The sequence below is a fragment of the Ostrea edulis genome, chromosome 7 (genome assembly GCF_947568905.1).
Source record: "Ostrea edulis chromosome 7, xbOstEdul1.1, whole genome shotgun sequence".
NCBI lineage: Eukaryota > Metazoa > Mollusca > Bivalvia > Ostreida > Ostreidae > Ostrea > Ostrea edulis.
Window position 1 is genome coordinate 53,736,567 of NC_079170.1, and position 66,133 is coordinate 53,802,699.

The 66,133-nt window shown below is 34.8% G+C and overlaps 2 protein-coding genes and 1 long non-coding RNA gene across 3 annotated transcripts; 2 read left to right on the forward strand and 1 right to left on the reverse strand.

The window, feature by feature from the left end:
• The first annotated feature begins 2,223 nt into the window (after positions 1 to 2,223).
• Positions 2,224 to 6,388, forward strand: LOC125664555 (uncharacterized). The gene is made up of 3 exons (XR_008797100.1): positions 2,224 to 2,663; positions 3,519 to 3,670; positions 5,867 to 6,388. It is a non-coding gene; the product is annotated as an uncharacterized LOC125664555 (long non-coding RNA).
• A 1,332-nt stretch (positions 6,389 to 7,720) lies between these two features.
• On the forward strand, positions 7,721 to 9,662 carry LOC130048253 (uncharacterized). Its single transcript, XM_056144739.1, has one exon. The coding sequence runs from the start codon at positions 8,081 to 8,083 to the stop codon at positions 9,332 to 9,334; it is 1,254 nt and encodes a 417-aa protein (XP_056000714.1). The 5' UTR covers positions 7,721 to 8,080; the 3' UTR covers positions 9,335 to 9,662.
• Positions 9,663 to 24,629: 14,967 nt separating this feature from the next.
• LOC125654855 (NACHT and WD repeat domain-containing protein 2-like) lies at positions 24,630 to 56,313 on the reverse strand. Its single transcript, XM_048884960.2, has 29 exons — positions 56,173 to 56,313; positions 55,478 to 55,896; positions 52,899 to 53,101; positions 52,266 to 52,381; positions 51,224 to 51,435; positions 50,954 to 51,082; positions 50,062 to 50,187; positions 49,270 to 49,475; positions 47,946 to 48,088; positions 47,601 to 47,703; positions 46,912 to 47,127; positions 46,460 to 46,790; positions 45,668 to 45,826; positions 45,270 to 45,416; positions 41,455 to 41,671; positions 40,975 to 41,131; positions 38,288 to 38,456; positions 36,340 to 36,687; positions 34,625 to 34,660; positions 32,925 to 33,167; positions 32,534 to 32,801; positions 31,828 to 31,960; positions 31,395 to 31,569; positions 30,632 to 30,750; positions 28,965 to 29,217; positions 28,237 to 28,395; positions 27,500 to 27,666; positions 25,735 to 25,879; positions 24,630 to 24,837 (listed from the first exon to the last, which is right to left on the reverse strand). The coding sequence occupies exons 1-29, from the start codon at positions 56,223 to 56,225 to the stop codon at positions 24,689 to 24,691; spliced, it is 5,301 nt and encodes a 1,766-aa protein (XP_048740917.2). The 5' UTR covers positions 56,226 to 56,313; the 3' UTR covers positions 24,630 to 24,688.
• Positions 56,314 to 66,133: the final 9,820 nt, after the last annotated feature.

Here is a 66,133-nt window from a genome sequence, read left to right on the forward strand (position 1 = left end):
AGGAGTTGAGTGTTAGTTATACTTATGATAGTTTTGACTAGGTCCATAGTTACTAATTCATGAAGGTTTATAATTATATTAATCATATACATCTCATTCAACGAACGACACCCCCTTCCCGAGACCAACGATCTGACTCATCGATTTTTCAATTACGATATTCATCTGATATTTTCGATGTTCTGAATTTTTTCCGTGATTATAGAAGTCACTGTTATGACTTTGTAATAATTCATTAACAGTTACTGATATGTACAAACCCATGGATAAACACTAAGGTTTTTATTTTGGTTGAACATGTTTTGTGATGACACAGATCTTGAAAGTAAGTAATAAGTCGAAAACTGACCAATATGTCAGATATTGAATGATCCGGGACTGTTCTGGGAAGTTCGCACATTATAACTTTAAAGTTAAAATATTTACCGAAATTAGGTTTTACACTACCTGACAATGTCCAAGAAATCAGGCCACTGTCTACAATATAGCAGTTTTTCTGTTTGTCATTCATATAGTGCATTGTTTACGAATATTGCGTTTGACGAGAAGAAACGACGTGTATTCATTTACGTTACATAAGGGACATTTAATTTGGAGCTCCAAGTGACTTCCTAATAATCAAGATTTATATTGTATATGATATCGATAAATATAACATAACTAATACACGCAATTATCAAAAAATGTTCTTAAATTCATTTGAACTAAGATATCGCTCATTCAATTCATGTGCGCAACAATTCAAACACGCATTTAAAAAAAGTCCTTCTTCTATGTAATGTTATTTAATTGTGATTTCGGATTTTCATCTAGTTAATTATATTTTCCAATGTATCACAAGGGGCATGTTGTCGGTTAATTTGTTTCAAATTCTTGACAAGCAATAATAAAACAATAACAAAAATGGTGCTTAAATTCTCTCTTTCTCTGTTTTAATCTTCATCCGCTCAAACTGTCTCCATTCCCCCTCCCGACTTCAATTTCTTAAACCATGCAGTAGGTAGGTCGCTACATGGATGAATTCTTAACTTTCAAGCTTCATATTACCCCCCCCCCCCCCTTATAAGATTATAGACGAAAATGATTTAACAATTTACATTTTAGTTGCTTCTATTCATATACGCATCGATTATCAAAATTTTTAATTTCTATATGAAATCATTTTTAATTTAGATGCATCAGATAATGAAAGCAGTACTGAATCTACGACATATATACGATATATATATATATATATATATATATATATATATATATATATATATATAGAGAGAGAGAGAGAGAGAGAGAGAGAGAGAGAGAGAGAGAGAGAGAGATAATATCGGTAATTATTGATCATAATATTTATGTTCCTTAGTTAATATGACTTGCCAAGTAGCCTTTGCTTGTTACTTGATAAAGGCAGTGAAAACAGGACAGTGATGTGAATTGAAAAAATTTCATTTATTTTGAAAATGACGAAGTTATATATCAGGATAGCTAGTGGGGTTCAGAATGAGTCGAAAACAAAAATGCAAGAACATATGTATCACATAGGTATGATTATGCAATCTGACCCCCTACAACACATAATGAAATATCGAAATAGAGCTGCGTGCAATCAAATAAAGTGGATTTTACAAATAAAACAGGCCACAATCCAATTGCAACATAATATACATCTATGTATACAGATGCGGTAAGTTTAAACATACAGTAGAACAATTTCTTTCTGATTAATTATCCATTCCCCTTCATTCTGATATCTTTTATTTCCCCATTTTTTTCTTTACATGTTAAATTTTCGGCTGGTCCGGGTTAGGACCATTTGTTTAAACAAGATATAACATGTAGATAGTGTATACATGCTGATACACAGCACAGGTATTTAATCACAAGACTAGAGTGGGAGCAAAGAACAGGGGGGCCATAATGGAGTTAGAGTCAATGTCCATATTTATGTGATCAAGGAGATAGACCTGCTCATTTTGACAATAAGTCTGAAAAGGTGGGTATCAATTTAATTTAACGATGCTTGGTATATGAATAATTGCAGTTTATAAAATACTGTTCTGTAAATATAGCTGGCCTTTTGTTTTAACCAATGAAATGAAAGGGTGAAGATAACGAACAGTGATCACTCTCGTAACTAAATCTCATAAATATTTAATCAAGATTCCCTTTTAATTGACAGAACTTTCTCATGTGATCCCAACACAAAATGGACCCGTTGAGCAGAGCCCAGGACCCATATTTACTAAAGTTCGTAGACGTAAACGTAAACGTAGGATTTACGTCTGACTTAAGATTAGAGTTACGTACTCATAAAATGGTATTCACAAAACCGTTCGTAGCCGCAAACGTAACTTACGATGTACGATTGCACTTACGCGTGCGCAGTGGCTATTTTCACTTCGAAGCGTAAAAAGTTTGAATTTGCTCATTTACTTTGAATTCCCTGCGCTACCGCCGCATTATGACGAAAAAGAACACAGAACTTTGTGAGAAAGCAACGAATTTCAACGTATACGTATGCCTGCTAACGGCATGTCGATCAACTGTACCGTTATTCAGTGTTGTTTACAAATCCAAATGGAAGGTTCATCAAATTTAACGCATTTGACTTGTGGAGGGGGATCTGCGATGCTGTAGGTGTTCAAAAAGAAGTCGGCATGGACTGACAAGTAAGTTAAGTTGTTTGTGTAGTAATAACCTTAAATGTTTTACCACTGACTACTCATCACTAGGCCCCTAAATAATGTTAAATTGACTTCAAGGGGATTCAGTACATGACACACATGGTAAAATCACAGTCCCTTATTCATTTTGTTCTCAACCTATGTAGCTGCTATAATGCCTGGATCTTAATTTCTAAATAGCGAGCACATAAACATATGTGTTAGTTATTTACAATTTGATATGTGCCCACTATTAACACATTAAGACACAAGCTCATTTGTGTACATGGTAACTTCAAACTTTTGACAATACCACAATTGAAATTCAAAATTATTTATCCCATTTTTTTAATTTCATGACTGGGACAACATCAAAGCAGTATCATAGCTACCTGTACACAAGTACGCACATGCTTTCACATCATTTCGCAAAAAGAAAAACAAGAATATTGGTGAAAAATGAATCTAAAATATACATTATATATACAGGCACTAATTCTAAAATGTGTGATTTGTACGTGCCCCTCTATTGCATGGTTATAAAATATGAAATTATTATTGTTTTAACAATATATACTCTGGGTGAACAGGTAGATAGGATGAATGGACTTGGTAACAGTTACAGTCTCTTTTAGCATCATTTCAATTATATTGCTTGTGCACATCCATACGTGCAAAACTTTCAGAAAATATTGTGAAACAAAATCGCATTCAAATACAGTTGTACAACTGTGTGAAGTCAGTGTTAATTTATTTAATGTAGAATAACATTGACTATATATTAATTGGAGATATTAGGTGTGATATACATGTAACATGCACTAGATATCCAAGTTAGCTGACCTCTTTTATTTTTCAAAGGGTCATAAAGGTGGTCAAGAAATAAATTGCCATCAGACAGCAGCATTCCTTGATTTAGATGCATTTCTCTTCATGTCCTCTCCTGAAAGATTTTCCATGATGCCTCAGGGTTAGGATTGGGATGCAAGATTTTTACAGTACATATATATGATGTAAGTATATCCATTGTTTGTACACATTTAATCATTTCTGTACTTACAAAGTTTTAAAAAATCCAAAACAAATTATGGTACATGATGTAATGATTTTTGTAATGTATTGATGATTAAATCCTTAGGCAAAGATTTAAGAACATACATTTATGAGTTTTTATGATCAAAGTTTGTCCATTTTGCAAGTTTTGTACCTGTCTGTCTAAGCATATCTTCACCTTTTTGGCAAATAGAAATTTAACCAATTTAAGGACATACACTATGTTTCTTTGAAATTATTTTTTATCTCCTCGATATTAAAAATTCTTGCATGATTTCCAAAATAATAGCTGTAATTTTGTCACCAAAATTTTAAATCAACACTCAATAAAAATTGCTCTATATCATATATTTCTGATCAGTAATAACACATGTATTCAGTTATTTGAAACACCTTTTAATCTCAAAGCAAGCAAATGAATATATGTAATTTTGGTGATTAAATAATTATTATCTTGCAAGCCAATAATTCTTCTTTATATATTTCTTTACTCTAAAAGCGGTTATCAAATGTACTTTTATTAGGTCACCTGAGTTTACTCAGGAACCTATTGCAATTAGTTTTCATTCGTCGTGCGTTAACAATTGAACATTTTTAACTTCTTAATAACTACCAGTCCAATTCTTTTCAAATTTGGTATGAAGCATCATTGGGACAAGGGGGACCAATTTTCAAAAATCTTCTTATCAAGAAACACACATATATAAGAAAAACTAAATACATAGTGATGTAGAGCAGGCAGGCCTCTACCAAAATTGTAAATTTCATGATCCCCGAGGTAGGGGTTTTGACCCCAGGGCGGGGCAAATCTTGTTATATAGTGTTTATGTGTATAAAACACTTAAATTACATCTTCTTTAATGCTATTGATACTAAATTGAAACTAAATGGATAGAGCAGGTAGTCTTTTACCAAAATTGTAAATTTGATTTCCCCCAGAGTAAGGGTTTTGACCCCAGGGTGGGGCCAAACTTAGTATATAGTATTTATGTGTAAGTTTGCTGATACTGTATAAAATATAAATGCAGAAAAGGATGTACAAAAAATGGTGAATTTCACAACCCAGGGTTATGACTTTAAGATGAGTCCAAATTAGTCATATCTTTTAATGTTTTCATGTGAATACACCTATTTAAAGCCTTTCATCAGTGTATGCACTTTGAGGGATGTGAAGTTTTAAGAACACATCTTGTTTTATACTGTTGCTGAACATTAGAATATAATTAGCTTAGATATTTAGAACAGGAAATTTTTTCTAGATTTCATAGTCCATGGAAGTAATGATACTTTTCCACTAGTATTCAGGTGACCGATAAGGCCTGTGGGCCTCTTGTTAGGTTTCTGTTGTTTGTTTTTTTTATTTTACTAAAGAAATATTTTTATTAGTCAGTAATACATATTCCTTTGCCATTGGGAGATTTTGAGAGATAAAAATGGTTGCCATCACTTTCACAGCAAATCTGCCCCTTTAAATTTATAATGTTGTACTACCATGTATTATATGTCAGCCTGAGTAGCTTAGTGCAAAGGTACCAGGTTCAATACTCAATTTTGCTAAAGATTTTTCTCACCTTCTTTGCTACAGTAAAATCCCATTCATATACCTTACTGCAGTACATATCAGCTGATTTTACATTTTTACTTGCCACAACCAGGGACTATCAAAATATGTTAACTCTAGACTAATTAAACCTGAGAATTTTGTAGAAAGAAAATAGAATGCAAGTGAATTGTACCTGAAATATCACAAAAATTTATCTTTTATTTATAAACGTGAATGACCTTAACTGAAACTTACCATTCTTGGTTAAAAAGTATTTTTTTCTGGTTTGGAAAGAAGCCAATTTCATTACAAGGGGAATGGTTAATGAAAAAATACTAAAGTTGACCTTGGGGTCATTTGAAATCTTTTTCTTAATATGGGCTCTTGGGTTATAAATCATTAAAATTAGAAATTGTAGGTGATACTTAATGATATCTTCCCAGATATGGTGTACGGTAGATAAATATAATGTAAATAAAATCAGTATTATCACAATTTTACAGTTTATTTAACTAACAATTATGTTGCATGTATTTTTCAAGACTTATGAAATTTGATTGCAGTGTAATGACAGTTGTTTATTTAAATCAGTGTAATACTATTATTTTTCTAGGTCTATGGGTACATTGCTGTAATGGCCTGAAAAATCTTTTGCGAAACCGAGAAATGTTCATCTTCCATTGCCTTGATTGTGTAAAAGGACGAGCAGAGGAATGATTCAAAAATATATGGCAGGATTGAGAATCTAACCCATGACCCGTAGTCTGGTACTCTACCCACTGATCAATCCATGCTGATGGTCCATCTGCTACATTGATGTCATCTTATATATTTATTTATTCATTTATATCATATGGACATTTAAAAATTGACAGTAAAATAAAAAAAAGTTTGATATTCAGCAAAATAAAATTTGTTACAATACATGTTTAAGAAATTAAGTACATGTACATGCATTGTTATGCATACAATTATGTACATGTAATTATATTTGTTAATAGATAACTTTTTAGATGAATTTTCATGTTGTTATTGATATTGACATGTACATGTATTACTTCCATTTCTAGAATGATTTTAACATCTTGATATTAAAAAGATGACATAATAAATAAATCTTAAATATTTGTCAACAAAGTTGTCAGGTGGGTTAAAATTTGTAAAGAGGAGCATTAGTACATATGTCGGTTTAATGTGAGAAGCCTTCAGAATGAACTTTTATCAGTGAGATTTTTGTAAATTGGACGGGGGGGGGGGGGGGGGGGGGGGGGGGGGGGGGGGGGGATGGGCTTCAACAAAATAATATGTATGTTGAAGGCATCATCCTTGGAGTTTGGTAATATACACTGCAAAGACTTTTACCTAGCTGATCACATATAAAGGTCAATTACATACAAATCATGAATGGTAGAAAGATTCATATATATGCATTATCAATGAAGGTTTGACTCCTGTAAGATTATAGTTAAAGGAAATGGCACTCTGAAAGACTGAAAGTCTACACATGACTACACTAGTAGGCATCACAATTGCTCTCTGAAACAAATTACACAAAATTGTATTCTTGGAATGAAATGCATATCTTTTTTTTTTTAAAGAAATATTTATTTAGAGGCTCATTTCCCTGTTGTGTAAGTTACAATGTAACAAATAGTTATTTGGACTACCAATATTTGCTTATAACCACAAAGAAAAGATCACATATCTATAAGTAGAAATGGTTTTTCTATAGCTGTCAATCACCATGTATTCTTGTACACACAGTGACTCTCTTCTTTTCAAATCTAAAACATTGCATGTTTGATTGCATATATATACATTAATTCTACCATGTTTGGAAAATTAAAAAAAATGTATTTCCCTGAAAGATGCTAGACCTACCCTGTATAATAAGATAAATGGCAAATATTCTTTTTTTTTTAAATAACCTGCATGACTAAAATAAAAAGCTTCCCAATTATTTCTAAAGGCAAGGTTAGATCCACCCAGTCTGATTAAAATCAAATTTCGCACTTTGCTCGATATACGGACAGCGACTGTCCGTATATCGAGCGAAGTGAGAAGTTTGATTTTAAATCAGACTGAGATCCGCCACAAGGTAAATTAGATCGGGCTCAAAATTTAGAGAATTGTCACACAATTGCAGATGATCTCAAAGAAAACGATAATCTGAATAAATACAATTAATTTGTGTATTACTAACAAGCTTATATGCATCTAGAGGATTTGTAAGGTCTTTACGCAAGAAATTATCGATAAAAATGACAAGTCGCCATTTGCTTTGTTTATTCTTAAAGTTACGATCAGCTGACGTGCACTAGTATAGTACACGTAGAGTTACGCTTATTTCTGACGTAAATCTACGTCTACAACTGTTAGTGAATACCGTCCCACACGTAAACGTAAGCTACGTCTAGATTTACGCTACGTTTACGTCGAACTTTAGTAAATATGGGCCCAGGTTCTTCTTTTGTGTGATACCTGTAAAACTGCCCACCTACAGAGTTGTTGTGAACTTTGTCGTATAAACCTATGCAGGACCTGTGCTGGGGATCACCTATCGGATACGTCTAAAAGACACAACGTTGTGCCCTATAAATACAGAAAGCCTCTTCCTAAGTACTCAAAATGTACAGACCACGCCGAACAACACTGCAAACATTACTGTGAGAAATGTGACATTCCTGTCTGTTCCACCTGTGTGTCCTCAGGTAGACACAAAGATCATAATATATTAAATATTCTGAAAAAATTCAGTGAAAAAACTCAAAGTTTGCAAAACGACTTAGCAGAACTAGAGACCGGAATTTATTTCCAATATGAAAATATGGCCTCAGATATCCAAACTGAGAAAGCTGAGTTAGAAACGAATTACAGGACACTGACCACAGCTGCTGACCAACAAGGAGAAGTCTGGCACAGAGAGATTAACGTCATTGTCAACCAAAGGAAATCTGACATTCAAGAGATGAAAAATAAACACTTATCTTCCCTGAATAAAAATACAGATCAAATCACACAGAAAATAATGGAATTAAAACAGATCATTTCCGACTTAAAATCAATGCTAAAATCAAATGACGCCTCCTTAACCTCTACTTACAAATCTAGGAATTCCGAATTCAGAACATTGGTGCCAAAAGTTGGAATTACATTACCAAGGTTTTTTCCTCAGAAAATGAACAAAGATCGGCTCAGTGAAATGTTTGGTTCTCTGTCGCCCTTATCAATTAACACAGAGAACTCACCAGAAGCTATATCCTCTCCTCTAGTCAAACCACTGCTTGATGAACCGCGGCTCACCGCCACTATAGACACTCGGTATGCATCACTATTTAATGTTACATGTCTCAGTGAAGAAGTCTGGACATGTGGAGATAGCAAAATTTTACAGCTCCTAAACCTCCAGGGGAAACTACTGACATCAATAGAAACCGAGTCAGGGGTCACACCATATGACATTGCAGTGACACTGGACGGAGATCTCGTTTATACTGACACTAAAACAAAAACTGTAAACATAGTGAAGAATAAACAGATACAGATCATGATCACAATACAGGGCTGGAGACCTATCAGTGTCTGCAGTACCTCCTCTGATGATCTCCTGGTTTTCATGGTCAGTAATGATTTCCAACAATCCAAAGTTGTGCGTTACTCTGACTCCAAAGAGACACAAACCATTCAGTTTAATGATCAGGGTCAACCTCTCTATTCACATGAATATAATAAATATATCTGTGAGAACAGGAACCTGGATATCTGTGTGTCTGACTTTAGTGCTAGTGCAGTAGTGGTGGTCAATCAGTCAGGAAGACTCCGATTTAGATACATGGGTCATTCCTCTGATACAGAGAAATCATTTAAGCCACGGGGCATCACTACAGACAGCCAGAGTCACATTCTGACATCAGACTGTGACAATGACCGTATCCACATCCTAGATCAGGACGGTCATTTCCTCTGTTACATTCAGAACTGTGATTTAAAGCGTCCATATGGTCTATGTGTAGATATCAGAGACAACCTTTTTGTAGCTGAGCGTCACACTGCTAAAGTGAAGAAAATCCAATATATTTAAACACCTTGTTGATCACATATGTCAAGACCGTGTGAATTACACATTGAAAAAGAATGTTATTTACATCTGTTTATTACAATGTAAGTACAGCCTCTTTCTGAATACGACACAAATATATACATAGGCCAAGATGATTATGTGATAGTGTGATATTAGATATGACATCAATGATCTAGACATGTTTACCATATATTTATGTTTGTCATCAGTAATATATACTCATATTTTGTCATCATATATTCACATAAATATATAATAGTGTATATATTCATATGGAAATAAATGTTGATACACCAAAAAAAAAAAAAAAAAAAAAAAAAAAAGAAAATTAGTTACAGCCCTGTGTTCATTACACTCCAGTGTTAATTATACAGCACCCTGTTAATTACATCCATGTTTATGATGTGTAATTTACGTGTACTCATTTTTATGTGTTTAACTGATACAATATTAGTCACTCGCTGGTGTTTAGTAATCATATCTTACATTATCTGGATTATTATTTTAGTGAAACATTTCAGCATATGTGGTATCAATTTGACTTTGTTACTGATTATTTATCTATCTACATCCAATCTTTTGTTGACTATTGTGACTTTGTCACTAGTTTTTGTTTTATCTATATGCAATGTTTAGTGGACTAATTTGACTGTATTTTTAACTTTTTTTTTTTTTTCCTTTCAATATCTTTTATTTCTAGCTAACATACATTTGATATTTGGGGGTAATGTCTCCGCAGAGACCCCCGAATAATCCTCACCTAGGGTGCCAGGGGCTCCATGGATTGGATATATGTATATATATGTGTTAACTATACATGTATGCATATTTAAGAAATATATCTACATGATATCAAACAATATAGTTGATAATATTGTTTTTCTTTTACAATTAAAGATTTACATGCTAGATAGCAATATTTTTCAACTAAAAAAAAGCAAAGTATATTTAGGTGTCAAAATTATATCAGTATACAAAATCTAATCTACTTAATACATATAAAGCAATGATTGATCCATATTGTTGCAGGGGAGACACAATCACAAACAGTTCACCACTCCCCTAAAAACAAGTACTGAGGAACAGGTCACCCTCAAGTACTGGTGGAATGCTATTGTTGGAAACTGAATATCAGATACATAGTACATACAGATTATTGCAATACATGTGTTATAATATAAAGCATTAAAGTAACAAAGAAAGTCTCTCAAATAATTTGTGATCTAGGAAATCGTACTTTGATTTTCTTAATGTTAAGTATGTTCTATAACAGTCTAATTTAACCTGTATCAACAGATTATTCACACTTTCAGTTTTGTTTTCAAGTCTTAACATCATTTTACTTTTGTAAATTCTGAAAGCAATATATGAAATCACAAAGTTAAATGTATGCACTTTAGGATTATCTTCATGAAAAAAGCCGAGAACAATATGTTTCCATCGAATGTCAATTTCAAGCACCATTTCAACAGTATTCCATATCTGTCTTACATTTTGACATTCAAAAATTAAATGTGCATTGTTTTCAATGACATCAGCACAAAATGTACAGTTTCTATGAACATCTTTTTTCCATTTGCTAAGTAGATAATTGTTGCATAAAAGATTGTGCAAAAGTTTGTAGTTAAATTCAGCAACATTTTTATCAACAACTTTACATACATTATTTCTATAAATATTAGTCCAGTCTGACTTTTCCAACATAAAAGTCTTTTCCCACATACTTTCCATATATGATCTTTGAAACTTGTCATCAACAAAAATGTCGTAAAAGAATTTACAAGATTTGCCAATTATAGATTCAATTTTTCCATTTTTAAATAAAAACACGTTTTCTTTTTCTATATGGTATTCTGTCTTATGACTTATTTTATTAAAAACATTTCTTAGTATTTTATATTCACACAACCAGTTATGTTTGTTTGTAAGATTTGAAAAATCAGTAATATCCTTGAATCCAATTTCATTAAACAGATCATCTACTTTTAAAACACCACTTTTCATCCAATTTGTAAAACAAAGTGTCTCATTTTTATAAGTAAATCTTTTATTTTTCCAAATATTTTGGGAAAATTGTAATGTTGTCGAATTGCTCTTAGCTTCATTGAAATATGTAATAATTTCTCTATAAAAATAGGGTATGTATTTATGTAACATTCCACTTTCACTCAAAAATGAGTCGTTTGTCTTTAATAGATAGTAAATATCATATTGATTCCTTTGACAGAAACTCTGGAAAAAGTCTTTTAATTTATGGTTACACGATATTATTTTTGGGATCCATGATGCTTTAAGCGCTTTGAATTTGGATTTTAAGTCAACTATGTGTATTCCTCCTTTTAGTTTATCTCCTATCAGGGTGTTTCTTTTAATCCTGTCTTTCTTATTCCAAATGAAATTAAATATTATTTTATTTATTTCTTTGATAAATTCATCACCAGGAGTTGGTAATAAAGTTGCTGCATATACTAATTTTGATATTGCCAAAGAGTTTATTATGCAGCATTTTCCAAATATTGTAAGTTTTCTGGTTCTCCATGAATCTAATAATTTTTCTATATCTCTTTGATACCGTATCCAGTTTTTTTCAAAACACTCTTCTTTACTATGACCAATGTGGATACCTAATGCTTTAATTGAATTTTCATTTACTTTCAGATTAAGAATTTCTTTTTTTGTTCCTTTAAGCTTTCCTAATAATAAACATTCTGTTTTATCTTTATTTAGTTTTAATCCTGAATGTTTACAAAAAATATCAATTGTGTTTAACGCTATTTGTAATGATTTTTCATTCTTAATAGGAATCGTACAGTCGTCAGCATGCTGAACTATTTTTATTTCTTGTTTCATTTCTTTGATCTTAAACCCATTTATATCTTTATTTGATCTAATATTACAGGCAAGGACTTCTGCTACAAAAATAAAAAGCAGGGCAGACAATGGACAACCTTGTCTGATTCCTCTATTCATTTTACACGTTTCAGAAATCCATCCATTATTTTTCACTCTAAAAATAGGGTCTTTGTACATTATTTTTATCCATTGCATAAAACTTGCACCAAAATTAAACTTCTCCAGTGTTTTAAACAAAAAATTCCACTCCACCGAGTCAAAAGCTTTCTCAAAATCACAGAATAACAAAATTTGTGGGTCATTTGAGTTTTCACAATATTCATATATATCAAGGATAGTCCTTGCACTAAATCCAATAAATCTGCCTTTAATATAAGCAGTTTGGTCTTCATTGATTAGATTATCAACTACTTTTTGTAGCCTTCTAGCTAACACGAATGCTAAAATTTTGTAATCTGAATTTGTTAAGCTAATCGGTCGATAATTTTTTATCTTATCTCTTTCTCCCTTTTTATGCAGTAATGATAAAAGTGAGAGCCTTTGTGTAAAGGGCATATTACCAGTTTCAAAAGTGTATTCAAGAGTTGCATAAAAAATGTCTTTAATTTCATTCCAAAAGGTTTTATAGAATTCATTAGGAATTCCATCCATCCCGGGTGATTTATTATCTTTAAGATTCATTACCGCTTCTTTACATTCTTGAAGAGTAAACATTTCATCGCAAAATAATCTTCCATTTTCATCTAATTTTTGTTCAATATTTACTTCATTTAAATAATTTTGTATTTCATTATCATCAATGTGCTTTGATTCATATAGTTTGTCATAAAATGAACATATTTCATTTAAAATATCATTATTATTATAAACACTTTTTGTTTGTTCTGTTACTTTTCTAATCACATTGTCTGATTGATGGTAATTTTCTAATCTGAGAAAATAGGACGTATTTCTTTCTCCCTCTTCTATCCATTTTACTCTAGATCTTATCTGTGCCCCCCTTGATTTTTTGTCATACAGATGAGTTAGTTCATTTTCAAGGGTCCTTTTTTCTTTCATATTAATTTCATTTGCAGGTTTATCTTCTATATCCTGTATTTGTTTTTCTAGATCCATGACAGACTTTTTGTAACTTTTTGACAGTGATTTTGAATATGAAATACTTAAGCTACGCATTTCTTGTTTAAGTTGTTCCCAAAGATCATGTACATTTATAGTATTCAAATTTGCTATTTTAACATTATATTTATGAATTAAATCATTAATAATCATTTTATATTTCTTATCGTTCAAAAGACTCGTATTAAGTTTCCAATAACCTTTACCTCTTTCATTTTCATTTACAGTAACAGAGAGTTTAATAGCTTTGTGATCACTTAACCTGATTCCATCAGAATGAGTTCCTGGCACTTGTTGTACACGTATTTTGTGAACTTTAGCTAACATGATTTGACTTAAAAAGATATAATCAATACGACTTATGGGTTTGTTGCTTGAATTACACCACGTAAATCCAGGTTTTAACCCCTGAATTTTTTTCCAAGTATCATTAAGATTGAATTTATTTAAAATTTCTATCAAAATGTTTGTGCTTTTATCTGCAGCCGTAGTTTTATTTTTCCTATCCGTTTTATCAAACACACAATTAAAATCGCCTCCTAGAATTATATTTTCTTCATGTAAGGCATATTTTGAAATATAAGCTTTTAGCTTTTTGAAAAAAGACACTCTTTCCGTTTCTGAATTTGGACTATAAATATTGACAATTGTGTATGCATTATTTTGAAAATTTATATTAAGTAGTAAAATTCTACCATCTTGAGTTTTGTGTACATTTTCTACATCAATATCTACATTGTTAAATAAAACTGAAACACCCCGTGCATGGGGTGAATTCGAAAAAGCATGAAAACATTTGCCGAACCAACGGCTGTTATACTTCGATTGATTCTTCTCAACAAAATGCGTTTCTTGAATTAAAGCTATATGAACATTAGTGTCTCTTAACCAATCGAAATTTTTTTGTCTTTTTTCATAGCTATTCATCCCTCTAGCATTGAGGGAAATAATGGATAAATCATTCATTACGCTAAAGTTCTAATCTGATTCTCCAGAATTGAGGATTTCATTTTGTGACCGATTTCTACGACTGTGTCGGATTTTGCTGGCATCGGGTGCATTTTTTGTTTTCTTGACCTTTTTGGAAAGCTTGGTGATGATATCACCTAGCGTGTTTTCACCAGGCCAATCAGATTTGTCAGTGTGAGTCGTACCAGTTTTGTTAAGCCCCGATCCCCAGAAATCGTCGTAGGTGGATTCCACGAACAAGGCTTTTGGGGGTGCACTTTTCAAAGCATCGTAAAATTCTTGAACTTGAGCTAGCTTAGCTTCCACGATTTCCTTCATGATGTTGTATTGAGAATCAATGAAATGTTGAGAAGCCAAAATGTTGTTACCGATTTGTTTGGCATCTAAGGCAGTGGGTGCAGCTTGGATAGCCGTCGCGCGTGGAATGTCACCTGAACGCACTGCCTTTACGTACTGATATGCATGCTCCGATGATTTGTGTTCAACACCGAATACTTTGATATCGTTAAGGTGAAAATTTGAAAGGATGTCATCTTTTCCACTAAATGGAATAATATTAGGATCCGCCTCTGTATAGAGCTCACACTTTTCATCTCCTGGATTATGCCCTGGTTTTTTACAGGCTTTGCAACACTGAACGCTATCACACTGATTTGTAAAGTGTTCATTGCTCCAACATTTTATACATCTAGGAGAACGCTTGAGAGAGGGTTGGCCCTTATGAAATAACAAACACTGAATCCCGGCGCACACGCAGGATCGGGGTAGAAACTCCCCCTCTTTAAAGGGTTTAACATACACGAATCTATTTCCATTCAAGATCTCTGTCATTCTGAGGGTACTGGGATTTCTAATTTTTTCGTATTTTATTTCACTGCATAGAGAAACTTTGAACTGTTCAAGCATGTTTCTTACGGCAGAGTCGTCGACGGACAAAGGAAGGCCTTTGATTGTAATTTTAAGTACCTGCTCATTTGGATTGCCGGTACCTGTTGAAAACGGATTGTTTGCATATACCTGTACGTTCCTACTTCTAAGATCAAATCCTTCGGTGACCAGTTTAGATCTACTGCTCAAAGAATCCACATAGATCCGCCACAGGTCTCTGTCTAATTGAATGCATTTTACATCATCGATCTTTTTTGACAATTGTACTGCAATCTCAAAGTCAGAGATTTTATTATTTCTATCATTTTGTGTTTCACTATTCTTCAAGAACACTGGTTTCAACATCTGAGCTGGCACTGCCATCGCCATAGTTTGTAATAACACAAATATACACAAATGTGAGTATCTACTCACTTGAGTCACTAGGTAGAAATCTGCTTCAAAAAGTTTTCTGCTACTAGAAAAATTGCAAAAAGCAAAAAGTATAGTTACCTTTTACCTTTAGGAACACTCTAAGTCAAAATAATCCAGGTAAATATCTGATTTTGACAAAGAAAATGATCAAAAACACGGACAGGTAAATTTTCCGTCCATTCACTGCCCGTATCACGTGATCTCTCTATTTTTAACTATTTAAATAATATCTACTTAAGCCTTTGAACACATGAGAATAACTGAATACAGTGTAAAGAAAGTAAAACAGTTATAGTGATGTACTGAAAAGCTTCACTTTGTCAGTATTTTGTGTGTATCTTTGAATTATAATGTATCTACTACTGAGTACTTACATGTCAGCATATACCTGTTTTTAGCTCACCTGAACCGAAGGTTCAAGTGAGCTTTTCTGATCACATTTTGTCCGTCTGTCTGTAAACTTTTCACATTTTCGACTTCTACTCCAGAACCACTGGGCCAATTTCAACCAAACATGGCCAAAAGCATCCTTGGGTAAAAGGCTTTCAAGTTTGTTCAAATGAAGGGCCGTGTCCCTTTCAAAGGGGAGATAATCACAAAAATAGGGTGGGGTCATTTAAAAATCGTCTTCTCAAGAACCACTGAGCCAGAAGAGCTGAAATTTACCTGCAAGCTTTCTGACATATTGCAAATTCAAGTTTGTTCAAATCATGGCCCCCGGGAGTAGGATGGGACCACACGGGGAGATCAAAGTTTTACATACAAATATATATATAGGAAAAATCTTTAAAAATCTTCTTCTCAAGAACCACTGAGCCAGAAAAGCTGATTTTTACATGAAAACTTTCTGATATAGTGCAGATTCAAGTTTATTCAAATCATGACCCCCGGGGATAGGATGGGGCCCCAAGGGGGGATCAAAGTTTTACACACAAATATATAGGGAAAAACTTTAAAAATCTTCTTCTCAAGAACCACTAAGCCAGAAAAACTGAGATTTACATGAAAGCTTTCTGACATAATGCAGATTCAAGTTTGTTCAAATCATGGGCCCCGGGGGTTGGATGGGGCCACACGGGGGATCAAAGTTTTACATACAAATATATAGGAAAAATCTTTAAAAAATTTCATCTCAAGAACCACTGAGCCAGAAAAGCTGATTTTTACATGAAAATTGTTTGACATAGTGCAGATTCAAGTTTGTTCAACTCATGACCCCCGGGGGTAGATTCTCAAGAACCACTAATCCAGAAAAGCTGAGATTTATATGAAAGCTTCCTGACATAATGCAGATTCAAGTTTGTTCAAATCATGGGCTCTGGGGGTTGGATGGGGCAACAATAGGGGATCAAAGTTTTACATACAAATATATAGGAAAAATCTTTAAAAATCTTCCCAAGAACCACTGAGCCAGAAAAGCTGATTTTTACATGAAAACTTTCTGTAATAGTGCAGATTCAAGTTTCTTCAAATCATGGCCCCCGGGGGTAGGATGGGGCCACAAGGGGGATCAAAGTTTTACATACAAATATATAGTTAAAATCTTCTTCTCAATAACCACTGAGTCAGAAAAGCTGATATTTACAAGAAAACTTTCTGACATAGTGCAGATTCAAGTTTGTTCAAATCATGCCCCCCCACCCCTGGGGTGGGGGGGGGGTGGGGTAGGATGGGGCCACAAGTGGGGTGTGTGTCAAAGTTTTACATACAACTATAAGAAAAAGCTTTAAAAATCTTCTTCTCAAGAACCATTGGGCCAAAGAAGTTGACATTTACATGAAAGCTTTCTGACGTAGTGTAGATTCAAGTTTGCAAAAATCTTGGCCTCCAGGGGTAGTTGGGGCCATAATAGGGATTAAGGTTTTACATGCAAATATATATGGAAAGTCTTCAGATATGGGCCAAGGTGACTCAGGTGAGCGATGTGGCCCATGGGCCTCTTGTTGTATGAGGAACTACTAAATGAATATTTCTGTCATATTATATCATTCAATATGTGTTTTATTTTCATGTATGTTAGATAACAGTGCCACATTATTCTAGTACGGAGAGTAATCCCAAACGTCCTATGTTCATAGCAGATTTTCAATCATCAATAACGTCACAACACTCAAAAGTCCAACAAAATCAACAAAGTGTTATCATATCAAACTGAATTCATTGCAATGCGATATTTCACACACACACACACACACACACACACACACACACACACACACACACACACACACACAAACACACACACACACACGTTGTTCTCAATTCTTTTGATTTGATCACTAAAATATGTTGAAAACGCACAGAGGAAATAGAATGAATGGCGAAGATGACAATTTAAATTATACCGTGAACATTATAATAATGATCCGAAAAAAGGAACAAAATCTGATTTTTTTTCTGTAATCAATTCAATGATTACTTTTATTATCACTCTTGACATATCTTTAAACAAATGTATTATTTCTGATCTTCAATCAGTAGAGTGTGATATTGACTACACTGCTGTTTTGGAAACTTTTGTAATTAGCTTTATCAAAAACTAAAAGAAAATTTTAAAATCCATAATAGATACCGCTAACTACAACAATTTTCGATAAAGCAATCTGCAAAATTTGGAGGCGGTGCTTATAAGTGCAATTGTAGGCGGTGCTTGTAATGCAAAGGTGTAAGATAAGGTTTGAGAGTGACTACACAATTTCATAAAGTTGATGATGCGTGTACAAGCAAACTGAAGATGGGACATAGATTTGGAGTAAAACTTGTATTGGCTTGTTTTCTTATTCAGGAAGTGAACTGTCTGTACAGGTCAGATTTATATCAATACATACAGGACATATCGGACCCTTTGGTTTCACCAATGGAAAGCGACACCGAGGTGTTGGAGGTTGCGTTTGGTATGTATTTATTATCGATACAAAAAGTAGACGAAAGAACTCAGGTGTTTTCTGCATCGATGGGAGTTTTAGTGTTCTGGGAAAATAAACGGTTATCATGGAATGCCTCTCTCTACAGTAATATATCATCCGTGTATTTTCCTGCAGAAAAGGTATGGTTTCCAAGATCGGTCTGCATTTATAATGCCGTATTCGTTGATAAAAAGTGTCTCTCCAAAGATTCCACCGTGCTAATTGGTGCTGAAGGATGGAATATGTTAGCAGAATATCCTGATGTTTCTATCTCTTGCAAGATGAATCTGAAATACTACCCGTTTGATGAACAGATCTGTACCATTATGTACATTAACCGCATGCCATTAACGGATAAACTTCGTTTCAGAATTTCTTTGCTGAACAAAGTAGATTTGTCATATTTTACCAAACACGCAGAATGGGAGGTTATAGATGCTTCTTTGGAATTAAAAGATATGTTCAATGACCTGATAGATGATAAGCAACTGCTTATACATATCCGACTAAAGAGAATGCCATTTTTAGCAGTCTGCTCGAATCTTCTCCCTGTTTGGATTTTATCAGCCTTGAATGTTGTCTGTTTCCTAATTCCCGTCAAATGTGGAGAAAAATTGGGCACATGCATGTCAATATTTTTGACCTTTGCAGTGTTTCTGACGGTCATGAAGGAATTCATGCCACAGGCATCTGACGAAGTCTCGTATTTTCTCGTCTACCTGTTCACTCAGTTAACGGTAAGTGGTTTGGTCGTTGTTTTGGAAGCCATTGTTCTACGTGTTCACCACCAACAGGAAGACTCGAGACTGATTGCAAACGAAAGAAAAAATAAAACGAAGAGAGATTTGACCATAAAAAACGACAAGAGGCTCAATAAAAAGCATATACGAATTTCCAGTGGAACACTCGAAAAAATGTTTGGAATATTGGTAATTTCCATGAATATATCATCACTGGTTTTATTTTTGATATTCACATTGTTAGCAATATAATCACGTTATTTAAGCGAAATATTGACTTCTTATAATACGAAGAGAAGTCAGTCATTTCTATTTTCTGTTTGATAGGATATTTGCCGTGTTTGATAAGTGACGAATCTGGATCTGCTTTTTAAAACTTGATCCGCAAATGTACCATCAGATCTTCTTCTGCACGAAGCAAAGATGTAGCTGAGAGTGTAGTTTTTACATTAGATAGTGACATCGCTGAATTTCTCTTGTAGGTTTTAAGTTGATTTCACCAAAATTCAGACAGACTGGTCAAATAACAGTCTGAATAAGAAACAAACAGACTGTCATGGGTCACCATTTGATGCTACATTACAAAAATAAAATTACTGCTTTTGTGTTTTTGAAATGTTTTATTATACCATTGAATTACAAACCTTCATTTTAAATCGGATTATAGATTCGTTTTAAACAAACAAGGGGATGCTTTTTCATTATAAAACGCAGACTATTTATGAGGATGAGATTCCACATTGTTCATATTTCTTGTAACCATAGAGCGAAGTATTGTTCCATGCACGCTCCTAATGACTAAATCCATTAGCAAGGCAAACACATTAAACATGAATAACTTCAATGGAGGTACTGCCTGAAACGTGTATTTAATCAATCAATGAATTTAATGTACTTCGTGTGAACGAGTTAACAAAGACAATAGGGTCACATTGATGTAATTCGTGCGATATCAAATGAATGTCATGTAAACAATGGAGTATGATTCGTTGTCATTATTGGGGGAGGGGATTATGAACGCCAGGAATGTACGAAAATTAAGGGACGGGTCAATATTTATCAAGGGGTTGGGACCGGTTCTTTCCATATTACCATTCTTCAAAAATCGTATGCCCTATCTTCTATAAAGAATACAAATACAAAAGTTGCTGTGCCATATCAGATGTACAATAACAATGTGTGTGTCTTATTTAATAAATAAATATATGAATGAAAAGAAGTGAAATTGTTGTTTATTCATATATATATATATATATATATATATATATATATATATATATATACAAACATGAACGAAATATATAATTAAACAACAATTTTACAACATTATCATTGTTACAGATCACATATAACAGTCGTGGTTTAGTACGTATATGCAATACGTATACGGTCTGATATGATTTTTGTTCATGAATTTTTAAATTACAGTTAAGGTTGTATAGAATATTTTTAATGTTGCAGATCTGTTTATAGTTAAGGTTGTATAAAATATGTTAAATGTTGCAGTTCTGTTTATAGTTAAGGTTGTATAGAATACATTAAATTTACCTGACCAAGATATAGGGCTCACGGCGGGTGTGACCGGTCGACAGGGGTTGCTTAATCCTCCTAGACACTTAATTCCATCTCTGGTTTATCCAGGAGTCCGTGTTTGCCCAACTCTCTACTTTGTATTGCATATAGGAGTTATGGGATTGATCGCTGTTCGTTTTCTTTCATGTTACAGTTCTGTGTATAGTTAAGGTTGTATAGAATATATTAAGAGTTGCAGTTTTGTTTATATGATGTTGTAAAAATGCTAATTATGATGGACTCCAGAAATTTCAAAAATAATTTCGAAAAATTCATAATTTTAAAAATCTCTGGAGTTCTTCATAATTATCACACACAAATGTGTCTCTCCATTGTTATATCAGCTCTTGTAAAACTTTTGTTCACCATGTCATGTTTGTTCAGTAATATTTGTCTAGCGAGGTTACAAATCTCATGATTTTCAACATAATTTTTTGTTTTGTTAAATTTTTGTTTAAAGTACTACATTTTGCATATTTCTAAATCACTGTTTTAGTGAATTGTTATCTCGTGTACATACAAGAATTTTTCACATCTCAGTATTTTCTATCAAATTATTAAGGATATGTTTAGATTTTCGTTAAATTCTGGTCTGTATCCTTCTAGTTATGACCCTCATGATATGACATTTCTATTTTCTATGACTGAAATCCATACTCCATGCAAAACGTACATGTAATCTTTTGCATTGCAATCTTATTCACAGCTAAATGGTTATTTTGTGATTTTAATTACATGTTATAATTACACAAAAGATTCAAAGGTCCAGTATTTATTGCAAATTGTCTGTATGTTCAACTTGGACATGAAATAAAGCACATACTTCAGTATTGTTGTTTGTATTAAAAATAGAGAAGTTCTAGGATTTGAATTAGTAGTTTGAAATTCTTTTTTATATTTTTTTCATTGATACATTTTCAATAAAAATATTGCTGTTCTATCAGTGTTGAAAATTACAAAGTTGGAGTCCTATCAGTATATATGAGCCAATAAAGATGTGTGTCCTGTCGTATTTTGCCCCGGCCCCAACTCCAGTTCAGTTCAGTTTATTTTCGTTCAAACCATGGAATGGTACATGAGGTAACTACTAACACATCATATCGTTGACCCATTCGTTACTTTAAACGGAACAGCCAATACACCCTTTGACCTTGACGACTCTCCATATTTGGTAATGATTACACGGACAGGTGAGTTTGCAACAAACATGTCTTCATTGTCAGTGATGAAAGGAATGCCAATTTCAGAAGACAGGAAAATATTCAGTGAATGTAAATATTCGACTACATTCGGCCAGCCTTGATTTGTCAAACAAACCATCGGTCGAACACTGATTCAACATAACCATGCCACTGTCCATCTTCCCGAGTCAAGGGTTTCTGATCCGCCCCGAGGGTCACCATTGGCCTTCTCATGGATGGAATAAATAGTGGAAAACACAACAAAACTGAGTAAAGGCATGTTATAAAGTTAATTTTCAATTACTCCAGGTATACAAATAGAATTTAATATTTTTCATCAGGTAGGCTTTCTACACAGAAACAAATTGATGATCTCATATTGTATTTTGTCTGTAAAAAGGGACGGTTCGGACCCCCTTGACCCCCTCTCTGGATCCGCGGTTGTTTCCGGTTAATTTTTTTTTTTAAAATCCTTAAAAGGTTTACACATTGCAGACTAGTTCCTTGTTTGCATAACGTTTACATTATCTTGAAGTACTTGGAAGATGTTTGTCATTTTCAGATTCCAAAGACATCTTTACAGAATTTCGCGACGGATCTAGAACTTGCAATACCTTTCTCAACATTGCCGAACTGCAATCTTGTATTTCCGGACTGCCTCTGATCGATTTAGGGTACTAGTCAGTGGGTAGCTCAAAACCTTTGCTAAAGTGGTTAGTTTAGCCACTGGTGAAATTTACTATCCACTCTATAACTAACCATGTTGCTCAATGTGTATTTAGCCCTAGGGTTAACTAACCAACGGTTATGTACATGTACATTTAACCATTGCTTAGTGTCCCATAATGCAACATCTTTCGTCTGACATGTAAACAGTAATGACTGCCTTCAATGTAGATATGGCACATGAAATGAAAACGTTTCACCTGAGCGGACGCTGTTCTTAGTTCACCAGGTGGGACGGCCTTCATATCAGTAAGTATATTCTACTCAACGTCATAGATATGTGATAGTTAAATTGATAAAAAAAAAACTTTATGTAACTGAACCCTGAAGGTTATCGTTGTTTGTATTGAGCATTAGATCTGTAAATCATATCCAATTCAGAGTGGTGTATTAAGATAAAGATAACGAACAGTGATCCATCCCATAAAGAACACAAAATTAACAGTAGGGCAAACATGAACCCCTGCACATACCAGAGGTGGGATCAGGTGCCTAGGAGGAAGTATCCTCTAATGGCTGGTCACATCCGCCGAGAGCCCTATATCTTGATCAACTAAACAGAGTAATTTGTAATCAAATTCAGTATTTAAAGAACTGCTTAACAATTAGTATGAAACACGCCAGATACCACTCGACCTAACGACAGGTTGTATTTGCATAAATATCACCATAACGACCAAAAAATTTACGAAATATTGACTTTAAACGAGACTGTTGAAATCCCTGTAACATAAACTTGTTTGTCAGTAGCCTGCCTAGATGTAAGAACTGATCATACGCAGAACAAGCTCTTGCATATCGAATAAGTTGAGAGAAAACACTATTTGAAGGTGATAATGGAATATTGCTACATAAATATGGGCAGTTGATGACAAAGAAGCTTAAATCATTCCGTTTGTCATAAATTAAGTTGTTAGTTTGTTGTCAACATCTATGTTCAATAAAATATCTCAGTACAAAGCAAATGTGGAAGACCCTGCACTATGGTGTCTTGTTTGTAGGCGAATTAAACAATTGACCATGATAAAGAGAATAAACGACTACTGGTTCATCGTCGCAAAGAAATAATGTATCGCAAAGTCTAATTTTGACAGGAAGACCACACAAAGTGTCCCGACAGCAACATTTTAGAAAATACTACATCAAGAAAATATCAATAGATCTCATTAAAAGAACAAGCATGCGGTATATACTGTTTTCAGGATAAAAAAGTCTATCAACTATATCTCGCCCTCTCTGAAGATTTGCTAGTTTTAAGGTTCATTCATTATAGATGTGAAAGTTGAAGATAACGAATAGTGATCAATCTCATAACTCCTATAAGCAATACAAAATAGATAGTTGGGCAAATACGGAACCCTGCATACATGTAAACATGTACCAGAGTTGGATCAAGTGCCTAGGAGGAGTAAGCATCCCCTGTCGACCGGTCACACCCGCCATGAGCCCTATTTCTTGATCAAGTGAACGGAGTTATCCATAGTCAAAATCAGAGAGCCAGAAACGGTCTAACAATCGGTATGAAACACATAATACAGCATTTGACCCAATGATAGATTGTATTGACAAACGAGATTGTTATAACGACCATAAAATTTGCGAAATGCTAATCTTAAACAAGATTGTTGAAACCCCTACACCACAAAGTGAGCCGGTAGTCGGACAAACTTCTTTACGGTTCACCGTACATATTGTAGTTGATTTAATCTTTTACACAAGATTTCGAAATAGGAAGTCTCTACTGATGTCAGGTACTTATTCTCATGTGATATATGTAATTCGATACGGTAGTTATATATGGTTGTTTTCCAAGACTTTTTCGTAGGTAATCATCGTTTACAATAGAAGTATAATCATGTTAACTGGAGGACGGATATATTTCTACATATGCAAGTGGTTCTCTCGGAATTCAGGAAGTATAATCATGTTAACTGGAGGACGGATTTATTTCTATATATACAAGTGGTTCTCTCGAAATTCAGGATGTCAGACGCCAGTTTTTATGGTTTCAGGTTCGTCAACTAAATCCATATCAGTATCATCTTCATCCGACACAATTTCTTCGTCGTCATCTTGATCATCCTTGTCATCTTCAAAGTCAGTTTCCTCGATTAAATGTGTTGCCAGATTCAAAACTGTATAATACAAAATATCATAATTCTCATCTCTGCATCCTTGTGAGCTACAGTCATGGTTAAATGCAAGTACAAGACATAAACCAACAAAATGTAACAGAAACACCTTTTAAAGTAAATATTTGAAACGAAGGAACAGTCACTACTATAGGTTTGACGAAGCGCCAGGATCGAGCCCGGGAATTTCGATTTCGAAGCGAGCTCCCTGACCACCACCGATGAGGAAGGCGTAAAATGAATATCACAGTTTTTTTTTTTACAAAATGTCGTGTATTGTCACATAAAGAACTGTATATGATAATAGCCTTTCCGGGCTAAAAAAGTAAAACTATATGGCAAGCCAGAATCTTCAATTTCATATAAGATACGTAAAATTTAGTTTAATGTAGTTTGTCTATACTACGTATTTACCGTCATTTGGAGAAAGAGGACCAGAATGAACTCAACATCTTGTTTCTTACCAACATTTTATTAAAATGCTCATTTTTATTTCAGAGAACATCTCGCACCTTTGGACAAACAAATTTCTTCTATCACATGTACTAGAAAGAATAATCGTAGATAATACAAGACTTCGCGCGATGTTTATGTCCGGTTCTACCATCGAATGCTTTGGAGAAATACAGCCCTTAACATATGTAGTCCTTTATAAATCAATTAAACTCTGAATGGATGGTATGTATAGGTTATCACATGAAAGTTTTGATCTCGGTCCTGGTATCGGCCAGGTTTGTAGGCTGAGTGCCAAATCCATACCGAGGTCTGATGTGATGTAGTTTATATCAAATACTAAAACACAATCCAACATGAATCGAATTGTTGATAAGCAACATGTGAAGGAAATTGAAAGAAATACCAACACCTCGTAAATGCGAGAAGGCATGATACTATATATACCTTGTCCTGTGAACAAGGTCTGATGGATCTCCTCGCGGGTGCAGTGGCTAGGGTTTCCTTTCAGGGTCCAGTGAATGACTCTGCCAGGTTTAGACTCACACGTAACAAAACCCCTGTTACCATCCAAACATAATACCTTTGGTTGCTAGAGAAAAGTAATTATGATTCGTTGTCAATATTAATATTTGTTGTTCTTTCGTCTTTCACATGATTTTTACTAGTTTTTGAGCTTGACTATGCACCTAATATAAAATATTACATTCATGAAATTTTATATACATATATACAGAACAGAAATAGTCAGAAGAATAAAACTTTTGATATTTTCAGAAAAATCCTCTATCATGATATATACTTTTTAATTACACATTTATCGTGAAGATCAAACAACGATAACATTTGTTTCATTTCTAACAGATTGTAACGATGAAAACACAAAAACCTTGTAGGAAATTGTTTAAAAGAGCGAAATTAAAATGACAAATTTGACAGAAATGAAGACATCGGGTTGATATGTTTTTTTGCTCCCCCGGATATGTTGGCTTTCAACGACTGTGTAGCAGTTTTAATGATCGTCCGTTAGTCCCATGTTATTCACCTTGCACCGTGATTTCGAGTGCTCAGGGTTTCAGACGAGACACTGGATGGGTTGAAACGTATTATAAAAAAGCATTTTCATTGCGTTTGAGGCCAAGTAAACTATTTGCCACTCCACATAGGCGATAGTTTACTTCTCCAGGCATATTCATAAACCACGCTCAATGTCCACAACCATTCTGGTCTATATAAGATTAGGTTTCCTAGGACTACCTACTCCTTCTAAATATCCATTTAGTTTCATTTTAATATCAATAGCATTAAAGCAGATATCATTTACATATTTTGCACATATATGTATACACTATATATACCAAGTTTCGTCCCGCCAAAGTTACAATTTTGGTAGAGGCCTTCCTGCTCTATATCACTATGCATTTAGTTTTTCTTTTTTAAAAATTGGTCAATTTTTGCCCCGCCCCTAATGCCCAAGGGGTGCGGGAGTACTAGAATATACGATTTATTTCCCCCTTGTCCCAAATATATTTTATACCGAATTTGAAAGGAATTGGAATGGCAGTTATCAAAAAGAAGTTAAAAATGTTCTATTATTTACACATTTAATAACTGACTATTTTGGCCCCACCCTGATACCAAAACTCCTACCCCTGTGATCATTATCTATTTAGTTTTAATTTAGTATCAACAGCACTAACGAGGATGTTATTTAAGTGTTTTACACAAACACTATATACCACGTTTGACCCCACCCTGGGGTCAGAACCCCTACCCCGGGGACCATGAAAGTCACAAGTTCGGTAGAGGTATCCCTGCTCTATATCACTATACATTTAGTTTTTCTTACACATTTGCAGTTGTAGAGAAGATTTTTGAAAATTAGTAAATTTTTGGGAGTCTTTGCCCCGCCCCAAGGCCACAGGAGACCTGAAATGTACAATGTATGTCAGCTTTTTTCCAAAGATGCTTCATACCAAATTTGAAAGGAATTAAAATGGCAGTTACCAAGAAGTTAAAAATGTTTATTTGTTAACGCATGACGGACGTAGACCAATTGCAATAGGTCACCCGAGTAAAGTCAGGTTACCTAAAGAACGATGAAATGATGACAAAATCATCAATCATCAGCCATTACATAAAATTACTATAAGCAATGATTTCTGAAAACAGTTTTTTATGTATGCTAAATTGTATTGGAAGTTATACTAACGTAAGTATCGTGTCTGAATGATGTCACACATTGAAACGTATCTGTACTCCATATTCGGAAGGTTTCCTCTCTGTCCATAACAGCGTTTGATAAAAAGTAAGGATTTCCGGGAGCAGAAAATAATTCGGTAGAGGTGTAGTGTCCTAATAATCTCTTCACCAATTCTCCTAAATAACACACATAAAATACAGGAGAAATGACCAAAAACAAAGAATGATTGACTATATCCTTCGTACGATAAAAAGTCGAAGAGGAAAATAGCAAAAGGCAAACATAAAAAAGAAAATTTGTACAGTAGGGTTTAGAATTCATTTAACAACGCGATTGAATGGCAAACTACCGCGCGGTAGATTACATAGTACTATTGGAAATAATGCTACATTGATATAATTTTTAGAGTTACCGCAGATACCATGCATATAAACACAATTGATGGATTCGCAAAAAAGCGAAGATGCTGTTTTATAAAACATGCCCTACTCTAATTGCAGATGACAAAGTTGGAGGAACTTCATTTTACTGTCGATGCCAGAACGTTTATACTACAAAAGTGAGGTCCTGACAAGGGTTGGGGTGAACACTAAAGATTTTTTATGTACAGAAGAACACAGCAAAATTTTTTTTTCATTCGCGGTAATGTTGTCTTTCCATTTATGCAAGTGACAAATATCTAAAAAATGTTCTTTTAAATGAATTGTTTTATTGTAAATATTGTATCAGTTGTTCAGTTTAGATACCTGTTTTGCTATCCCACACCCGCAGACTACCGTCATCGTGTGACGTTACGATTTGACGATCGTTAAGAATTTTGGCTTCGAAAATTGAACAGTCACTCTTTCCTTTTAAAACGAAGTCCTCAACATCCTGGTAGCGGTCAAAAAGATCAATTGCTGTCCCTTGAAGAACAATTAAAAAAAAATTAGCATGCAAACACAAATACATATCATGTGTCTAAAAAGTCCAGTTTTACCCATTGAGATGCTCATACATAGTATCCTTCTTTCGTTCTATTCGAAATATATCATATTTTTTGTGGCGATTTGAAAGCTGATATAAAAACATTCATAGACAGTTTTAAGGAATATGATATATATTTCCATAAACGCAATAACGTAGCCTAGGCTCAGACCAAACAATAATGGATTCTAAAGTTTTTGTAATGTAACATGATACTATTTATTATTAATCATTCACTACAATCTTCGTATATGAACAAATGCACATACATCGTGGCATTAAAGAAATAAAATTCTGTAAAATTAATCATTAAATTGTTTTATCAATTTTCCTTGGTATCGAATTTCATGGACTGGTCGAAATATGCTTCCAGTTTTGTGGAAAATTATCCTTTGATTTCGTGGTCAAAGAACGAAAAATGTATTAGTTTTACCTTGAATGAAACTGATATCAGTATCATTTTGCATTGTATTTAATTTCTCTTAGTAGAAGCGGTATAAAGACTTACTGGAATCCACATCGTAGACTACAGAAATGAATTTTGTCGTATTTCCCGGGCGGTATCCTCTCGGGCGTTTCCGGTCTGTGAACAGTACAAACGTGTCATCGGGTGAGATTTCAAGTTCGAAGGAGATTTGTGGAAAGCCAAGTTCTGATGAAATGCTGATGACATAACGTGTTTGGCGATTGATGACGTCTATGGCATGTGTATGCTGTGAATTTTCGTGACCGACTACTAATAGACTTCCATGGGTCCCACTCTAAATTACATACAAAAAAAAGAAAAAAAAGGGGATCATGATATATCATAAAATAAACAAAATAACACCAACATTAACGAAATAAAAGAATGCCAAAAATACTGCAGATATAGCTTAATAAAACAACGCATTCCCTACTACCGCCCACCTAACAACATTTGCAACAAACAAACTTGTTGAAAATGAAAATTTATGTTTTCATAAGTATACTGAATACGATTCAACGTATGGAATATAATTTATTTCCATGGTTTCTCAATTAAGTAAAACGTGAAGATAACGAGCTTTGATCAATCTCGTAGTTTCTATTCCAAAAGAGTGGGGAATATTTATATAGTATTTATATAGGGAGGTTTAATATATTGTAACTTTTGAATATCAAAGAACATTTACAAATCCCTAATGTTTTTTTAAAAGGAATCATATATTTGCACTTATTAGTAAGCCAAAGAAGTACCTATTGATACACATCCATTTCTGTTGGTACCAAGTGTCCTTAATTCCGTGTACAGAAGTTTAAACTCATAAAAGACTTACTCCATGATGCTGAGACTCACTCACTGCATTATATTTTAAAATTGTAAGACGGTTTTTCCTAACAATATCTTCCCTAATGTTTTACTATCCGCAAATTGTGTACACCTCTCTCACTGGCTCATTCTGACCTTGAGGCTATCATGTGACCAAACTTTAATCTTTATTGCATGTACCCTATGACGCGTGTGTGATGTATTGACACATTGTAACTCTATATATTTTAAAATTATTTATCTTGATATATTCCTACGTAGCGATGTGGACCCCTTACAGTTTCCTCAACCTGTCTTTAGGGGCAATGAATTTAACAAAACTTGTATCTGAGGTGCATATGATGTGTTCCTGCCTGATCAGTGGTCCCAGTGAAATGTCAAAGTAACTCATTTCACTATTTCTGTATATCGTCCTTTGAAAAAGTCTTAAATCTGAAGAATTATTTTATATTAAATTTGAGTAACCAAGTACTTCGTTACTAGCTTAAAAATACGGATGTATATTTAATTGCTGTGATAAGATTTAAAAATTCATTTCAAAATTAAGGATTATCTCCCTCATGCATACATGTAGCTCTGGTCCTTAGACGAATTTGGCTCCAGTCTTTGGCACTTTGTTTTTCCTTTTAGCTCTTACAAGTTTATTGTTATTTCGGATTTCCAAAATTTCGGCTTGAGCATTACTGAAGAGACATTATTTGTTGAAATGCGCATCGGGTGCATTAAAATTGGTACCGTATAAGTTTTACAATACTAAACCAGTAGATACGGATAAGAGGTATAAAACAAAATCAACGACAACTAGGACAGCAGACGACAAATAACTAATATCAGAAAAGCTCCGTTGATCCCACAGGAGTGGTTTTATTAAAAATACAACGTACATTTAGTGTCTCTACTTTGCCTGAGATGCTATCTGGTGTCCTGATCACACATTTGGTACGCCCAGTCACAGAACACTGGATTTTGATGTGAGAACCTCCCCTTGTTGTCGTGGCTATTTCTGTAGAGATAAATAACCATTGGGAGCTAACGAAATAGGAAGATGCTCTTTCCTTCAGGAGGTAGTTTTATCATGTTTTTAAGGATTCTTAATTTATCCTTAATATTTGTCTTTCATACCTATTATAATCATGCCTTTGATGATTACATTCTTTAGCTGCTGAAATTCCAATTTTCCACATTTTTTTGCAGTTATGTCAAATCACGTTTTTATTTGATCAAAGAAATGAAATTTTTGATTATAAAAAAAGAATAATGACAAGGTTTCCACAAAATGCATACTCCACGAATATTGATGAAACCACAGCAAATTGAAGAAATAAGATCATTTATAATATATATATTATTATTATTATATTATATATTATTATTATTATATTATATATAATATAATCTCTATAATATATCCCATCTTTCTTGGCATTATCCACGGAGGGCGAATATATATACATGTATTTATCCGAGTAATTAAATTCGTTTTATGACTTTTAAAAGATTTTTCAACCCTGGGCAAAATTGTTTCTGCTTTATCCACAATTCCATATTTCCTCCATCCTTCTATCCACAAAGATTCTTTCCTATCTTCCATCTAGATTCTACATTTAACTCAAATACAAGTGAATGTCTGTTACTTAAATCTGGTACCTTGATTGTTAGCAAGTATGGCCACTTTCGGGTATTTCGGGGTACGACCCTGGTATATGATCATGGGTTTCATTGTCTCCAGACTCACATTTTTCAATTTTCTTGAATTTGTAGGCATTAATATGGTACTTTCCGTAACAAGACCAATAATCCGAGGTCGAAGCCCAGATCCATTCTGAATTGCAATGCAACAAAATATGTAAATCGAAAGAAAGATATGAATCCCGTATATTTGCCGAAATTCACTAGAAATTACAACATACAATATTTTGATTATTTCATGCGATACTCATGTAAACACGAAACATTTAAATATATACATCCGCAAACGAATTACAACATGTAATCTCTGAACGGTCTTGAATGTGGAATAGTTCACCACAGTTATTACAATGCAGACACGTACGATTTCCCCCTTCAATACTCTACTTACCTCGTGATCGTTGTAAATTTTGGCTTGCCGAACTTTGATTTTCTTTATAACATCATGAACTTGGATGTAAAAATCCTTTCCATGACTAACAAGTGTCACTACATAGTAACTGTTTGGTAGCTTGGTCATGTAGCTGTGAAAGAACAATATATTCAATATAAATTTTTCGATGGCTGACCACTAGATAGGAATATTTCCTTTTTCCATTTTTGTTAAAGAAGCAACTGTATATAATGTCAAAAGGGCTAGTCTTTAATTTATCGTGAGGAATGGTCGTGTAAAGTGTTGAAAAGTAATACGTTCTGATGTTGTTGATGTGAGAAAAGTTTTGCGATTTCTTTTTGGAATACATGTATTTTAGAATCCGCATTTGATTTACACCACTTCTATATATATATATATATATATATATATATATATATGCTAAAGAGACGTGGATATTAATGAGAGTGGTCATTTTGTTAGTTGTTAGTGCATTTCAATTTACTTTTTTGTACGGAGTCAATTTCGATAATAATCTTTTATCGCATAAATACCCCTTTGTTAAAATTTCCACGTTTACTGCAGTGAATCAGATGCTCTGAAGAAATGGAAAATCAAAACCTTTGTAATGCAAATGTCACACATGCATGAAATATAAAATTCTCTGGAAGGGAAGAAGCGAAGCACATGATTCGTGAAACACATAATAATTTTTTTTGAATACCTGACAGTTGTCCCGATGAAACCATCTACTGGACCCTTAACCATTGTGTTAGTAGCATTCCAGATCCAAAGACCACTGTCACCACATATCGTGGCAAACGTTTTCATGTCCATGGAAGAAACACAATAAACATCATGCGAGTGCCGTAAGATTGCGCTTCTCTCCCACGTATTGAGGTTGTAAAGAACGACATTCTCTTTTGAAGGAAAATAAAGATATTCGCCGTCAAGCGATAATTGGAACTTTTCAGAATAATCTCCTCGCTGTCCTGGGAAAAAAGGCAAATAACATTTTAATGTTTCTTGACACACACACACACACACACACACACACACACACACACACACACACACACACACACATATATATATATATACATGTATATATATACCTTGAATAACCCGAACTTTCTCTAACGTTTTGGTATCAAAGAGAATGAGGTCATTGATTAGCGCGGAGGAGACAATCACGTGTGTGTTGTCCTTGGTGATTGCAATGGCGTCTATGTCCATACCATCTCCTTCCTCATCACCATCAAATACGCGACAGAACTGAGTTGTTGTTTTGGAGTTGAGGTCAACTAGCATAAAACGCTTGGTATTGTAATCTACTAAAGCCATTAATGCGTCAGTACCTGTAGAGAAAAAGCATATTGCTTTAAAATCTGTTTATTGAGAGTGAAGGCAATGAAATGAGAAATTTTGACCTGGTCCTCCTTCTTTCTTCACGAAAACCGAAACAGTTATACATACATAAGTAAAAGTTGTACAAAAAGCTAGCACTAAATCCACAAATGTATATACACTAAACATGACTGTTCGTTGGTTTTGGCTCGGTAATCAATATGTTTCTGGAAGGGAATTAGGACAATGGGCTGATCAACAAAGCCCAAAGTGAGAATGTTTGATGTTGTTACGAAAGGAGGACGAGTTTGTTTTAGGATAAGACCTGAAAAACCATGGCGAGGGCTGGTGTAGGAACGATAAACATCACTGCTACAATCTTGAACGTCATGCATAACATTAATTTCTGGCACTTAGCATATAGCTACATGTAGTAATGAAACATTTTTGAAGGGACGTAATCAAATAAAAAAAAAACTTCCCTGAAAGAAAAACCAAACTATCAAACGTAGAATTGACATATACACACGAAAGAAATAGCTTGGCGCTATTTGTCCTAGTACAAGAAACAAAGAGACCAGTTAAATGTCACATCATAATCGTAGCATAACTGTCAAAAATGAATATTAGTAACATATTTCTGAGACTGCCTAGTTGGTTAGCTCAGTGAGTTAACGTATGACAGCTGATCTGAGACTGTCTAGCTGGTTAACTCAGTGGTATTACGTATGACAGCTGTTCTGAGACTGTCTAGCTGTTAACGTGTGACAGCTGATCTGAGACTGTCTAGCTGTTAATGTGTGATAGCTGATCCGAGATTGCCTAACTGGTTAGCTCAGTGAGTTAAAGTGTAACAGCTGATCTGAGACTGTATAGCTGGTTAGCTCAGTGAGTTAAAGTGTGACAGCTGATCTGTAGATTGTGAGATCGAAATCTATCACGGGCTCTAATTTCTTTTCCGAATATTCTCTTTCTATTAAAACTGTATTTTTTTTTTTTTTTTTTTTACAAAATAAAGAAGTTTCTATTACTTTCTTATTTGATGATCTTATCGTACATATCTTTTTGTTCCCATTCATATCAATTCTCTCTGGTATGGTAAACAACTTTAAAGCTCATTTGGATTTGATTGTATATTGGTTAAAGTTCATCTCAGGAATCTTTCACTCATATGGAGACGTCACCATTACCGGTGAAGGGCTGCAAAATTTAGGCCTATGCTCAGCTCTTATGGTCTTTGAACAGGGAGGGATCTTTATCGTGCTACACCTGCTGTGACACTAGACCTCGGTGTTTGCGGTTTCATCCGAAGGATCGCCCCATTTACTCGCCTCTTACGACAACCAAGGGATACTGATGACCTATTCTAACGCGGATCCCCACGGGAAGCCCATTTTGAAGTTGACATTCATTGTTCGACAATCATGAACAACAGCAGGGATTGAAAATAAAATTGACACAAACTTACCGTAGTTGAGGTTCATCAAGTAACAGACCTTGTAATCTGTAGGAAAACAAATATGTTGTAAATTTCACATGACAGTTTAAAATTTCAATACAAACCAGAAATTAAAGTTTTCGAAGTAAAAGAGTTAAAAAATCAAAACACTGGGGAAAAAACAAAAAAACAAAACAAAACACTCGGGGAGTTGAACTTAAACAGTTTTGTAAAACACGTTCTTTTCTTTTTACAATTTTTAATTGTATCAAATCTTTACACTTTTTTGTTGTTGTTTTCTTTTGTCGATTGACACTGCATAAGACTTTCTAATATATACATCATCAAGATGTAGATAATGCAGCGTGTCACGTATGAAAACATCACGATAGGGGATATACTCGTAATTTTTCGTAAAGATGTTACTTACTACTAAGAGACCAGTGAATATTTATCGGGGATTGGCACCGGTGCATTCCATATTTCCATTTTAAAAAAAACCATGTCCTATCTTCTAAGAATACATTGTACAAAAAAAGTCGCTGTCCTATATCAGATGTGTAATAAAAGTTTTTTGTTTTTGTTAAATTGTTGTTTAAAGTGCTACATTTTGCATATCTTTTAATTACCGTTTTACTGAATTGTTCTCTCATGTACTTACAAATATTTTTGACATCTCATTATTCTCCATGAAAGGTGGAGATAACGAACAGTTACTCGGTATTGATCCGTGTAGGTTTCGTGTACCTCCGTATAGTACCCGAGAGGTCGGTGTAGGTTTCGTGTACCTCCGTATAGTACCCGAGAGGTCGGTGTAGGTTCAAGTTCTAACCCATGAAAGTTATAGCGTATGACAATATCAATGTTTTTATAGATCACATGTATCGTAACTACAATATTTTAAAATCAGTTCATGAATAGACTATCACTACTTTGAAAAATACATTGACTATACTGACGTATTGATGTCACACATTCAAAATAATTAAATAAAAAAGCTGGAAAATATGCAGTTCCAAAAAATATTCAAATCACTAGCGCTTTCTGGAATTTAACAGCCATCCTCAGGTGAATACAAACATTGAATATATATATATATATATATATATATATATATTCTCTTTTATTGGTATCGGGATAAAATAAAGTCAAAAAATAAATTCCAATGCTCGAACTTTTATCTATATATCTATAGCACATTGTTTAAAAACCCGCAAGGCGAAAGCGCTATAGATAAAAGTTTGAGCATTGGATTTTATTTTTTGACTTAATATATATATATATATATATATATATATATATATATATATATTTATGTGTGTGTGTGTGTGTGTGTGTGTGTGTGTGTGTGTGTGTGTGTGTTTTAGGGAGTACCTGCCGGGTGTTGCGCGTTTTCGCGCTGACATAAATTTATTAGGTTTTTTGTTTACCTTATATATAAATATACCTTTCCATTTGATGCTGTTTACATTTAAGGAAGCAAATTTTCCTGTATTGGAATTGAGTTTTGAATATCGGATTACCTGTCTTGGTTCACGTTTTATATTCTGTTTGTTATGTATCAAAGAAAAGTGAAGGCGTGATGCGGCTCACACAAAGTCTCTTGCAATATATCCATGCGCGCTCTGCTTGTTGACTCAGAAAGTTTAATGAAGTTCAACTCCTAAAAAGTATTTACAAAATTTACTGTAGATATAACGCAGATCATATGAGGAACACTAGGAAGTTAATAAAGAAACGTGTACCATTTACGTATCCTCGTGGATCAGTAAGCATCCCATCTTGAATCGTTGTTGAATGAGTCTGATCTCCTTGGCAAAGATCGAAGAACTGAAGGTGGCGCTCTTTGTATATGCAGAGAGTTGATTTCCCTTTCCCCCCAATTACGTATAGTGAAAAATTTTCATATGAAACGTTGAATAGAATATCCCCGAGAGTGGTAAGACATAGCAGTTTGTTTGTTGTTCTGACCAGAATGTTGTTGTCTTTGTTCACAAAGTTAACATTGGTGACTGATTTATCCAGATCCTCAATGCTTCGAATAAGTTTTCCTTTTTTAACATCCCAAAGCTTGACGATGTTACTTGTGGCACCTACACGTACAAAAACACGATACAATACGATACATTCGGTAATACAAAGTATAAATTGACTGACTATCTAGACAAGAGTATAAAAAAGTTGCAAATTATTCACGAATGTATTAAAAATAAAAATTAAAGTTTAACTTTGCAATTGGTTAAATATGAATTTCACATATTCAACAATCTTAATTTTAATATAGATTGATTTTACGTCTCTAGATTGATTGATTGATTGAATATTGTTTAACGTCCCTCTCGAGAATATTTCACTCATATGGAAAGGTCACCACTGCAGGTGAAGGGCTGCAAAATTTTGGCCTAAGCTCGGCGCTTATGGCATTTGAACAGGGATGGATCTTTATTGTGCCATACCTGCTGTGACACGGGACCTCGGTTTTTGCGGTCTCATCCAAAGGACCGCCCCATTTAGTCGCCTTCTACGACAAACAAGGGGTACTGAGGACCTATTCTAACCCGTATTCTCACGGAAAGCCGTCTCTAAAGAATTAAGTAAAGGAACCTTTAAACTTATACATGAATGGCGATGATAACGAACAGTGATCAATCTCATGAATCACATATACATGTACAATACAAAATAGATAATTGGGAACACATGGACCCCTGGACACACTAGATATAGGATCAGGTGCCTAGGAGGAGTAAGCATCCCCTGTCCACCGGTCACACCCGCCGTGAGCCCTATATCTTGATCAGGTAAACGGAGTTATCCGTAGTCAAAGTCAATGTACAATCAGAATATAATGTAACATTGAAAATCCCTAAAGATTTATTAAATATTAATATAATGTATAATAAAATGCAGGTATAATAAATTCATTCTTGTTAAAATGAAAAAAAAAATGATGGTGCTGAGACTGAAATTGATATCGAATAATTAGTTATTCTATTTACTTCTTCTAATGCGAAATACCTGTAGTAAATATATTTCACTGCTTTGATGACTAGTAAATAGTTTTTGGGTTTATAGAAACGTTGCACACTTTACTGGTTTAGGAAGAAGTATTTTAGGAATTTTCTTACGGAAAAAGGAGTCCGTAGCCTCCGATGTAAATACAATGGCGACTTTATGCATAATATTGAATTCAAGGATACATTATTCCGATGATCTATAATGTTTTTTCTTTCTGTTTCTCAATATTAGGAAATATTACCTGATCAAGATATAGGGCACACGGCGGGTGTGACCGGTCAACAGGGGATGCTTACTCCTCCTAGGCACATGACCCCACCTCTGGTGTGTCCAGGGGTCCGTGTTTGCCCGACTATCTATTTTGTATTACTTATGGGATTTATGAGATTGATCACTGTTCGTTATCTTCACCTTTCATTTAAACTTCGTTCTCTGGACATTTCATTATACAAATAAACCTTTTAGAGAGAGTTCATTACAACCTTCTTTAAGTGTATATCACAAATGACCTCCCTAGAATAGGATTCATGTTTTACATTGGTTTACTGGTTATTTGTATGTCTGATAACTCTCTGTATTAATTCTTGATATCAGTTTGTTTTACTGTAATTCTACGTGCACATGTGAACTTTCTTGACCAAGGTACGACCTAAGCGTGTGTTATATTCTATTTACCTGTGACTATCTTCGTCCCATCTTGTGTCATATCAAGAAACATGACATCCTCATCATCACCGTGAAGAGCGTACTCTAACTGACCTCCAGTCTGTGTCAACACGCACCTGTTGCTGTTAAGATACATTATACCAGATTCTCTGCACTGTTGTAGAAAGTCTTTTGTATCCTAAGTCAAATGAAAAGCCATAAAGATATATTTTACTAGTAAACATTATGATTTAAACGCACCTTGTTGAAATCACTTTGAGTATTCTGGGCTAGTAAAATAAAATAAATTGAAATCAAAAGAATATAATGTAAAGCCAATTGCTGCATTGTTTTGTATGCATCACATTACGGGAAAGAAGTCTCTAAGAAATTTGTGCCTGTAGATGACCTTTGTAATCATACAGGACACACTCTTGCGTACATTGATGTAGGTTAGAGAGTAATACACGGAATAATCACGTCCGTCAAAGTCGTCTGTCAATCAATGACAGCAATTAGTCTTGTCTCCCGTATTGACGCTTGCGTATTTGCGGCTTCTATTTGCCAAAGCTGTCATCTAGGGTTCTATGGTTGACGATATTGTCACGAAAAAAAAAAAAAAAAAAAAAAACCAAAATAAAACCGCAAGCCACGTAGTAAATAAAAATATTGAGGATAATGAACAGTGATCAATCTCATCAATGCTATAAAGAACACAAATTTGAGAGTAAGATAAACACTGATCCCCAGAAACAACAGGTGGGACCAGGTACCTAAGTGTAGTACATTGTTGATTGGTCAAACTGCCACGAGCTCTCTATCTTGATGCAGAAGGCGGATTAATATTTAGTCAAAATCGGTATATTAATATAATAATCACATCAGACAGCATGCAACCTAATGGCAGGTTGTATTTGCAAATAAAATCAATATAACGACCATAGGATTTGCGAAATGATGGCTTTATCTTTATTGTCAGTAGTCTGCCTCGTTTAAAATTTGATCATACGCAGAACATTTCTTGTGTATAGATTCAATTGAGAGACATAAACAACATATGCAGGTGATGGTAGAATGTTGGTATATAAATATGGGAAGGTGACGATGGAGAAGATTAAGTCATCCTGGTTGTCATAAAGTTGGTTTGAAAGTTTGCCCTTAACACCTATGTTCAGTAAAACATCCAAACATGAAGTAGATGACTATATGATTTCTTTTATTTCGAGTTCACTTGGATATATTGAATCAATATGAGAATGAAAGTAAATAATATATCTAAATCTCAAGTTGAAGGAAGATATTTCTTCTTCTCATGTAGAAGCTTTTTAATAAAGCCTGCCTCGTAAGAAGACGAAAACAGGTTAACTAACAAAGGAACATAATGTGTACTCATGGGAATTACAGTAGACGTTTGGAAGACCTGGCTTTGATTTCTCGAAAAAAAACCTCAGATTTAAGTTTGAATTTATTATTGCAGCAGTCAAAGTGTGAGTAAAATCTGATTCTAAGTTCAAGTTTTGATTTTAGTTTTTTCTTTCGAGAAATCCAGACCCAATATCCGAATGCTCACATATACAGTGTCAATAAGGAACTCCAGTATCCGAATGTTCACATATACAGTGTCAATAAGGAACTCCAGTATCCAAATGTTCACATATACAGTGTCAATAAGGAACTCCAGTATCCGAATGTTCACATATACAGTGTCAATAAGGAACTCCAGTATCCGAATGCTCACATATACAGTGTCAATAAGGAACTCCAGTATCCTTTTAATATCAATTTCAGAGTACTTGTGCGTATAATCAGAATGGTTTTTAACAAGATATGAATATTTCTGAGTTTCATTTCATTGAGGAAGCAGCTGTCTATGATGTTAAAAAGAATATCCTTCATTTTATCACGAGGAATGGTGGTGCAAAGTGTTAAAAGTACGTTCTTACACTGTTGATTTCGGAATAGTTTCACTAAAAGTTCTTTAGAATATTTGAAAATCCACACTTGAGTTACATCATATGTTGTGTCACATTACGTCTGAAGTTTCCTTCACAGCAATTAATAGTTTAATTAAAAGTAAAGATAGATGCTTGATAGAACATTTAGTGGATCCTGCAATGCATTTTTTGTAAGGGGTTTGTAAAGATTTGGAATCCAGTATAGATACGTCAACTCAAATTCACTTATTCCATTGACAGAGATACTAAATGTGTTAAACGTGATTTTGAAGAATTCCACCTTATGAATATATCTGAAATACTTAAATACCGGTCAAAGCGCTATTTATAGATGATCGCACTATCTGCATAACCGAAACATTTACCTTTTTGTCAACAAAACCACTGTCCATGGCCATGTGTGTATATATACCGCTTTAAGAATAACCATGCATTGTAGCTAATAACTCATGAGAAAACGATCCAAACGAAAATGATAGCATCTTTAAAATACAACTAATATTCGATTGAATTCCACTCCATGTGTTAATATTTTGAGTTCTATTTCTATCAAACTGTTTTTTGTATTTGCCATGTAATGCATCATCAAGTTGCAATAACAGCGGCACCAACAGCGAGACCAAACACGATGAAATACCAGGTATTTTGCCAAAATATGTCACATGTTCATAGTATCATAGATACTAGTGACTTACATCAGTGTCATCGATGATAAACACATAATTACTAATTAGATGCTTCAAGTATTCTCTGATGATTTACCTCATTGCATGGTAGACGTCCCAGCATCTGAGATACCAGCAAACTCGCGTCGTAAAGTAGTGCGCTTTCTGAGAGTCTCAGCGAGTGTCCAATTTGGCTGATCGCTTTATCGTTTGGGAAAAATTCATGCGCAATTTCAAAGTCATCTAAAAGTTGCCTGCAATGGAAGATCTTTAGAGATAATCAATGGTTGATAGTAAATTTAAAGTGTATAAGATCACCTTTGTAAAACGGTACTTATTCCAATAATAAAACATCATGATCTCAGAAATAAAAAAAACCCAGTATGATCCTTGCTTAGAGGAAGATATTTCTTACAAATATAATTTTCCTTTCTGCTATAACTATTATTGCACATAATTTATAATATTGATACTAAAATTAATACTAAACTTCTGTAAAATAATTTAAAGGTAATTATTTGACAAGCTGATAATGTTTATAACACTGAAGTAATAATGTTAAGAAATTGTATTCTACCGAACGGAAGTTCCTTTCAGTCGGTGTATCAGGAATTGAAAGTTACATAAGCACTCTTTCTTGGTTTTGGGTAAATCTCCCGACATGACTCTGTGAAATGCAAGGTTATTGAGCTTGCGTGTATTGTAGCGGTCACCAGTTAGGAATGGCTGTTCAGCTACCTGTCTGTCCGCAGCGTGTTCATTACCGTGTTGGTCTATGTATGGCTTTCTATTACCTGAAAATGATTTCTTACATTTTTGACTTGACAAAACGGGAATTCTGTATGTATTAAAAGAAATTAACCCATGGTTACAACTAGCGTGCATGTTGTCTGTAATGGCATAATTGATGATAGTATAATTAACTGACCTTCATGTAAAGATATTCATGCACTCAATGTCAAAGTTCTATCATTTACTGTTACCAAATTATAGAGTGTGACAGACGAATAGACGCCGGAATGATAACGGCCTTAATAGTATGAGTGTGGGATTGGAAAATTCCACTAAAGAGACAAGGTGTACAGAGAAATGTGAAAATAACGAACAAGTGATCGATCTCATAACTCATATAAGCCATACAAATTAGAGAGTTGGGCAAAAACGGCCCCCTGGATATACCAGAGGTGGGATCAGGTGCCTAGGAGGAGTAAGCATCCCCTGTCGACCAGTCACACCCACTGTGAGTACTATATCTTGATCAGGTAAACGGAGTTATAAGTAGCCACAATCAGTATGCCAAGAACGGCCTAACAATCGGTATGAAACACGTCAGACAGCGTATGACCCAATGGTAGTCTATCACGAGATTTCGTTAAATCCCACATGCAGCAATCTTGTTTCGAAGGTGGATTGATTGATTGTATATTGTTTAACGACCCTCTCGAGAATCCTTCACTCATTTAGGGGCGTTACTATTGCCGGTGAAAGGCTGCGCAATTTAGGCATATGCTCAGCGCCTCTGCTACACCGGCTGTGACACGGGGCCTCACAAGCATAAACAATGAAGGGCATTTATTTCAAATTTTATTTACAGGTTTGTGCTTCAATTCATGAGCTTTGAAAACGTTAAAAAGATTGAAATCTTCATTTGAAATTAGATGAAAGACTACATGTAACTAAACAGTCAAAAAGACTACATGTGACTTTATGTATTTCAACTAAAAACAAGATTATCCCCCTCGCAATTATTTGGAGAAAACATAAAAAAATATAATACTACATGGTTGAATTACATCGTAAAAATTTGTCTTGCATGGGAAATAATATGTATATCATTATATATTGACGAAGTATATATATTGTGTTACTAGTATAATATAAATGCCCCCGCTGATATTCAAGTGAGAATGTAACATTGGGTGCAAATGAAACAAAAATAGAAAATCAAATTGGTGTTTTTTTTTAATTACTTGTTAGTATTATTTTTAAGGAGTTGAAGGTACATATTGACGAATTAGAGATTTTATATAGAATCATCCATTTAAGATGACAATAAAATAACATTTCATATTTAAAATGATATATACCATGTCAATATGGTGTGATAAGAATAAATCGAGACTTAACAATTAAAAATGTTCGATGTCTAAGGGCAATAACTTTGGTGAAAATAGGTCAGTCTATATAAAACTCGAATTTGATTTGTAAGTCATTAAAAAGAAACATGTAAAATCTGCTTATTAACGACAGGAAATAAATATCCGAAAAAAAGGAATAATCATAATTTTTTAAAGTCTAAGGGCAACGTCTATGCTGAAAATTAGTCAATTAACATGAAACTATACCTTGATCTGTACCTTATCAATATTAAGATACTAAATTTAGCTCTTTATCTACAGTTACAGCAAGCAACACCTTCGCTAGCCAAGGGTTTACGATCCGATCCGCTTCTCTGCAAACCCTTGGCAAATTTAGTGCGATTTTGGTACCCTCAACTTTCTGCATATGATTGGACACAGTAAAAGTCCATTGCTCAATCAGAGAATGTGTTACGTTAGATCACGTTCAAAACAAAGGAATTTAAATACCTACAACTGTCACTCGGCCGTGTATCAAATACATATTCAAACCAACGATGTCACGTGCGCAGTTCAGACTCGTATCTGCGTAAAGAAGTGCATTTTATTTACTACAGTACAGTACCATAAGTTTAATATGAAACATCTCTTGTAATTCATTGTTTTATACATGTTCTATCTATCCCAGATTTAAACAGTTGCGTCAAAGCTATTTTCCTCAATTTGGAATTCACCTTACACGCGTGGTGTTATTTTTAGACGTAGATTCAACGACTACATATATTTCATGGGTTCACCACATGTTTATTTTCTAAGTAATAATCTCACTGATTTCTTTTACAAGTATGCTCTTAAGAGATAATTAAATCTATTATTAATATTTTAAATGATTTGCATACCACATTGCGTTATTCTCTGAGCGCAGCAATTTCTAAACAACGAGCGCAGCCATTTCTAAACAACTTTTAAACAGTAGCTGAAACACGCATTTTCATTGGATAAACATGATGTAATCCAAACAGGGTTGTTGTTTTATCCATCCGCTAGAGGGCGTCACTCAAAGCTACGAAAATCGCACTAAATCTGCCAAGGGTTTGTAGAGAAGCGGAATAGATCGTAAACCCTTGGCTAGCGAAGATGAACAAAGAAGTCCAGAAAAAGTTAATTATTAGAAATTTTGGAAGTCTAAGACAATAATAGGTCAATCGATTTGAATCTCAAATCTGATTCAAGTCATCAACATGAAGACATGTACCAAATAATAGTTCATTATCTACAAGTACGACATAAGCAATCCGGAACACTAACTATAACGGACTGACGGAATAACAGACTAATAGTTCATTATCTACAAGCACGACATAAACAATCTATAACGGACTGACGGAATAACAGAATTCTACAAGCACGACATAAACAATCCGGAACACTAACTATAACGGACTGACGGAATAACAGAATTCTACACGCACGATATAAACAATCCGGAACACTAACTATAACGGACTGACGGAATAACAGAATTCTACAAGCACGACATAAACAACCCGGAACACTAACTATAACGGACTGACGGAATAACAGAATTCTACACGCACGACATAAACAATCCGGAACACTAACTATAACGGACTGACGGAATAACAGAATTCTACACGCACGACATAAGCAATCCGGAAAACTAACTATAACGGACTGACGGAATAACAGAATAATAGTTCATTATCTACAAGCACGACATAAACAATGCGGAAAACTAACTATAACGGACTGACGGAATAACAGAATAATAGTTCATTATCTACAAGCACGACATAAGCAATCCGGAAAACTAACTATAACGGACTGACGGAATAACAGAATAATAGTTCATTATCTACAAGCACGATATAAACAAAGCGGAAAACTAACTATAACGGACTGACGGAATAACAGAATAATAGTTCATTATCTACAAGCACGACATAAGCAATCCGGAAAACTAACTATAACGGACTGACGGAATAACAGAATAATAGTTCATTATCTACAAGCACGATATAAACAATGCGGAAAACTAACTATAACGGACTGACGGAGTAACAGAATAATAGTTCATTATCTACAAGCACGATATAAACAATGCGGAAAACTAACTATAACGGACTGACGGAGTAACAGAGTAACGGACGGAAAGGCAATACATATACCTCAATCATTTCATGGCGTGGCAAAATAATCAATAGGGCACTTGAAATTTACTCTCTCTCTCTCTCTCTCTCTCTCTCTCTCTCTCTCTCTCTCTCTCTCACGTATCTTTCCCGCTTAGCTTTACCTTGAGCCCAGGTTCCACTGAAAAAATCCGCCAACCCTGTGTGAGTTGTATGTCTATCTTGAAGATGACAATAGCGATCATAGGCCGCTTCTGAAAACTGCCTGTGATACCAGTACATCACCATTACCCCATCGACATTCCTCTCAACTGGAAGAGGTGCAGGTACAGTGATTATAGTGTAATAAGCACATTTGTTTTAATAGTCACGTTAGCGTATTTTGATTTTCAACGTCTTTCTGATTAAACAGTGTTACGCTAGTGCATAAACCTTTCTGATTTGCTTTTAGTTCATCAGTTTTGTGAATGAAAGTAACATGCAATATTAACTATGTTTAAAGTTGTGATATAGATCTAAAAAGTCTAAAATTATTTTTAAAAAACCTCGTCAGTTTGCTAACCTATATAATGTTTGTCTTCTAATGATGCCTTCAGTCTAACTAGGATTAAAGGCGGCAAGCGTCTGATAGGGGGTGTCCAATACATATAAACATCATTCAATACGTCATCATCACATGACAATATGTCTTCTAGTTCAGCTTCAGAGAGTCCAGTCCTAGCTTTAATGAAACAAATGTATCGGTCAAGAATTTGAAATATTTCAAACTTATCATTTTAAGTCCCTTTCTCACAAATTATCTTAAGTATACGAAAACAATTTCCACTTTACAATCAGTTTAGTATATCAATTTGTCTTACACCGCTTTATATCTTAATTGCAATATCACAAAGACCAATCGGCAATGAACATAACTGTCGACAGCGAATACACGAATCAGCGATGCTAAGTGTTACTTCCATTTAATTGACGACATTACCCAAGTATAACTGTTGTTATTTGTATCCAAGTGTAACTGAAGATAACAAGGGCGATCTTATGCCCATTTTCCTAACTCTAATTTAATTGTCACAATTCCATTAAAAGATAAATTTCTAACGCATTCCCGAAAATATCAACAATTCATACATTTTTTGCGCTATTGGAAACCATGTTGCATTGTCGCATATCTAAATGCTTCAGTTAGAATGATCGGTGGAGTATTCATTTTTCAATAAGCGACAAAGAAATAAGCGATAAATTATAAAGAAATAATTTCTTTATATTTCTTAGTATATTGAAATTCTTTCTACCTTCTAATACTACTCGTTTTAAAGATTTTCATAGTTCATATTACATAATAGGAAAGTTTTACCGGAAGTTAAGTATCCAAAAGCTTTGGACGTCAGCACCTGGCCATGCAGTACCTCCAATCTCCTAAATAATTCATTGATACTTGCACGCACGGTTTTCTGCAGCAGAATGTGGTCCCCTGTGTAGTATGACATCCAGGTGGACGCTTTGTCGTACGACAGTTTCAGAAACAACGCAAGAGGACATTCATTAAACGCTGAAATCAAGACCTGATGTTGATCATGCGTCAATGTTCTTCTGTCAGTTTGTAACCAGCCATTCAGAATCTGTTGCACATCACCTTCCGTAAATGGTTTCACATGTAAAAAGTTTGTATCTTCTTTTATGATATTCTAGAAAAAAGGAAATTAAAAATTCTTCTCTATGAAAAATTTCAGGTCAAGATAACTTGTTTTCTTGCATCAGAACATGATATCTTACAAACATCTATACCAGCACAAATTATTTGCTCACCTTCAGTTTGAGAAAGCATCCATACTTTGATTCCTCTAAAGTGGAGACCACAAGTTTCACATTATCTGGTAGAGTTCTTGGAAGCCAAAACAACTCTCTAGCACCATTAGACACCGAAAACTGGTCTAATGCGTCAATAAATAAGACCACCATCTTACCGGGTTTGACTCCTTGGAGGCTAGCGTGGAATTCCGATGAAATATGTTTAATATCTCCCTGTGAGAATATGAAAATATTTGATTACTAGTTTTGAGAAAAATAGATGTTGGTTACCACTGCAAAGGTAAAATATCTCGTAATGTATCATAGATATCATAGCTTCTGAATTCGAAACAATATTAAAATTTTCGATAAGTGGTAAAAAGTTGACAAAACGTAAGACTTTTGCAAAGCCTTTGCAACACACAAAACAGTTTGCTTGACTAAACGTCAATCTTTACAATGAGGGATCAAAGGTTCCAACACATGTTAATCTCGTGAGAAGTAGGTTCAAAGTTTGATGTCGAGATTACAAAGCCATCATATTGTATCAGCTTTCAAAAGGCATTGTCAAAACGAATTACATCTACATAATATCAAAGCTCTATCATTCTTTGTTTAAAGTAGTAAAACTTTAAAGTTGTTTTCTGCCAAAGATGGAGTTTCCGGCAGATGGACAATAAAATTGTTGATTTTAAAAATGCTAGTACCTCAGCCTTATAAGCGTATTCCCCTTTGACGCGTTTCATCTGCTGTGTTAGATTTTGAAGAAATGGGATAATGTCTGTACTCTCGGATGTTGTACCAATAAACCTGTATTTAGTGTAAACAAATGTATTTAAATTCATTTGAAATCATATTTTCAAACAAGAATCAAAGTGATAAAAACTATATTAGGTACATTATGCACCCACAGATCCGAGAAAGCAGGCAAATTATCTCTCGCGAGGTCAAGTAAGGGCATTTGTAATTTGTAATTTAAATAGTCATATACATATACTACCAGACACCAACAAAGATAAATGCATTGTATTCCAACAAAGTATAAAACTTACTTTATCACTATAGATGCACTGTCTGTCAACCATGACTTTGCCTGTGAAGCGGCCATGGCCATGATTGTTGTTTTTCCGGCACCAGAAGATGCATGCACAACATATGGATATTTACTTGCTCCTTGTACGTAGTTTTTTATTTTCTAGAACATAGGTATACATGTACAATAGAGAACACATACAACGTAATACTTACGGTCTTTTTAAGGAATAATTTAGGAGAAGAACTTGGAAGTTATTAAGAATTTGCAATTTATCTTTTTGTGCATTTATAGAGTAGAACAACTTCAAACGAAACCAAACAATAGAAACATTCTATGTATCGTTTTATTAAAAACTCAAATGACGTGTGATTTCAGTAACTGTAATACATGCATATCTGTATACATATAAACAGATGTTACACCACTACTACTTGACTGATATATTCTACTTTTGTAAATATTTCAAGATTCTCGATCGTCAACTTCCCATATTCATGTAGCAATATTTCATTATCACCTACATGAAAGGTGAAGATAACAGTGATCGATCTCATAACTCCAACAAGAAATACATATGGTGTTTATATATCTCAACTGATTCGATACGCAAGAGCTTGTTCTGCGTATGATCAGTTTTTAAATCGAGACAGGGCTACTGGCAATCAAGTTGATGTTACAGTCTCGTTTAAAGTCAACATTTCGCAAAATCTACGGTCGTTTTAATGATCTAGTTTGTCCATATAACCTATCATTGGGTTAAATGCTGTCTGACGTGTTTTATACTAATTGTTAGGCTGTTCTTGGCACATTGATTTTGACTACGAATTACTCCTTTTACATGATCAAGACATAGGGCTCGTGGCGGGTATGACCGGTCGACAGGGGATGCTTACTTTTACTAGTCACCTGATCCTACCTCTGGTATGTCCAGAATTCCGTGTTTGTCCAACAGTTTTTTGTATTCCTTGTGGGAGTTATGAGATTGATCACTGTTTGTTATCTAGTGTAAAATAACTAAAATCGTATGATTTATTTTTCAGAAGTTAAGGAAGTTGACCCATGGAGGGTCAAAGGCAATTCACTTCTAATAGGTGGAATATAAGTTTGCACTATTAGAAAATGTGAATTATAACAAAATCATTTGAAAATATGTGAGTACATTAGGTCAAGACAATCAGTAAAAATGCAGCCCACAACAAAGTTAATAAAATTAGCACATCAGTTTGGATTTGATTTTATGTTTAAAAAGGTAATATTCCTTTTTGTAATTGAGTATGATCTTGTTCTGGGATGTGTTTATATAAACAAAACATCTAAGCACATGTATAAAGTTTTCCAACCTGTAATTCGTCTTCGCGTCCAAATGCCTGACATTTTCTTTTACAGAACTCGAGGTGCTGTAGACATTCTTCAAACAGCGGATCTTCATCATCATCTAGCTCTCTTTTGACAATAGCCTGGTCAATCTTGGAAATCATAAGCTGTTCGAAATTGTCATTCATTTCTTGCAGATACAGATAATGGTCTGGTAAAGAGGGATCTATTCCTTTAGGTAAAATATAAAAGAATGTGTTATTAAACTATATTTTCCAATGTCAAAATTACAGCACTTAGGATTAAACAAAAGATAGATAGTGAGAGATTCAAATACATCGTGTCAAGTAGTCAAAATACTAGTGGGTGCTGTGACGGCTGTCATCCAACATCAATTTTATCGCTTTATTCAACATCCAAGAGAAAAAAGAAAACTGTGGAGCGTTTATCACAAATGCACTGACATTTTAATATTGACGGAATTGTGGTCATGTTTCATTTTTGACAAGAAATATCATTATATAAAGGTCACATGCGTGTTATGCGTCCTATCTATCATAAAATTACGTTTGTAAGACCGCAGATGGAGGTGGCTATAATAAAAACCACCCGATTGTGTTTATCAATGTGATAATATGAAACTTATAATTTTATATAATGTAAATCATATTCATTAAGTATTTTAATCGTGTGTAAGGCCTGACAACAATAGAAAATATGATCGCTGCATTGGTATACACTGAGGGATAATATTTGTACCCAATATAATTAGTATGTGTATAAATACCTGTATTACTGTAAGAGGTTTACATACAAACCTTTCTCAGACCACGGGATCGTATATTCGTGAACATTATTCATAGGCAAAACGTTCTCCATGTTTTGCTTTAGGTGTTTTAATAGTTTACGAGTATTTTGCCATTTCTCTTCAGGACCCAAGCACTCTGGAATCAAGGTATTAAGTTAGACAATGCTTTATCAAGGAAATATTTTCAAGACATGCTAAATCACAATATGTTTATAGAATAAAACTATCTGTGTGTTATAAGCTGACACGAATTGAAAAATATACGAGAATTCGCAGTGTTCTCTACATTTCTTTATTAATTCATTAAATATATATCCATTCCATCAGTAGCTGTGAGTTTATCATATATTTTTGGCGTGCTTACTGTATAGATTGGCATACACTTTCATACGTGCTGCGTATTGGAGTTGATGGACTAAAATTTATGTATTATCAAAGTTCAGTACATCACTACAGTTCAGTGAATTATCGTATACCAGGTTTTTCCTGCGTGCATCCAATTTCCGCTTTGTTCGCGACGATTTCCGAATCGCGGAAAATAAATCCGCGTAAATTTGATACAAAGTTTTATTTTTGTAATAGAGTTATATAGTATACAGGTAAGAGTATGGTGAAAATTTTGTGTTCGGTTGGTTTTGTAACTATTGTGTAAATCGTTTCATTGACTGAATTTTTTCATTAGAAATTAAGTGTTATACGTGCTGGCTTCTTTTTTCAATTCCTTTATAAGTTTAACTAATCGTGAATTATATTTTCTCTGTGACTTGGAAATAGTGAACATTTGATTCGCGTAAATGTAATATACTGTTTTAGGTTCTGATTCGCAAAAAAAAAACACCATGACGTGGAAAAAACCCCGGATATACGATATCAGAATCCATTGAAATATTACAGTTACTAACCCATGAATCTGGACAACTGCCAACTGGGCTCCACGTTTTCGATGTCCTTAATGGTGCGTTTAAACCACAAACATTGGTTTTCTGGGTCTTTACACTCCAAAATCCCTTTCAAGACCTCTAGGTGTGTTACTGTTTAAAAAATTGACAAGTTTAATTATCCAGTTCTTCACTATATTTGATTTTCTAATTAAAAATCATATACATATCCAGTGGCCATATATAGAAAGTTAAATTTATATCTACAAGTACAATAATTTATGCATATTTTACTTGATATCACGTATTTCATGGCCTCTTGCTCCCCTAACACTCTCTGGGATGTTTCAGTTAGGGTTTTCTGCAGAGCCTCACTTTCGCTCCACCACTGGCTTTTTGCGGATTTCTTTTTCTCTTGGTCATGTGCCAGGTAGTCTGGTAGTAATTTGCTAATCGTTTGAAGGACATACATGGGGGGTATGGAATTGTCATCTCTCCTGTACCATCTAAAAAGAATGTTCTAGAATTAACTATACCATCTAAAAAAATGTTCTAGAATTAACTGTACCATCTAAAAAGAATGTTCTAGAATTAACTATACCATCTACAAAGAATGTTCTAGAATTAACTGTACCATCTAAAAAGAATGTTCTAGAATTAACTGTACCATCTAAAAAGAATGTTCTAGAATTAACTATACCATCTAAAAAGAATGTTCTAGAATTAACTATACCATCTTAAAAGAATGTTCTAGAATTAAAGGTATATCCCGTGCGCTGTAGATGAAGTAAAGTCTCGGAAGGTTTGAAAGGCGTATTCTGATGTGTACCATGATCAGTAGCTCTATATGTGTAATATATCATGTATTTACATGTGCTTGTTTGGTTTTAATAATTACAGAGGATCGATATATGGAGCACACTGACATTAATTTTACATTTTGACGCCATATATACTAACAATTCTCATAGAATTAACTACTCTTGAACCCACAAAGATGGTTCAAGTCAAGATGATCATTGCGCATATAACAAACATGTTTTGACAACCTTCGTATAAGCCTGAATATTGGACATAAAAATATCTTAGCAATGCATAAATGCATACACCATGTGTGAACAATTCTATACGATCATAGAGAATAAGTTCAAATCCATCCATTTCTAACATATAGATCTGGTACACTTAGGAGATGATTCAAATTTATTTTGTTAACACAAATAAATGAGCATTTCTATTTTGATTGATACATGTATGTACACCACAATTTATATTTGAAAATCTAGTTAATGTTGCTCTTAGATATTTAAATTTAATTTATTTTATGCCGTCTTACTTTTGTAAAAGTCCTTTATCTTCTTCGCTTTCTGTTCCGTTGTAAATTGCCTCGTATTCTTCTATATCAATTTCTCTTGGTAAGGAAGTGTAGCCGTATTTGTGTGACAATAACGACTATAAAAAAGTAATTTTAATGCAAAAATAAGTTCATCAATGTGACAATTATACAACAGAAAATACTATTGATGCTGGTATAACTTCACTGTTAGGACCAGCAGTCATTTACTTCCCTTCTTGTCTAGATTAACCATACGAATGAAATGCGAAGATAACGAACAGTGATCAATCTCATAACTCCTATAAGTAATACAAAATGAAGAACACAAACCCCTCGATATACCAAAGGTGGGATAAAGTGCCTAGCAGGAGTAAGCATCCCCTGTCGACCGTTCACACCCGCCGTGAGCCCTATATCATGATGAGGTAAACGGAATTACCCGTAGGCAAAATCAGTGTGCCAAGAACGGCCTTAACAAGCAATACCAACATATTAGATGTGCTTACCTCACTGCAGTCGCGTTGCATGGTTTAAGCGCGCTATCAATATAGGGGTACTAACTGACGATATCAATGTCCATGCCTCTGTAAATGTGAATCTAGGAAGGAACAGAAAGCCTAATGATTAACTTACTACAAAGTTGGGTCCAGTGGATAGTTTCTGGCACAACTGCAATTCTCTTAGACAAAGCTCAGTCCCCCTGTGATCGTCTGTAGCTTCGTCCCTAACCCCCCAACGCATGTCCACAACCTGGAACTCGTATCCTCGAGACCGGCAGTACTGTTTGAGGCGAGGGTATGCCTTCTCCATCCAGGCGTTCCTCTCGAATTTAGTATCTATACAGTGTTCATAATAAAACGTAAAAGAACTGAACTATTTGTAGATAGCATCTGTAGTAAATCGAGATAAGACTGATCATAATGAATTTTTTTTCTTAAAAAAACACATCCAAAATGATATCTCGTTTTAAAATCCATCGTACAAAAACCGTAGCATGGTGTAAATGTCATCTTATACTTCATGACAAGATTAATACAAAGCACGAAATCAGTTCATTATTATCCTCCCCCCGGAAGAATCTTTATATGGATTTGAACTTGATGTGGAACTTTCATTTATTCCTATAATGCTTTATACCGATTAAATTTCAACTTTTTAATGTCCACTGTAAAACCCACGTCTTAATCGGCATTCAGATTGGAAATCGGAAACAGTAACATAATATCAAAATGAAAAGTCTTCTTTCAATAGTAACATTATTGACCCAAGTTATATAGTGAAGTGTATGTATGTTCTTGGGTATATATACTACTCAAAATTTGATAAGGATCACTAGGTTATATGTGTGTAATTTACCACTAACATAACAAAAGACATAAATTTGACTCAGAAACGTGTTTACTCAGGTTATGAATGAAAATTCATGAACGGCATGAACTTTTATCAATACGGAATGCTTGAAATCTGATAACAACACCAAAAGGCATTTCATTACAAAAAGTTAACACCAAACCAGAAAAAGAATTACACAGTTTTTGGGGATAGTCCATCATTACACTTAGTCGATGAAGTGTCAATACCGGGTATGGCCTCCCCTTGCATCAATGACGGCTTGACAACGTCGAGCCATGCTGTCAATAAGCACCCGGATGTTTCCAATTGGAAGGTTGTTCCACTCTTCCACGAGGGCGTTTCCGAGCTCTGCCAAAAGTCGTGGGTTGTGTTCTACGGCGTGAAAGGGCAACCTGCAGCATGTTCCATACATGCACAATCGGGTTCAAGTCCGGCGAGCGTGCTGGCCAGTCCATACGGACAATTGTCTCCTGCTGAAGGTACTGTTCCACCACCATGGCGCGATGAGGACGGGCGTTATCATCGATCAGGATGAACTCAGGGCCAACAGCACCAGCGTAGGGTCTGACGTAAACATTGAGGATCTCATCCCGGTACCGCACCCCCGTCATTGTTCCTCTCTCCAGGACATGAAGATCTGTTCTTCCATCCCTGCTGATTCCACCCCAGACCATGATGGAACCACCACCATAACGGTCATGTTCACTGATGTTGGCATCATGGAAACGTTCACGTTGTCGTCGCCACACTCGGTACCTCCTGTCTGTAAAGTCCAAACAATACTCATCGGTAAACAGAACTTGAACCCAATCGGTCTGTGTCCAAGTGACATGATCTTCAGCCCAGTCCAATCGCTCCCGCCGGTGTCGAACAGTCAGAGGGACTCGAACACATGCCCTTCTCGAATTGAGACATGCATTGTGAAGCCGATTCCGTATCGTCTGAGTGGACACATTCACCACCGAAGCGTTCAGGATGTCGTTACGTAGGCTGGTTGCTGTCCAGAAGGGATGGCGTCGTGCCTGAAGAGCCACAAAATGGTCTTGGCGTTGGGTTGTCGACCTCTGACGACCACCCCCATGTCGGTGTGCTGCTGTACCAAAAGTTTGCTGTCGGTTCCAGGCCCTGTTTACAACGTTCTGACTGACGTTTAGTGCATTTGCAACGTCACGTTGTGAATAGCCAGCGTCAAGCATTCCAATACATCTGCCCAGTTCTGTCGTCAGGCGACGCCTTACACGTTGAGGGGGCATTGTGTTGTTAAACTTAGTGTAAACACTCAAGTGAGTTTGAAATTTTAGAAAGAATCAGACACCGATGCCCGAGTGAAAATCGCAAAAGCATAAACTGTGATGAGAAACGCATTTCCCATGGCATGAAATGCACGTGCAAGTTTGTTGAAGACGTTTTTGATTTCACTTGGACACAATATTGCCAGTTATGCAGTTATTAATTTTTTAAACAGAAAAATATCTATGATCCTTATCAAATTTTGAGTAGTATATATGATCACATTGACCCCGTCAGTATTACTGTTAATCAACTTTAATTGATAATCCGCGAATTTCGTGATCCCTTAATTACAGAGAATATATGACATCAAGACCAACAATTTTGTTAATGTTGAGGGTTATGTTTTCTCAACCGCTATTACTCGACATGAACATCGACCATCGATGATCCGTGAATTAAAGAAGTCACATTCTTTGCATAAATTGGTGAGGTTATATACTAGCCTGTATGTACATGTACTGCATAAAGGTATTTAACGCTATTGCTTTGAAGAAAAAAAATGAAATGATTCTTGAATTATTAATAGAATATTAAAGCTGGGTGGTGATGATGATGATGATGATCACCTGTGAAGGTACTGCTAGTGAAGATTCGGACAATTTTGGAAGTCGAGGGGTAGTGAAGAGTCAGATCTCCTCCTAATGCTTTGAGGGACAACTCATGATTTCTCTTTCTGGTTTTGCCTGCCATAGTTAGGGATATGGTGACTTTAAAATCTGTCAAGGAATCCAATTTAGTGCCTCGTATAAGTACATCTTGAGTCAACTGGCCCCGTGTTACAGGGATTTTAATTTCTTCTACCTGGTTGTTTTCTTTTGATGGATCATTCGAGTTTCTTTGTTGGTTTGAAATTGGCTTGGTAATGCTCGGGTTTGCATCGTTTTTATTTGTTTGTAGTACCTCCACTCGTGTTTCAACCTTTGAATTTTGATCATTCTTTGCAATTCCTTGTGTTAGTTTCACTGTTGCTGACAACTCACCACTGCTGTAATTAATAATAAAATATGATATTTATGTATTCTTTGTTTGCTTTTAAATGAATTTAAAAAGTAGATATTTAATTCATAAACAAAAAGACTTGATTAAAAAATATCGGAGTTTATCCTGCAAATAAACAGTTAACACACAATGTAATTTATCCCTTAACAGCGTTTCAGGAAATTACGCGAAACATCGCACAGCTATGGGTCTAATTGTGAAGTTGGCCTACTAGCACTGCCCAATAGCACTGACAATAGCTGTCCACAGTGTGTCATCTTACCTTGAGTTTTGTGAGACATTTTCATTGAACCGTTGAAGGTACTCCCGATACATTGTTGACAAATTATTGGTGCTTACTCCTGAAATTATATAGTGATCTAAAAAGTCGTGGAATCGCCATGCTTGTTATATGTGTAATGGCAACGATCTTGTTTGTTTACATTTGTTATTGATCGAAGAGGAAATTTAAATTACCGGATACTGCAAAACGACGTCAATAGAGCGAGGCGAAGGACTTTCTTTTTAAATAAGAAAGTTTACAGAAATACAAGGTCCTCGGACAGGGACGGCAATATCTTTTTTAAAAATAAAGAAATTTCGAAATTTAAAATGGCAATGTTTAGTCATTGGAGCCAAAAATACAACGGAGATCTGTTGTCAATGGAGCGGTAAAGTGCGAACCCTATTGTTTACACAAGCGTTACATGTAGTTGAGGGCGGATGCATGTACCTGCACATGTACCTGGCGTGTGTGGATAATCAACAGGGGGTGTTAAGGTGGCTGTTTAGACTAAAATCTGATTTAATGGCTCGTTTAAGTACCTAGTATAAAGCATTATTTCACCATTGTAAAAATAATAAATGCTCTCAATTATTTCATATGATAATTTTGTATTTTCTCCGGAATGATAAAAAAGGCGTTCTGTGTGCAAGTTAGAGATTGTAGAATCTAAATTTTGCAGTGATTTGGTGCATTTTATGAATATCTTGTAATGTATGCCTAAACGACTCAGATAGACGTTTTAATTTTTAAGAAACAAATATTTATGAAAATCAAAAACGATATTTGTTAATTCCCCCCCCCCCCCAAATATATCAATTAGAGAAAAGATATATTAGACAAATATATCTTAAAAACGAAATTAATATGATCAAAGTTTAGATATATCGCTATGTCTTTAAATTTGAATCAAATGAGAGAAAAAAAAGTACCGATCTCGATCAAAATTGATAGAAATTACTAAAATCATCTTATTATTGCTGATTATATGCACGCTTCAATAAAACATAGTTTTCTTTATAAATTCGTTTAATTTGTAAACCATTTTACACTGAGGGAATGTAGTTTTCTGATTACAATGTTCTCTATCACTGCTTTTTAAAATTCCGATCGGTCTTGGTTCAAATTTGAAAATTTTGACAATTTCATTTCAATTTCTTTTAAAATATATTTTTCTGAAATATCCTTTTTCTCACTGACAATATTTTAAAAACATTTTATCCATAGATTTAAAAATATTTACAACTAATGTCTTAAATTTTCATCAATATTTTTTTTTATTTTTGAAAGAAATTAGAACGTCTATCTGAGTCTTTTAGACATGTTTTATTACTATTAAAAAAACATCATGCATCAAATCACAGCAATATTTGGACTGTAGAATCTCTCATTTGCAAATTAAACGAAATACCTTTTTCATCATGCCTGCAAAAAATCATATGGAAATAATGTACAGCTTGTATCGCTTTTTCAATGATGAAATCATACCTCACAAGAGGTGTTTTAACGAGACATTAAATAAAATATTTGCGTAATAAGCAACCTTAATCAGCTATCTGCAATGTACCTGTTAGTTGATAACCGGATTTTTTGTTTAGTTAATTGGTATTGAACATCAGTCGATCGATGTAATGAAACTTAGATTATTCTAAGTTGTAAATGATTAAACAATTATCGGAAAATATTACAATGCATGGATATGTAAATTAAACAAAGACGCTGCAAATTATGTTAAAATCACTATTATATCTAAACCAATTTAGAATGATTTTTTTAAAAATATTGCCACACATTTATCTGCATTCCGATTTCAAAAATGGACACACGGGTAAACGCGTTATCGGCTATTCAGTTGTTATCGGACATTTGGTTGAAAGTGGTTTCTGACTGGTAAGTTTATTTGTATAAATCATTGTGATTGACGTTCTTTCAGGGCATGACAACCGGTTTGCGTTGAACCATAAATATTAAAATTCAAGAACAATGCGCGGATGTATTATATAGTGTTGATGTAGAAGAGTAGGAAGTTTACAAAAGTAGAATTTACCAATTTTATTTGACATTTTGGACACAATTTTTATTGTAAGTAAATGCAACCCGACATTTTCTGCAATTTATCAACCATTACTTACTGTCAACAATATAACATATGGTCAGTCTTGTTGAAACAAGTTTTGTCAATCTACAAGCAATATTTTTTATTTTAATTCGTTATCGGAAATCCGGTTAATTGTTTTGAATGTTATCGGAAACCCCGGTTTTGCTTATTTTCTATGTATATTACATTAAAGTTAGATTAAAATAACTATCAGATACAAAAATACGTGGAGTTTTGCATCTTTTTATCTTATAACAGAGACATAAAACACTCTGCAGGCGCGTAACTGCCTATACGCAAATACACAACTGCGTACAGATATTTGAGAGAGAGAAGAGAGAGATACTTTGCCGTTAAAGTATTTGTGCCTAAAAATAACTGCATTATATAATCCTGGGTTATGATTTAATCAGCATCATAATACCCATTCAATCAATTTTAAATCATTAGCATCATGCTGAATATCATTTTAATGTACATCATACAGTGTATGTACATGTAGGTGATGGATTTGGATATTCTTCGTTCTTGGCACACTGATTTTGACTACGGATAACTCCGTTTGGCTGATCAAGATATAGGGCTCACGACGGGTGTGATCGATCGACAGGGGATGCTTACTCCTCCTAGACATCTGATCACACCTCTGGTATATCCAGTGGTCCGTGTTTGTCTGATCCCACCTCTGGTATATCCAGGGGTCCGTGTTTGCCCAATTCTCTATTTTGTATTGCTTATAGGGGTTATTAGATTGATCACTGTTCGTTATTTTCACCTTTCATCAGTAACATTTACCATGTATGTTTATACCATGCTGTTGAAAACAACGGGGAAAATCATATAACGAATGTAAAGTCAGTCCACGTACACACGATGAGTTGGCATAATAAAATATTTTAGAAAATAATTTTGTGAATTGTTTTGGGTTTTGAAATTGACAAGAAACCCTGTTTCTATGCAAAAAAAATAGGTGATTCCATTGGTAAAACCCAGGAGTTTCCCCCTGGACCTCCACAAGGGCTTTGCCCTTGCCCACTGGGGGCCGCATGGCGGCCCTCAGACCCCTTGCTATGCTTCGTGTACATTTCATTTTCTTTCTTGCTACGCGCCTGCTTTGCTTATGGTGACAAACATAATCAGGTTTCAATTGCAGTGCTATTCAAATAAGTGTGAATATCTGAATTCATGTACGTGCAAGTATATGTGGTGCGAAATTCAAAGAATACAATGAAAATGAGAAATATGTCGAAAGAGACAAATATGAAACAATCGGGCAAGAACCAGCCCTACAGCATAATAACAAATGGCCAGTGAATAAATGTGCCAAGTGCATGACAAAAAGCCTTTTCTGTATGATTATCAGACTAAATTGCATTGGCACCAAATTGTATGTTATGCATGGTCGGAAAACATGTCCTTATCTGATGGAGAAAGTTAAGGTTTGATCACGATGGACAAAGGGGCGTGTATTTATCCCTGTCCATCCATCTCGATTGAATTAATAACGTCATTGGGATGATTATCGGTACAATGTCCTACTATTATTCGAAATGGCATGTCGAGAAGCTACAGTAGTAGCACGTGAAATCATCCATGGTATCTGAAACAAAAATATAAAATTCGGATTCAATGAGGGATTAGATTTTTTTCAAAATGTTTTCAAAAATTATTTTTAGAGAAAAAAAGTTTTTTATTCGATCATTTTACAACTTGACATCAGTACAAGCTCCCTCTTCCTTGTATAAAACGCCCCATATCTTACATGTACTACCTCACTATTTTGTCTGACAGTTAATCACACATATATGAATTGCCCGTGGGGATCCGGGTTAGAGTAGGTCCTAAGTACCACTGCTTGTCGTAAGAGGCGACTAAATGGGGCGATCCTTCGGATGAGATCGCTTAAACCTAGGTCCCGTGTCACAACTAGTGTGGCACGATAAAGATCCCTCCCTGCTCAAAGACCGTAAGCGCCTAGCAAAGGCCTAAAATTTGCAGCCTTTCACCTGCAATGGTGACGTCTCCATATAAGTAAAACATTCTCGAGAGGGACGTTAAACAATATATTATCAATCAAATTGCCACCAGAAAAACCCTTTTAATTTCCATTAGATCCATCAACTCAGTACCCAGCAGATGAGGAGAACACAACGCAAATACTATAATGGTAAGTCTCTATTACTTCGTTCCGGACACTTACTACACGAGTTTCACGAATTTTCTATCACTAAAACACCAATTTAGTGTCTAGTTAATGTTGTATAAGGTATTTTGAAACACGATGGAAACATTATTTCCGATAATATAAATACTGAAAAACCGAAGTTTCCGATAACATCTACCGTATGCCGATAACACGTTTTTATCCCACCCGATGTTCGCTTACTGTAAGTTTATTTCGATCTATCGTTTTCTAAAGGATTATCTAAGTCTAGAAATACAAAAGAATATCCCCTCTTGAATAAATACAATTTTTCACTGCTCTAGTATCACATTTTTGATAGCTTTTTACAGAATACATAACAACATTTCTATTTTCGGTCATGTTAATCTCTTAAATGGGAATTGTTTGAAGTGCGCTTTTAACTGTTGAAAGGATGATCATATAGCTATTTAGTATTACAATTATTGCTGCATAGAATGCATCTTTATCAATACAGACCACGTATGAACTTACCCTGTTTCCAAAACATACAACATCATTGAACCGAATGTCCGAGAACAACCGCATAGACGATAACGCGTTTACCCATGTGATGGAGGAAATAACATGTGTTAATCAACTAAGCGTTCTTTGGCAAGAAATCCCGACCTTTGTTTTTTCAATCCTTCGTGGTTTAAATTCCTATTCATGACTACACTATGACGAAGTAACTTTATCGAGCTCTGATTTTTTCCACTAAAATTGTAATACTTTAAGATTAAATTGTAATTGAATATTTTTTTGAATTTCACAAACACTCTCAGTTTCACATATTTACGCCAAACGAAATATCTACAATCTTTTAAATATCAGACACATGTATATACAGCATAATGATTTGTTCTTTATTTTAATAGATCTGACCATTTTTTTCACCTGTATGGTTGTAGCTAGAAAGGGTAATAATGCTAATTCCAAAATCTACGGCAGGTTTACGCCACCACGAAACATCTAGACTCCAACTGTTACAAAGAAAGCTGACACGTCCTCAAGAAACAAAGGACATTAGTGAAATTCTTCCAACTGCCCACTCGGAAGAAAAAGCGCGCAACAGACAACAACTATCAACCATTCTACACAATGTCGGATATCTTGCTAGACGGTGATTTCCACTCCGTGACCATGACAACGAACAGAGCAACTTTCTCCAGCTTCTAAACCTCCATGGTGAATCGGATCCATCAATCCTAAAGAAGAAAACAAGTTTAAGTCAGCTAACGTACAGAATGCAATTCTTCAACTGATGGCCTTAAAAATCCTGCGTGACGTTGTTTCCAACATCAGGGAGGACGACGTTTCTCCAGTAAGGTTGATGAGACGACAGAGGAGCCAAACCGTGAAGAAACTGAATACAAAATAGAGAATTGGGCAAACACGGACCATTGGATATATCTGAGGTGAGATCAGGTGCCTAGGAGGAGTAAGCATCCCCTGTAGACCGGTCACACCTGCCGTGAGCCCTATATCTTGATCAGGTAAACGGAGCATTCTGTAACCAGAATCAATGTGCCAAGAACGGCCTAACAATTGGTTTGAAACACGTTAGACAGCATTTGACCCAATGATAGGTTGTATTGGCAAACTAGATAGTTATAACGACCACAGAATTTGCGAAATGCTGACTTTCAACGAGATTGTTGAAACCCCTGTAACATCAACTTGTTTGTCAGTAGCCTGCCTCGATTTAGAAGCTAATCATACGCAAACAATCTTTTGTGTATCGAATCAGTTGAGAGATATAAACACAATATGCAGGTGATAATGGAATAATGCTGCATGGATATGGGAAGTCGTTTGTCATCAAGTTGAGTTGCTAGATTGCCGTTAATATCTATTTTCAATAAAATATGTAAGTACGAAGATGTGGAGGACTCTGTGGTGTCTTTTATTTCGAGTTCACTGGGGCATATTGAATCAACATAAGAATGGAAATAATCATTGTTGATAGATAGAAGGTTGTCGATATATCTAAATGTTGAGTTGAAAGCTACCACAAGAGATTTTTTTTTATTTTCATGTAGAATTGAATAAATTCTGCCTCATAAGAATATACAAACAGGTCAGCGAGAAAGGAGCACAATTTTGTTATGTTACGATACGTTATGTTATATTTGCATAAATAGTTCATCAGACTGTGTATGTGCCTTCTATCGAAGCTGTTACACTGCCTAATGTGATTCTGGATACAGGATGAGCATTTCCTTGAGGAAGTGCAGTGGGCAGTGTTAAAATCCTTCGAGTTAAACAGTGTGTAGCTGATAACACCACCAATAAAGAGGCAAGGGCAATCTACACATACTGTTATGGATATGTATTCAACCTAGCAATTTGTGATTTGATGAAAAGGTCAAAGGTGATACGGGATTCATTGGATGATGTGTTGAAAATGTCCAAACTCGTGAAGCATTCACTTAGGCATGATAACATAGTGTAACAACTAAGGTGTGAAATGACACTCGATACACCAGGGTTGTGTGTGTGTTATGCCCAACCTGATGGCCTGTCAGGGCTGCAAGTTAGAATAGTATTCTGGAAAACTACTCTGTCCTCCAGTCACTGTGGGATAGCTGCTACAAGTGCAAAAAGGATCATGGAACCCATTCTCAGATTATCGATGAAAATGTCTTAATTTCTTCTTTGCTGTGTCCCTTGGATACGACAGTCTACGCTACAAAGGCAATTTAAGAAGCGCTTTACAGAAGGAGGCTTTATCACCCGTCGAGGGTTAACACATAACAGGACTTTCCTTGACATCGCCCAGTGTACTTAATGTGTAAAGAAGAGACATTCAACACATTTTAGAAATCAATCAACAACAATTTGATGACCTTGACGTCAGTGAATCAACATACAAGTTCTACAGTGACGAGTTGGACAAGACATCTCTTTCAGCACAATTTGAGACTTTCACTGCATACGCGAAGAGCAGCGTGAATGATCCATCACCAGTGTCTGTGTCGGCGAGGAACAGCGTGAGTGATCCAACACCAGTGTCTATGTCGGCGAGGAACAGCGTGAGTGATCCATTACCAGCGTCTGTGTCGTCGAGGAACAGCGTGAGTGATCCATCACCAGCGTTTGTGTCGGCGAGGAACAGCGTGAGTGATCCATTACCAGCGTTTGTGTCGGCGAGGAACAGCGTGAGTGATCCATCACCAGTGTCTGTGTCGGCGAGGAACAGCGTGAGTGATCCATCACCAGTGCCTGTGTCGGCGAGGAACAGCGTGAGTGATCCATCACCAGTGTCTATGTCGGCGAGGAACAGCGTGATTGATCCATCACCAGTGTCTGTGTCGGATTAGTGAGTGATCCATCACCAGTGTCTGTGTCGGATTTGGTGAAGTTAGTGTGTGAAATGTATCCCACTTCCAGATGGTTTTGACTATACTGGAGCTTGTTCTTATGATGTCAGCCACTCCTGTCAGCCAGTGAGTGGATAATCTTTGCACTATGTCATATACAATGTAAATACTTACCTGCGTCTACTATGCTCCAGGACAGGCTGAACAACCTGCTGATTCAGCACATTCACTGGGAGTCCACAGATGCCTTGAACCCTTCAGCTATTGCCAATAACATTGTGTCTGCGCTGGATTCATATAAATTCATTCTTGATTTTTTAATGCATCCGAATAATTGTCTTATATACATGTATGTGTTCATTTGACACTAGTGCTTTAAAAATGATTCATCTGAAGATATAGGTTTAAGATGTGTAATTACACACATATATATACCAAATTGCTACGTATTATTGATGTTTATTATGTTTGAGTCATGAAATAAAAATAATAAAACATAATACTCAACTTGTGCTTTATTTCAAATAATGCCCAAAGGAAATATATGTAATTATCAATGATATTGACAAAAATCGGACTTTAAAATAATCACTCTCACCCCCTTCCAAATCCAATTTCACCTCTCCAGTGTTAAATGTTCTCCAATGCCGCTGAATGCATGTTGTCTGTTATCTGAATACAAATATTTCAACACGTCAGCTGTATGCACAGACTAAGTGAAGTAATTAGAACTTATAAAAATGTCGCTGTATTTCACGCACAATGTTTCTGCTAGGTTCCTTCGCTGTCTTATAATACCTGTAGAAGCAGTGTCACATTAGTCAATGAGTCCTAATGTCATTATACTTGATTGTGGATCCAAAATGAAGTCTCTGCGCAATTTAAAGAAATTGTTTCACATTAATATGGTCAGTGTAAGGTGCATGTACATGTTACTAAATCTTAAATCGTACATACACAAAAATTATCTTATGATAATACGTAACCGAGTGTTTTCAACATCGTTCCTTTTTAACAGTTCTTTAAAAACGTGTTCTACTTCCTGACTATTTACATCTGTATTCTTTAAGGTTCAGTGGCAGACTTAGTATTGCAGGTCAATGCTTTATGGATCTCTCGATTTAAGAAAAAGCGTACAACACATTTCAATTCAAACAATTTTTCGCAGTTTGAAGATTGGCATGGAAATGCCTCTGGTTTTATACCAAACATTCCATATATGTATTATGTTTCGATGGTTCTAATCCTTTTAAGATAGGAAGAATTGACACTACAATGATATACTTTCAATTCAAAATTACTAAATGCAAAATGATTTTCTTAAATGAAAGGGACTGGTTCACGATTTTTGATAAAGATATTTTTCATTTTTGATGTTAAACATTAAAAATATAACTCATTTAATGTTGACAGCCAAACTTTTGACCTTCTGAATGCAAGAATAAAAGCAATATTTTAACCTTAAATCTGTGTTATGTAAACAAAGACTCGAGTCGTTTTATGTAAACAAACAAACAAGTGAAATATCAATTCCCTAATATAAAGCATCTTATTTTTGCATAGTCACAAATTTTACTTTTAGATGACACATTCTACCCCCAAAAATGCTTGAAATGTGAAAGATATGATAAACTTCGATCGATATCCATTTCTTTTGAAAATTTCGTAAACAATAGCATACCGCAATCTTTGTTTACAAAAGAAATAATAAACTCTCTAAAATGAGCTTCTGTGATAATGAATAACCTTAATTTTTATGTGAAATCTTTCAAACACATTAGACAGTAGATTTTAATCATTGAAAGAGAAAAACAAAATTTTGGGGGAAATCGTGAATCAGTCCCTTTAAATGAAGAAAAAAAATCTTCAAAATTCTGAACACTTAAACTTGTGTAAATCTGAAAGCTGGCAATTTTCGTCAGAATATACCTAGCATAATTCCTCCAGCCACAACGTGGAGGAATTGCTCTCTAATATCCATAGTCCACAATTACTAAATATTCAAATCTAAGTAAGTCTATGAGGACCTCTATGTATTACTGAGATAATTGTGACGTAAATTATATATACTTATAATCCATACAACTGAATCGCTACTACAGAGCATGCCCTCCAGATTTACTGTTTTATCTTTTAAAAAGTATAAAATTGCAATATTTTTATACACTGACAACTAATGAGTATACAGGTGGACCCCCAAACAACAATCTTGATAAAATAACATCGTTGTTTTCAAAATAATCTTACTATCTCTGGAAAACTAAATTTCCTGAATATATAAACATTTTTCTTTTGTATATTTACGTAATTTGAAACTACATAGATAACTAAAGTGTTTGCATAGATATGTTGCTAGAA

What these genes read in the sequence shown, in the direction of transcription:
- LOC130048253 (XM_056144739.1), top strand. Translation starts at nt 8,081, where the DNA reads ATGGCCTCAGATATCCAAACTGAGAAAGCTGAGTTAGAAACGAATTAC.
- LOC125654855 (XM_048884960.2), bottom strand. Translation starts at nt 56,225, where the DNA reads ATGTATCGGGAGTACCTTCAACGGTTCAATGAAAATGTCTCACAAAAC. An exon ending in TGGGACGAAGATAGTCACAG is followed by an intron (nt 36,688 to 38,287) that starts GTAAATAGAATA and finishes TTGTACGTGTAG; the next exon opens with GTGCCACAAGTAACATCGTC. An exon ending in GAAAGTTCGGGTTATTCAAG is followed by an intron (nt 32,802 to 32,924) that starts GTATATATATAC and finishes CTTTTTTCCCAG; the next exon opens with GACAGCGAGGAGATTATTCT.